This window comes from Uranotaenia lowii, chromosome 3 (genome assembly GCF_029784155.1).
Source record: "Uranotaenia lowii strain MFRU-FL chromosome 3, ASM2978415v1, whole genome shotgun sequence".
NCBI classification, from domain to species: Eukaryota; Metazoa; Arthropoda; class Insecta; order Diptera; family Culicidae; genus Uranotaenia; species Uranotaenia lowii.
In genome coordinates, this window is record NC_073693.1 from 262,700,781 (window position 1) to 262,772,869 (window position 72,089).

Sequence of the window (72,089 nt, forward strand, 5' to 3'; positions counted from 1 at the left end):
AGGAATTGACGTTGTCGAAGTGTCCTGGAGGATATGTAAATGTTGACACGTTCTAATATGTAAGGGGAGTCGATACGATTTGTTAAGACATCAAAAATAAAAACTTGTTGTAGTTCAGTCCGACGTTTTTCTAGTGAAGCCATATTTATCAAGGCACACCTTTGCTCGTAAGGCGGGAGTCGAAGTGGTTCGTTCCAAGGAAGGCGCCGTAGAGCGTACCTTACGAAGCTTCGCTGGACACGTTCAAGGCGGTAGCAGAGTGTGCTCTGTGAGGGAGCCCACACCTGGGCGGCGTATTCCATTATGCTACGAACAGAGGAGCAGTAAACCGCTTTGAGCGCATAAACGTCGTCGAAGTCCTTGGTGTTGCGACGCAAAAATCCCAGAGCAGCAAATCCCTTCGCGGACGTAAGCGCGATATGCTCAGCGAATGTTAATCTACTATCGATTTTCACACCAAGGTCGAGAATAGATTTCACATTCTCCAAAATAGATCCAGAGAGTTGATAGTCAAAATTCACAACGTTGCGTGCACGAGTAAAGTTGACTATCTTACACTTTTTAACGTTTGCCGTCATTCCAATTCACTTGAAAATGAAAAAAATTGTCGCAAACGGTCGCAAATAGAATTTCATTCAAAATGAATATGATTTGGTCATTGTAAAATTTAAGTTGTTATTGTTGTGATTGATTATTTTTGTGACGTGAATTCACGCTAGAATTGGCCACTTTGGACTTTAGTACATACAACTTTGATTTCCTGTTCTCTCTGTGGAAATAGAATATCGGTGCCTTCAAACGAGTTGTAGAAAAAAATAATAACCCATAATTTGATGTAAGTAGCTTCTTGAATAAACAACAACGAACGAAGTTATGCTTATTTGAAGTTGTGACGTGAATTCACTCAGTTCAAACAGAACAGGGTAGTTGACTGGATTTACGTCACGAAATACAAAGTTATACCTGTGGTTATACTGAACAATTGTTTGGAGCCTTCAAATTTTATGTACACTTTCAAAAACGATATTTTGTTGTTCCGACTTTCACAATCATAAATTTTCAGTATCTGCATTTGCAGTATTTTGATTGGCACTTGAATAGCAACATATTGAGGGATCATATGATAAAATTACTACTGTCTTCGTTTAAAGATTCACAAAAAAAATTTATATGTTTTTTTAATTTGTTTGTATTTGTATTTGAAAATAATGAACTTATTAAAAAAATCTACTAAACTATGCTCGGTTTGTAAAAATCTGACCATCTGGAGGGTCAAAACAGCTTTTAGAGCATGTTTTTCATAGAAAATTAAACAAAAATCAAATTTTGTGACGTGAATTCACTCATTCGCGCAGTTGTAACTCAGCTAGATTCCAACCGATTTCTATTCATTTTAGTGTTTAAGAATCGTCTTATCATTTTCAAAGAAAATCTCATTTTTTATTAAAAAAAATGCCATATTTTTCTCGTAAAATTAAAAAGTTCCCTTTTTTTGTGACGTGAATTCACTCATTTGCGACTGTTTTTGATCGCTTTTAAAACCAACTACATTGGATATAAACAAATTCTTTTTTCTACAAAATGAAGCCGTAGTTTTTGGCTTCAAAACGCACAAAAAAGATTTCCAGAACAAATTCATCCATTAATTTAAATAAATGATTTATAAAAATTGTCAAAATAACCACTTTTTCCAACAAAAAAATTGATTTTCAAAATTATCTAAAACTTGTGTAAAACAACTTTTTTCTCCTTTTTCCGTTGGTTTTGTGTGATTTGAATTATCAAAATTGTAGACAATTTTATGAAGAGATAACCACCGTAATTTTTGTTGTTACTTTGATTTATCGGCCTAGCGGTGAAAAGTGATGTCCTTTTTAGTAGGGACATCTAAAGATTATGAAATTTTTATACAGATGGATAGAAGGTTAGAAGAAATGAAAGATGGTGAAAATGAGCGGGTAGAATTTGTCTAGAAGCATTACCATCACATACCAAATTTTTTTTTTTTTTTTTTTTTTTTTTTTTTTTTTTTTTTTTTTTTTTTTTTTTTTTTTTTTTTTTTTTTTTTTTTTTTTTTTTGTTCCTCACGAGCCTACTACCATGAAGTGGTAGATACAGATAGAGTTGCATCTACCACCACACATTAGTAGGCTTAGCGTGGTCCGCCCCACAAGCGAGAACTTGTAGTGCGGACGAACAAAAAGATGGTATGTGATCGCTCAGATAAGCTCCCTTTAACTCAGAAACGCATCTATCGATGTTTAAGTCTTCTCAGTTTGTTATCTTCGCATTCGTTACATGCGGGGTTTGCATGCGAAATAGTACGGTCGATAGTCTGATAGTGACCAACCACCGATGCTATGATGTCGTGTTTTTATTTCTTTTTGGCCAAAGTTATTTAATTTTATGAAGAGATAACCACCGTAATTTTTGTTGTTACTTTGATTTATCGGCCTAGCGGTGAAAAGTGATGTCCTTTTTAGTAGGGACATCTAAAGATTATGAAATTTTTATACAGATGGATAGAAGGTTAGAAGAAATGAAAGATGGTGAAAATGAGCGGGTAGAATTTGTCTAGAAGCATTACCATCACATACCAAATTTTTGTTCCTCACGAGCCTACTACCATGAAGTGGTAGATACAGATAGAGTTGCATCTACCACCACACATTAGTAGGCTTAGCGTGGTCCGCCCCACAAGCGAGAACTTGTAGTGCGGACGAACAAAAAGATGGTATGTGATCGCTCAGATAAGCTCCCTTTAACTCAGAAACGCATCTATCGATGTTTAAGTCTTCTCAGTTTGTTATCTTCGCATTCGTTACATGCGGGGTTTGCATGCGAAACAGTACGGTCGATAGTCTGATAGTGACCAACCACCGATGCTATGATGTCGTGTTTTTATTTCTTTTTGGCCAAAGTTATTTAATTTTATGAAGAGATAACCACCGTAATTTTTGTTGTTACTTTGATTTATCGGCCTAGCAGTGAAAAGTGATGTCCTTTTTAGTAGGGACATCTAAAGATTATGAAATTTTTATACAGATGGATAGAAGGCTAGAAGAAATGAAAGATGGTGAAAATGAGCGGGTAGAATTTGTCTAGAACAGTGGTTTTCAAACTTTTTTCACTCACCGCCCCCTTTTGCAAAATTTTCGAAGTCAACGCCCCTCTGGGCAAATTTTCAGAAAATCTTTTAAAAAAATGATAATCTGGATCGTTAAAAACCATTAGCTTTTGGCTTTGTGTTCTTGTAAGACTTAGCTCAAAATTCATTCAAAGTTATATGAGGCTCTCAGAGCCAAATGGGTAAGGGGTATTATAAGTGTAAAAATGTTCGATTTTGATTAGATAATGTCAAACGATTCTTCATGTTTCAAACTATATTCCGTAATTTTTCAGATTCTTAGAATTTTATTTACATACTATTTTGTTCGAAAGAAAAAGGCAAATTTTTGAAAAATGACCACACATATCAACTAAAATGCTTGTTTTCTCGAAATAATCTTTTATGCATTTATACCTTTTTGACTCTAAGGGCCTCATTCAAATTGCATAACCTCCAGTTATAACTTAATTCTATGTAAAGTTTCCTGGACATATACTTCAACTGATTGATTAGTTTGATTTGTTATAAAATCATATATCTTGAATTTTGGTAAACAAAATTCTATATTCACCATTAATAAGCATAATTGAATAAAAACTTATTATCAAGCCGGTGAAATAACGTTCAAAATAGTTTTTTTTTCTTAATATCTTAATTCGAGTCCTGTTCAAAATTATGCAGCATAAAAAATCCTTCATATTTTCTATCCAAAAAATCTATTACTTAACCTTCCCATGCCGTTCGGGTCAATATGACCCGAAGCGCACATTTCAAATCTCTTTAACATCATTCCAAAATACTGAAGAACTTGTAATTTTGACAGACCAAGTATGTTCTATGAAAATAATGATCAAATTAACGTCAAAAAATTAAAATTTGAGTTTTGAAAATCGGTTCATTGGGAAATGAAATACAGCTAAGCAAAGCAAAAATTGGATATCGTTTTTTTAAAGTTAGATTTTTTCTACCGGAAGATCTGAGATAGCGGTCAAAACTTTCATTGGACCCCAACATATCTATACACTGTCGGATAGATGGATTCTTGACGATTTCAAACATCAATGAAACACTTAAATACAAAAAAGCTGCCAAAAGTGATGAGCATTTTAAAAATAAAATTGATTTTTCGGACTTTTTACTTTCTGAACCAGTTTCTGATATCTTGGTAATACATATCGACTTTATTTTTAAATTTTGAGTAATAAGAATAAATTACCTACACAATGAATATAATATCATCAAAATCGGTTAACATTTACAGCCAGGAGAACGAAATTAAACTACAACTCAAATTTCCCCGAAACGGATATTTTGCGAACGGCATGGGAAGGTTAATCACAGATGATGCGTTTTACACAGATTTTTTTATAGTTTTTTTTTGCAGATTTTTTAAGGCAATACATTTTAAAGATTATCAAGAATTGCCACCTAAAATTAATCTTTTCAAGATTAAACTAATAGTGTTTTCGTTTATTAGCAGTGGTAACCTAGTTGTAAACGAGTTTTGCCCGAAATGCTGTTATTATGTTCGTTTATTAATTCAGAAGTCCACTAGTTTTGCCCGAGGTTTGAACCTCAAGCAGGCGGTTGCAACCCGTAGAAATTGTCAGTGTTGGGGGTAAGTATAAGGTTGACTATAGCAACCATATATTTGCATCGTCCCGGGTGACGATTCTGTTTATTTATTCAGAGAAAGTTTTGCCCCGCGCCAGTGGAGAAAAACGAAAACGGCATAAGATAATCTTACAAAACAAGATCAACATATAAAGCGTATAGAAAATCTGGGACAATTTAAAAAAAAAATTACTTGCTGCTTTGTGAAATCATAGATATTTCAATCTTGAACCTGATGTTTAGTTCTGTAACGTAATATTATTGTTTTACGAACTTACTCGTTATTGTTTCTAATCTATGTTGTGTCGTGATTTGTGAAAATGTGAAGCAAGTACGACCCCACCGCCCCCCTGAGCCCTTTCAACGCCCCCCAAATTTCAAAATTGAGCTCACCGCCCCCCTGGAAGCTCTCAACGCCCCCAAGGGGGCGGTAGGGACCACTTTGAAAACCACTGGTCTAGAAGCATTACCATCACATACCAAATTTTTGTTCCTCACGAGCCTACTACCATGAAGTGGTAGATACAGATAGAGTTGCATCTACCACCACACATTAGTAGGCTTAGCGTGGTCCGCCCCACAAGCGAGAACTTGTAGTGCGGACGAACAAAAAGATGGTATGTGATCGCTCAGATAAGCTCCCTTTAACTCAGAAACGCATCTATCGATGTTTAAGTCTTCTCAGTTTGTTATCTTCGCATTCGTTACATGCGGGGCGATCACATACCATCTTTTTGTTCGTCCGCACTACAAGTTCTCGCTTGTGGGGCGGACCACGCTAAGCCTACTAATGTGTGGTGGTAGATGCAACTCTATCTGTATCTACCACTTCATGGTAGTAGGCTCGTGAGGAACAAAAATTTGGTATGTGATGGTAATGCTTCTAGACAAATTCTACCCGCTCATTTTCACCATCTTTCATTTCTTCTAACCTTCTATCCATCTGTATAAAAATTTCATAATCTTTAGATGTCCCTACTAAAAAGGACATCACTTTTCACCGCTAGGCCGATAAATCAAAGTAACATTGTAGACAATTTTGAGATTTTTTGATATGCGAACGGATAAAAATCACTTTTGAGCTGTACAAGCGTGTGAATGTGTCATGGGATATTAGTTGCAACAAAAAATTGATTAATAGTTAAACGAGGTATGTCAATCTCAAAAAGCCGATCAATGTGTTATAATGAAATGACTCACCGCTCACGCTTGATATTGACGTATGTAACTCTGTTCCCCAAAATGCACCATTTACCAGAATTTTATTTCCCAGAATGAAACATTTCCCAGAATTTTTTTCCTCAGAATGGAGCATTTCCCAGAGTGGCACAAATCTCGGATGTTTTCCTCATGTATTTATTTTTATATTTTTCTTTTATTAAATCTAATGAATACATATTTTCCTTCATACTGTCGCGTGGCGGACAGGACGAAGGGATCACCCCTAGCTTTCACGAAAACCTAGAAAGCCCTGGCTGACCTAGACCCGTGAAATATAACCGCCGCTTCCGACGGCAGGTCAGCGGCCACCTCGGATTTGGGAGGTTCGGCGGCTTAATTTATAAAAACTTTTTTTTTTGTAACAATTCTTTCATTTTTTTTATTTCTAGTTTGGATTCAACTTTCTGGGAAATGGTCTTTCTGGCAAAAAACATTCTGGTAAATGGTTCATTCTGGTGATAAAATTTCTGAAAAATGGTTCATTCTAGCGAAAAAATGGTTCGTCTGGGGAAAAAAAATCTAGGGAATGGTTCTTTCTGGCGATTGAAATACAGTACTGCCGAGTTCGTGTATTGAAAAATCTTTAACATTTAAAGCATGCAAAATAACACCAATTTGTTTTGAATGCTGTGTATGGTCGTGTTAAGTATAAATTAACCTGGATTGTGAAAATTTTACTATATTTTTTTTTTATTTCGATTTTAATTTTAAAACACGTTCTAGAATTTGAGTGTTTTCAAAGTCAAATAATTCTAGAACGCGTAACAGGCTATAACGTAAGAATAACTGCCGAAACATTTTATATTAAACTAAGAGGTGATCAGAACGTAGTTAGACTCATGTTATTTCAAAACAGCTTACTACCCTATCATAACAAAACTGACACAAATAATCCCTAGCAACCAAAAGTCTCTTAAAACAGGTACAAAAACGCTAACTCAGCCCCATCATTGATATGAAATCCGTTCTATTCAGCTCAAAATTTAAGTTCTTATGAATACTTTCAAGTTCCAAAACAAGTCTTAATGATATTCTATCCAGCTTCCAGCGGCCTTTTTATTCAGCTTCCAAAAATCGTAAAATGAGCAAAAAATCTCTCTCTATCTCAACTGCACTCTTGGCATCGGATCATATCACCTTCTCTTGATAACTTTCTGTACATGGTGCTGCCATGTTGTCAGGTACCAAACTAAACAGCTCAATTGCTACTTTCTTACATTTCCTACATATATCGCATCAGAATGGTCACTCAATTACCAAATTACTTATTGGAAAAAAAACTTGCCCGGCTTGGGAATCGAGCCCTGACCTTCGTGGTGACAATCGAACACGCTACCACTAGACCACGCCTAGATGTTGTTGAAACTGAAACTTAAACTCGATGTGTAGATTTGATTTTGAAAGCACCCCAATGCACTTTTTGTGACTTAGTAAATCCCATTTTGAGCACTTTTGTGCCATTTATGAGACTTAGTTAATCCCGTTTTGAGAACTTTTGACTTAAGCCCCATAAAAGGTACATATGAATCACTTTTGCAGCTTTCAAGTTCATTGATGAGTACATAAAGTTCACTTAAGAGAATTGGACAGTTGATTCTTTTTGTCAGCCAATATGTAACTTTCAAAGCCTTAATCCAATTAAATATGTGACTTTTGGTCGCTTGAGATGACAAGTAAATGCAAACGCAAAACAAAACAAACTGAGCCAGAGCAAATAGTATAGTCGAAGGCCAGAAAATTGAAAGATTTATTATAAAATTTGTTAATTAAATGTAGGATTTAATTTCAGAATATAATTTTAATGTCTAGTGAAGAGGAGCGAAAGCCATAGGAGCTCGAAACGTCTAGACAACGGGTAAAAACTTTTTTATTTACTAAACAACGTCAATTAGATAACATAAAATCGGGCGCGGCGATAAAACAAAAATCAATTTTGATTTTATTTCTAGTCAAAGTGTCTGTAAGTATTAGTGTGTTTTCAGTCTCGGCTGCTTTTGGTGTTTTCGGCTGCTAGGCGCATATTCAATATACAGCGGCAAGAGTTTCAGAAATAAATACTTAAATGAATTTGAGTAACAAAAAATCATAAGCTTTATAGAAAACTCCTTTTTTCACCGGGAACACTCATTTTTAACACAAAATTTACGTGGAATACATACTAAATAAGTGATTCGCTTGGGTGGGCCATAAGGAGTGTATTCGAAAATTATACAACACTTTGTTTTGTGAATATCTTCTAAATGCTTTGATGTAAATTGATGAAAATTTCAGCAAATTTACCTAGTGTTGCAGTGTACACACATGCGAATTTTTGCGATGTTCTGTCAAGTGGTTTTTGATATAGTGTCCAATGAAGATATTTTAAGACTTTAATTTTTGGGCAACACGTGTGCCATCTATAATGTTTACTTTGAACCACTTTTTTTAAATCATGACTATTTTGATTACTTTTTCTGTTTCCTGGAGCTTGACCTTCAAAATAACTCAAAATTTTGAATTTGGCCGAAGTTATAACAATTTTTCCGATTGTCCTCCTACGTCCGTCCAACATATTTGACTTTCTATCACTCCAGCACAGTTTTTGCTAATGCCACAATTCCAGTTCCGTCTTAAACAGAGTATAAAATTTGTGGGACCAATTGAAGATCTTTGCAGAGAAAACGGTCGCATTTGGAGGCAGCCTTCTTTATATTTTTAGCCATTCATCGTATCATTCGTTATGAACGACTCAGTTATTTGAAGTTTCCAAAGATTATTAACCTCTTCAAGTACAAGATATCCACATTTTGAATTTTTTTTTCTCCTTGTTCATCTCGGGAAAATACAGACAAGACTGGTCAATGAAAAGTTTCTGGTTGGAAACCTGCTAGGTCATCGCTAAATTGTTCGTTTTGCAGTCCATTACGATATTTTATATCTAAATATCTCTCCACAAGCAGTCCAAATAAATTGCGCAGGATTTGACCACCGTATTTTGTTTATTTTACCGGGGCCAGTTTTACTACCTTGTAAAAACGAAGTCAGGATTATTTTATGAGTCAGAAAAGTTTGACTTATTTATCACTATCTCGAATCATTTGTTCGGATTGAGCTTGAAAAAACCTTTCACATACCTCTCACTTCATGGAATCAAATAATCTTCAATTTTAGTCAAATTTAAGCTCCCTATTGAGTCTTCTAGGTCTTCATAAACAATTTACATTTATTCAAATTCAAGCTCACTATTGAGTCTTCTAGGACTTTATAAACAATTTACCATGTGAATTTCAGCCGAATAGTTTATTTCCATCTATTTTTGGGTCTTCCAATGGGGCTTTTTTTTTCAATTGTCGATTGTTAATGAACTTCAGTACTGTCAAACGGGGCAACATGCAAAAGCAAGGTTAGATGCAATATTTGTATACCACAACACTCATTCAATATTTATTTCAATATACTGTAATAAAGTTCTCTTTGAACGATAACAAGTTTATGATGACATAGTTTTTAACAACGTGAAAGAGTTTTTTATAGTTTTTTATTATCATAAAAAATTTAAAAAATCGAGCAATAAATGTACAATTTTATACATTTTTCGATGCCGTTAAAAACTTTATCTAGTATGACGAATTTGTTTAATGATATCACCTACAAACTTTATATTGCTTTCATTAACCTATACCAACACGGTTGGTCTAGAAACATTTTTCAGACAATCACCAAGTTTTTTTAAACAGATATTTTTATAATTCAGTTTGCTGTCTGGGGCAAAATGTAAATCAGAACTCAATCTCATAAATCGTGTTTCCATATACTGGGATGTGATTGTTTTGCATTATGCGTTTGTTAACATTTAAATTTCACCCATCCTAAGAATTATTTTCATGATTTAAGCTTATAGAATATTTTATAGTATTTTTATACCCCTAAATATATGCAGCAGATTAACACTTTTAATTGATGCATTATGCGTTATGACATCAAAAATGTATCGAAAACAATAAATTTTCAAACGTTTTCATTTGATTTTTCAATAATTACAGAGTTTGTTGCAACATACCCCTTTTTCTTAGAAGGGTGAAAATCGCATGTTTTTGTAAATTTAAAAATAACTGGTAAAACCAATAATTTTTCTGACTAGGTACGTCAGTTTGGTGTCGCATAAACCTTGAAACTTTTGATGTACAAGAGGTATGATAAGCTGTAAGCATTAAGATTTTAGAAGCCATTGAAGTTGAAAAGTGTTGCATGTTGCCCCAGTTGACGGTATTGAACGCTTTCTCAAAAACCACCTTACAGATTGTTTGACAGAAATTTTGTACACATTTCATTACTAGGTAGCTTCACTGAAAATTTCCATCCATGCATTCAAAAGCTATTCACAAAACAAAGTGTTGCAGTTTTTCGGAGCACACTAAATGAAGTTTTAACTTAATTTCAAATTTTAACCTTGGATCTCCGAATCGAGAGCTGATTGAATGCATATCTGGATTAAGCATTCCCAAATTTTTTTTTACCTTTGAAAAATGTTAATTATGTTGCCTTGCGCAAACATAAATAGATCATTCATTCCGTGATTTTTTAAAAACTGTTTAAAAAAAAGTTGGGCGTAATGTCTTTCAAGGACAATTTTTTGCTTAATTCATACATTCTTTGTTCCAAATTGTTACCAATCGAAACGAAGGGTTGAAAATTTATTTCATTCGTTTCTGATTAAATAAAGTTAGGATGAAATTGAAATTCATTAGCAAATCAGTGAAATGTCAAAGAAAGCATTTCCATTCTACAGTAGGAATCTGTATAACGCAACAACAAGGGTCCTCAGAGAAGAAAGAAATCCACATAAATTTAAAAAGATGCTGAAAAAATACATCAGACATAAAATCGATTCTTACTTTCATTAAATCCTGATGTTAGAACATCCGATAGTTTACAACTGTGAGCCATAGACGTCAAGAGCTTTCTTAACAGAGATTCATTCATCTCGCTGGAAGCAAAATCAATTTTTTCCTCCCATCATCCGAAACTGGCATTACCGCCGCAAACATTCCCACGAACTTTTTCCAATAGCCTCCTCGTGCGTTAATTTGCATGGGAGCTCCATTCATTCCGAATAAAGTGTGTTCCCTAAATCATTTTCAAGTAACACAATCACATTCGAAATTTTATGTAAAACAAAAGTTTCTGTTAAATATTTTTCACATTTTTTTATAATTGCTTATAAAAACTGGTTCAGTTGTTAGTGTCAAAACTTGTACGCTTTTATTCCTTTGATTGGGTGAAAAATGGAAATTATTAACTGCAGATTTCGGAAATGTTTTCTTTCATTACCAATAAAAATCGTAGTATTAAAATCTCCATCGACATTAATCTCAACGTTTATTTACTTGGCAGAGCTCACTCACTTCATTTGTCTTCATATTTACAGTGTACCTTAAAACTATTGATATCTCTTTCGGAAATTATTGGGGTTGAGGTTCTTTTCTAGTTTCCAAAAAAAAGATTACTCAAACTGACTTAGAGAAATCAACTAAAACTACCACCGTTTTGTAAAACACAGTCTCTCACAGTAGGATGATTGAGGTGCAATCCCCCTAATTAGGCGGTGCTAATGGGAGCATCCTGACCCGGCTGGATTCCTCCAGTTGGGCCGGTTCCAACCTTGGGGCGATATCCATTTTCGTCGGCAACGTAGTTGACCCAGTGCGTCTGGCCATCGGGAGCAACGTACGAGTACGATCCCTGGACGACCAGGACCTTGACGTCCTTACCCTCGGCATCCTTGGCATCCTTGTAGGTTCCCACCTCGGAACGGATCTGCCCATCGCTCAGCTCGTAACTGTCAGGGGGATGTAAGAGGAAGCCAGTTAAAAACTTTTGATGGCAATAGTAGCTTATGACAAAAACCTATTGATAAAAAAAAACATTTATATTTAGTGTTTTTCAATCTTAAAATACAGAAGACTGAGATAAACGAAGAATCATCGTCAATGATCACACAAATTTTGCTGCCAATGATTGAATTTGTGGCAATTTGTTGAAGAGAATTAGAAGGTTCAAGTTAAAATGAAAGAAACCGGTGTTGCAATTTGTGAAGCAGTTGTGGAATTTTGATCATTACCATTCCAAGTTTCAAAAGTGTAACTCATTTAAAAACAGGACAATTATTTTTGTATGTTTTTTAACATCAATTTTCATCTTATCTATTACCTGAAATTTAAATTTTCTTAGTTTGATTGATTTTTTCACGAAAAAATTTTTGACGAATATAGAACCCAGCCTGCTGATGTTTTTTATTCCAATTTATAAATTCCTTAAAGGCATTTTCCGCTGAACAACTTCGTCTCTTATAAAAAAAAGTTATCAGGTGTTGTCATTTGGCATTGAAAACAATAAATAAAATTGACATCACTGCTGGGTGCCTAGCAAGGTATTGCATGACTACTTTTCATGCAATACTTCGCGAGGCACCATCAGTCATGTCAATTGAATTAAGTGTTTTTCAATGCCAAAAGACATACCCCAGTTTAACAGCTATTAACATTTTTGCCTAATAAGATACAAAGTTACAAACAAAAAGTGCTCAGCGAGAAAATTCCTTTACAAAATTCATAAAATAGCACAAACACCACGAGTAGGCTCGGTTCCACAGAAGAAACAAAAATTATGTTGTTTCCAAATATTAAATTTTCCCTTACAAAGCTAAACGTTCAAATTAACTCATGTAAACGTTATTTCAAATTCTGCAAATATTCATGGATGAGTTTTGAACCAAGGCGGAGTTTATATGATCCCAGGGTTTGAGAAATTTTAAAATGACCCCAAATCGACTCAGTCTACTGAGACACGTCTGTTGCTCACAAGAATAAATCAATTAATGACTGATTTTGTTTTGTTTATTTTGCCTAGTGTTGTTCAAATATGAAACGTTGCCATAGAAATATATTTAATTTCGTTTTTCTTCAGTGTTGTCGAATGCAACTTTTATTTTATTTTATTTATATGAAAATTTCAATTATATATGTATTCTCATCCTTAAGCTAGTTTCTATAATCAAATATTGAGAAATGAAGTTCGGACTTTTTAAATTTTACCTATCAGATTTCAAAGTTCTACATTTTTTCTGATTTATGCAATAAATTATTGATACTGATGCTTCCCAACAAACAATATTCATTCTAAAATTTGAAATTTGAAATTCATTCTATTTCAATCTATGTTCCACACGAAAATAAAAAAAATACGTGAAAAATTCTGAGTAAAGTGACCTAAAAAACTAATTGTATTAAATAAATTATTTATATAAGGCACCTGCAAAATTTGTGCAACACGTGGGAGTTTTGTATGACCGAAACTTCGAAAATAAAAAAAACGAACGTTCACAAGCATTTCATGTGCATTGGATAGAAATCAACTTGAATTTAATTCTAAAAGTTAGAGTTTTAAGAAAACCCAAAATAGTGCAGTGCAGTTTATAATACCCAATTAAAATTTGGATGGAGATTTGCAGGCCCGTTATTAACAATACCAAAAATGCACAACAAACCCGATAATTCATTGAAAAAAAATTATGTAATTCCATGTTTTGTTGTAAATATTGAAAAAATATAGGACTTCAAAAACATTGAAATTTTGCTTTAAAGTTGCTACTTGTAATTATTTTTGAAACTTATCATAGATTAACATAAAAATCAATTCGATTTATATAAGATTATTAAAAATAATAAAAAAAATGTTTATAAACCATCAAATGCATATCATATAATTCAAAATTTCAAGTTTTGAATATTTTTTTGCTGAATATCATAACAATTATTGCTGACATTACTGAAGAAAGTAAAAAAAAGGTTTTATTTTAACAAACCTCTTAGTTAAAGCATGCAAAATGATTTGTGTTTTGCTTATTGAAATTCCCTTATAAATCAAATAGAAGTAAACAAATAAAGCTTGTTTATCGTTTTTCACAAGAAGTCCAAATAACTTGCGGTTTTAGAAAAAAATGAGAATTAAATGAAAACCTTTATTGAATTTTTTTTGTATTATTTTCAAGTTTTCTCGAAAAAAGTTTCAAATTTTCTTAAATGATTGACTTTTATTTTAAAAAATAAATGCTGAGAGAAAAAAATGCATATTTCAATTCAATGAATTTAATGAAAATACACTCTAAACTTTTTTGAACCTTGGAATTGGAAAAATGTAAATTCATAAAAACCCTTAAGGATGTGAAGTTGAGAATTGTGAAGAACAAGAAACACAAAATAAAATTGAAGTTTGAATATGTTTCTTGAAAATTATTTATAATTAGCAGAAAATATGTAATGATGTTTTTTAACAATCAAAGTGATTAAAGTTAAGTATTTAACGCTTGTCGCATGGAAACCAATTTGTTGATATGCATTTGCATAATAAGTATTCGATGAATGAATTTTGAAGTTAAAATATGGCCTAAAATTCTGAATTTGGTTGGTTATACTTGGTTAAACTCATTCTGAATTCAATCCAATTTTTGGATCAAGATTTGAGTTTCAATACAGATGGTCTATTGAATTACAAACTGAAATTAACAATTCGAATCAATTTGGAAACGTCTTAAAAAAATGAGTGATTTAGAACAAAATTCCGCCGGAGACGAGCTAATTTTCTGGCATTTACGGTTAATTCCTTTCTTGGACTGAAAATTTAACTAGGAAATAATCTCCATCACCCATCAGGCACCCCATATTTCCCCCTTTCGCACGGTTTTGGAGATTTGTATCATGATTACATATGAAAATATTTGAAAGTTAATTTCATCTTTCAGGATTATTTTCAAGAAATTGCTCAAAATAAGAAATTAAGTAAAAATTAAAAAAAAAAATATTTACTCGGTATAATCATAAATTGAAAACGTTGAGAACAAAGTCTATGAAAATCGGGCTTTAAAAATGAATTGCGTTTTGTTACAAATACACATTATTTGCAAAATTAAAAAAAAAACTCAAATTCTTTTTTAAAAAGTTTAAGTTTCTGCGTCCAAAAACAATTTTTGAGAATTAATTGAAAAATAACCATCAATTTTTTGTAATCCATAGATACGATTAGAGCGGCTTTATGTAACTCGATGAAAATTTTCAATACAAAACTTTTTATTTCTTTCCTCTTGTATTTCTTTGAATCATGCCTAGATTTTTTTAAGATTTCAGTTTTACAAATTAAAAAAAAATCTGTCATTATTGCCCGTGCGAATAGTATGATATCCTTATGGTGAAAAGTCATCGTTCTTTCGAACCACTATTTGGAAAATATCTTCCTTAAATTCGACCTTCATCTAATTAGATATCAAATAAGCTATTTCAAATTACTTGGCACTTGCTTTGGACTCTTGACTCCTAAAATTTTTGATGGACGAGAACACATTCTTGAAGAAGATCTGATGCATTTGGTTAAAATATTCTTAACTATGAGGGGCATTCAAATGGAAGAAAGAGAAGGAATTTAAAATAATTACTATAGTTTTTTTAAACGCAACATAATTTTCGGCCGAATATTCGTTTCATCGAATAGTTGGAAAGGTCTTGGTTACAGATTTAAGTGTAACTTAAATCTATTTTGTTCGGTTTAAATAAACTTTGCACAATCCTGTTTTCTTCATTTAAAGTTTTCAAGCATTTTATAGAACTGCTGTTTTCGTTCAGAAAAGGCATGATAATAATAATTTAGAAAGTTTCTTTTCGATGCATTCTCCAGTGGGGTCATGAAAAATATCATACCCAGATTGACAACATCAAGATCAAACTTCAATGTTCACAGACTCGGGTTAAAATTTCAAACTTTTATTTTTGAATTTAAAATCAATTGTTTTAAGTTGATTCCAATTAATGCTCTGAAGTCTATAAATTGTGACATTGAATTACGCATTGAGCTGAACTGAACTGAAAATAATGCATTGTGAAATAGAAAAATGGGTTTCATAAAACTAATTAGTTTACATTTTGAGATATAAATTATTAATTATTAAATAATTCTCAAAAACAAAATTTCAATATTTTTTATTAGAAGTTAAGTAATGATTTTATTTTTGGAAATTAGCTTCAAACATTAAAAAAATCGATCATGCTTATTTTTTCAGTGTCAAATGAATATCTATATAAAACTCATAATTCACAACTTTAAAAAAAACACAGTTGAAAAGTAAAAAAAAACGACATAGTAAATTCTTCTTTCATTTGTTCAAATGTTGTTTTTTCAATTTAAAGAAGAAGTAAATCTATATGAAAATATTTTAAAAAATCGGAGTGTGAATAGCTTGGAACAAAATATTTGTAATTCAGAAATTCTGCTCAACACTCGACAGAACTTGGTTGAAATTCATTTTTTTAAGATGTTAGTAAAAACTTAAAACATTTAGTTTCCCAGTTTTCCCCGATTAAAAATAATAAACTCGGTATTCGAATTTAAATCTGTTTAGAAAATTAGGAACTTTTAAGAAAACCATGACTTTGTAATGAAAAAATTGAATTCAGCATTTTATAAATAGATTTTAAGATGACAAACTCAGAACACAATTTTGACATTTTATTGAATTCTAGTGTTCGAAGAAAACTTCTTAACGAAAATTTCTATAAAAGAAGATATATAATGAATTCGAAAAAAAGTCCAATCTGTCTAGGATAGCCAGATAGTATTTGGAATTTTCTGGATGTTTCCCGGATTTATTCAGATTATTTGCTGGATCTAATAAATACTGAAATTTCTCTTTGAAAATTTTTAAGGTTTTACGTTCAAAACATCAATTTTTGATTAACCCTTTGATACAATTTAAACACTGCTTCTGTGATTCGATGAAAACATTAAATTTTTAGTAATTTACTTTCTTTTTCCTCCTGTATGTTATTTTTTTCCTTTTTTTCCTTTTGTATGTCCTGTATATCCCAACAGATTCTAGGAATTATTCAAGATTCTGTTGAGATATGTTCTTTTTTCAAATTAAAAAAAAAATAGTCTAGACCCAGCCGTGTGGGTTCGTTTGGTCGAAAATACTCTTAACGTTAAAAATCATCGTTTTTTTGGCAACTTTTTTGCAGACATCTAGCTAAAATTGGACATCCATCTAATTTAATTTAAAATAATCAATTTCAAATAGCTTGCAACTTGTTTTGACATGTTTTGTCACAGATTTCACTGGAACCCAATCTCTTTGGTAATAAACTTCCAAAAAGGGACAATTCATCTGATGTCCTCCTAGCTATTGCTGACATTTTGAAAATCAAAAAGACCTCTTATTAAAGAAGATCTGATGTTTTTTTAAATCAGGTTTAAAATAATCGATTCAAAAACATAAGGATTATTAAGATGGAAGAAGTAGAAGAAAAATGCATTTATAAATCTTTTATACATCAATTCTTCAATTACATTCTTTAGTTAAATAAAGAAATGTAGAAAATTAATGGTTGATTTTGAATGATATGGTTGTGAAAATGATTTCAAAAGAAAATCAAACAAGGGGTTTTAACTTGAGATGTACCGAATAGTGGTATTCGGCAAATGGCCGAATACCGAATAATGACCTTTTCAACTATTCGGCCAAACGAATATTCGGCCGAATATTCGGTCGAATATTCTGTCGAGTATTCTGTTGAGTTTTCAATAGGAATATTTCTATTTCTACTGCTATTTCTAATAGAAATCTTCTATTTCTACCATTTTAATATCTCTTATGCTTTAAGTCGATTATTTCCAACCAGCTGAATCAGATCTTTTTTAAGTAGTGTCTCTTTCAAAATTCAAATGGATTCCAGTGAAATCTGGGTCAAAACAGGTGTTAAGCTATTTGAAATTGCGTTTTTTTTATATCGAATTAGATAAATGTCTAGATGTCATCAAAATAGTTGCCAAAAAGAACGATGGTCTTTAACCTTAACCATACAATAATTTCTACGATATGTATTCACACGGCCGGGTCTGAACGATGTTTTTTAAACTTGTAAAAGAAAGGGAAAATCTGAACAGAAACTAAGTATTATTCTCAAACATACTAGAAGAAAAAGAAACAAAATTATTTGAAATTTAAAGTTTTCATCAAATTACAAAAGCAGTGTTCAAATCGTATCTAACGAATAAATTTACTCCAAAAAATCGTTTATTAACAGAAAATTTAAAAATGTTCAACGAGATTTTTTTAATTTGACTTAGCAATAAACACGGGTAAAACCAGAAAGTTTAAAAAAATATGTAACTATGCCAGTCAGATTTGACTTTTCTCGAATACTTTATTTGGTCTATCGGAGAGCCTGGATATATCAAGAAAATTTGAAGAAAAGGATAATCAAAGTATGAAGCTATCTACGGTGAAAAATACACGGATACATCTAAACTGTTTAACTGAAACCATAAGTTTCTGAGGATTTTGAAGGTTTTTCAACATTACTCTTGGATATTTAATAAGTTATCCAACATCAGTTGAAAGATTTCAGAAGTCTGATTTTGTAAAAATTTTAAAACATAAATATTCGGCCTAGCTCAACTATTCGGTGAACCGAATATTCGGCTTAACGAGTTTTGGCGGTATTCGGCGCCGAATATTCGGCCGACTAAATATTCGGCTGACTAAATATTCGGTACATCTCTAATTTTAACATTTTTAATCAAGTCAAGCTCATTCAGGAAAAACTTGGAAAATTTCTCCTAGAATTAAAAAATATGTTCTTATTTTTTACATATTTCAAATCAAGACTATATCCGTTAAAGACATTGTTTCATAACTCTTGATATTTTACATTAAACTTGCTTTTGAGGACCGAAGAAATGACTTTTTGTCCATTCTGGGTGACTTCTGGGTGAAAAATTTGATCTAGGAAATAACAAGTCTTTGAAAACTTTGAATATGATATTCCACGTTTTAGTTATGTTTCCTATTTTTTTTTTTTTCAAAGCTCATCCAGCAACTGCAATTAGGTGCAAAAAAGCTCGTATTGATCTCAAAACGTATACCAATGAAAATCTTCACATAATTGTGTTCGTTTTGCACAGTGATTGAGCTTCTAGCTTCAGATATGCTTAAAACTTCTGCACAGTTCCCTTTACGGTAATGTTCCCTGATAATACCCGTTTTATATCACACACTTTCGTTAATTCAATGTCCGTTTTGAAAATGAATTGTTCTTCTTTTTTAAATTGATCCACATAGTCCAAACAATTTTTTTTTTCATCACAAATTCCTCCCATTATTCACTTACGTGAACCGATACCCATCGAAGCCATTATTTTCACTGAACGATCGCACAACCGTCACTTCCTGAGCCGCCGATCGCGTACCAACAGCATCCGGGCCCTGGGGAGCCCCCAAAGTTTGGTGAACGGCCAACAGGACACACCCCACACTGATCAGAGCCAGGAATTTATTCATTTTTGAACACCACACACGGTAAGGACTCTACACCTTTGATCGAAAAAGGAAAAAAAACACCGTTCAGGATGAGCTGAAATTTGCGAATGATGTCCCCTGCCGGTAAGGAGTACGTTTATATATGGATAGCATGCGCCTCGCAGCAATGTAAACAAAACGCGCGCGCCTCAAACATTTTCAACGCCTCGAGAAAGAACATGCAGCCGCCAAGCCGCCAAAAAGCCCCAACGACGGCGATCCATAGATTCTCGAAATTCCGTTTTTCTCCAGCCGACGAAGCAGCTGGACAAAAATACCGACAAGAATCAACGCCGGTTGATCTCACGAAGTTGCCATTATTATTATTCCCAAGTACCTACCAACCCATAGCGAGTAACGTCAGTTAAGATGAAAAACAGAGAAGAAAAAAACAAATAAGCTCGATGCGTAAAAGCGACGAACCCGCGACTCAAAGGGGCTCTAATCGGAGCCAAACTCTGAGAGCCTGATCGTCTTCTCGCGGTACGACAAGGCACACAAAAATAAGATTATTTCTGCTCACTCCCACTAAATATCATCCTTGTTATGGCTGGAGCTCTTGTGGTATGAGCGAAATTCTGCCATGCGTCATTCATGTTGCCATGTAACATGTTTCGAGTTGCGCTTCGACTTCTCCAAATCACCAAAAACATGGCCCAAGCCGAGCGCCTCCGAGAGCAACTCCACGAATGATGAACGACTCTTCAGTCTCAACTCAACCTTTGTCCGGTCAACAATTTAAATTTCCAATCACCTACATTTAGAATGAAAACTTGAAAGAGCGGGCGCGAAAAGAAGAGTTTCACATGAAGCTGTTGTGCGGAACCACACGAAATTGTTCTGAAGCATGTTTTGATTGTTTAATTTTTCGCTGTTGCTGAGGCTCTTCATCACTACCACCTATTTTATCGTCATGCTTCCGGTGTCGGTTGGGAGTTGGTTGATCTTTGTCTACTAAATGCGAAGATGAGCTGTTGAGCTTGCTCGTTTCCGGAATCATGACGGGAACGGTCATCGGTGTAATTAAATACTAAGTCATCTTCATGTTGTGGAAGTTGATTCGTGTTTAGTAGGAGGGTCAAACTTGCTAACTTAATCAAAAATCTGTTAATCCATTCGATACACCAAACTGGTGAATCATTTTGATTTGAGTTACTTGAACTTTGCTAAGTTTTGTGAAGCTGAATTATCAATTGATTCAAAACTAGTTCATTAGTTAGCATCGGTACGAAATAAGTCTTCTAGAAAAGAAGCAGTCTAACTAAATAGAAGAGTTTTGAGCAAAGTTTGATCGTTTCAGTAGAACAAATTATTGGACTAGGATCAGTTCAAGTTAAAATAAATTGAGACTTAACCCTTCCATTCATTGTTTTAGTTTTTTTCAAAAAAAAACATTTTGGAAATTATGTGTGCATTAAGGGAAAATTTCAAAACAATACGAGTCACAAGTGGTTTTTATCTGTTCATGTATAAAAAATCTCAAACATGTCAATATTTTGATAATTCTAATCACACAAAACCTACAGAAAATGAAAAAAATATCATATTTTATAAAATTTTTAAAATTAGATTTTTCATTGAAAAAAGTGTAAATGTTGACAACTTTTAACAAATAATTACTTGAAATATATGGATTTATTTAATTTGATTTTTTTTTAAATAAATAGGTTTTTAAGCCAACAAATACTGCTTCATTCTGTAGAGAAAAAGAATTTGTTTATTTCTTATGAGGTTGATTTAAAAAGCGAACAAAAACAGTCGCAAATGAGCAATTTTAAATCACAAGAAAAGGAAACTTTTAAATTTTAAAAGAAAACCTAGACATTTTATAACAAAAAAAGACCTTCTTTGCAAATGATGAGAAGAGTCAAATGAGTGAATTCACGTCACGAAACTTCATTTTTTGTAAAATTTTGTAATAGAAACCTGCTCTGAAAGCTGTTTTGACCCTCCAGATGGTCGAATTTCCAAAAATCGAACATATATATTTCAGTTGATTTTTTAATTAATTCGTTATTTTCAAATAAAAAAAAAATAAAAAAATTAAATAAAAAAATTGAAAATCTTAAAATAAAGACTGTGAGAAACAGTAGTAATTTTAACGTATGATTCCTCAATATGTTGCTATTTAAGTGCCAGTCAAAATAAGGAAAAAGTTAGGAAAAGATACTGAAGATTTATTATTGCAAAAGTTTAGTCGGAATGACAAAATATTACTTTGAAAAGTGTACATACAATTTAAAGGCTCTAAAAAATGGTTCAAAATAACTTGAAATTTCGTGAAGTGAATTAAGTTCACTGACCTATTCTGTTCAAACTGAGTGAGTTCACGTCACAAATTTAAAAAGGCATAACTTTATTCTTTTCTTCTTTTGTTCAACCGAGAAGCTACGCACAACCAATTGTGGGTTATTTCCTTGTCTAAAACTTTTTTGAAGTCACCGATATTTCCACAGAAATAACAGGAAATCAAAATGATTTGTACTGAACTAAAAAAAAGGCAATTCTAGCGTGAATTCACGTCACAAAAATAATTGATCGCAACACAAACCACTTGAATTTTTCAATGACCAAATTGTTTTTAATTCGAAGGAAATTCATTTTTCAACCGTTTGCTACTATTTTTAACATTTTTAAGTAAATTGGTTGACTTCTAGGATGATAACAGTTTAGAAAAGTCCGGAAAAGCGATAACAAGTCACGGTTGAATGTGTCTTTGGTTATTTTTACACAGGATATATGTATTCCCAAAAAAAAACGTATTTAGAAAATAAATTGTTTTAAAAAATGGATGAGAGAATTGAAAATTAAAAACAACAACTCATCGAAAAATATACGGAATATTGCGGAATACGAAAGATTTGAAAAGTACTTTTTTGAAAAAAAAATATACAGGCCCTGAGTATATCATATCTAAGATTTAAATTTTTAGAATGGTGATGGCAAGGTTTTTGGTTTCTTTTTCATTTTGGTAAACATCTTAAATGCAATATTTAGTTAAACGGAAAAAATTCTTAATTTTAAACTGTGACCCAAAGATGGGTCTTGACTCAAACATTCAGTCAGCGAAACTTTTTTTTGTAAAGAAATGAATCCAACTTAGATGAAATTTCAGGGACTAGAAAGGGAAAATTGATGTTGAAAAACATGCGAAAAAAATTCGCCTTGTCTCCCGGTGAGACTTGAACCCACATCTTGCGCCTCTCCGGGGCCCATGTATTAACATTCTACTACAGGAGACCAACCTGGCGTATGAATTGGCGAATTTTTTTTTCGCATGTTTTTCAACATCAATTTTCCCTTTCTAGTCCCTGAAATTTCATCTAAGTTGGATTCATTTCTTTACAAAAAAAGGAAAAAATTCTTTTAAGCCTAAGATGAAAAAAAGTTTTCTTCTCATAGATAATTGAGGCATTTGATGAAAAATACTGCGTCCCTGCGAGTGACCTTTCGGTAGTTATCCGGAACATATAAAATGGCGAACAAAATCATGAATGTTGGCTTGTGATTGAGCTCTATCTTCGGTTTATTTATCCCTTCCTCCCATTTTCCGGCATAAATAGATCTTTTGCTGTAGTATTGCCAACACTTCTCGGTATAAGGCTACAGGGGCTATTAGGTGGACTCGTCACCCAGAGTATCAATTCTATATGCAGCCTCCTATAATCGTTTTGTTGAGCAGGCCGACGTCAGATGCGTCAAAAACACAGTGTTTTCGAATTTACGGCGTTTCTCGATGAACTACGCTAGTTCTGGCAGGCACTTTATGCTATAAATTCCTTCGTTCATGACCAGTACGGAGCGAAAAAATATTATTTGTGACATTTGTTTGTTGCTGATTGTCATCCACAGTAAAACACTCTCTAGGGAAGCTTTTTGTGAAGTGAACTTTAAGGCTATGATCATTTAGAATCCGGACAGTTCCAAACGTGTGTATTTTAAAAACTATTCATTTGATCGAAAAACTTTCGATGGAGTAAATGAAGGTGTTAATATGACATTTAATGTAAAAATATAAAAGAAAATATTTATCAATGATTTAAAAAAAACTAACTTTTTCATAAAATCTCTTTTTATCTTTGCACACTTTTTGCAGTCATGTATTGATTTTTTTTACCACAGAAGCAAAACCTTTGCAAAATCACACAAATTCACCTGGAAGAACCAATTGGAATCTGGTTCGAACCTTTTCATGAGTAGGCATCTCGAAGAATTTGACTTCTTAAATTCGGTTATATCATACATTTCTTTGTTCATCAGAACACATCTGTCACATTGCGTAAAAACTGGTTGCACAGATTGCGATCCATGGAGCTGCTCATTCTTAGTTATTAACTCGGTGTCTAACTAGTCAGGCAACACTTTTTGCCAGCCGGAAACGGATTTACTGCATGGTTAAGCGGTCTACTTTTAGTTATTCTCAATATCCATAGTCTTTTTACCCATATTTTAGATCAAGGGTCCCACTCCGATGCTTGGTTTGAACTTCGTGAGCATCCTAAAGTGACTCCTTATACTTCCTAACCATTTGAGCAAAAAAAAATAAATAGAAAAAATCAACAGTTCACGAGTTTAAAGTCGACAATGAAGAATTTCCGAGGTGATTGTGAAAACTTAGTTTTACCATGTCTTCTTGCATCGTAAATATCTCGAACAAACGTTAACTTAAAAATCTATCAAATATAGGCAAGATAGTCCTTTTCATAACCAACACAATGCTACTAAAGTTTTGCATATCCGAGCTCTAGTAACGTAGCTATCACCGAAATAAAGTGCCCGGATACTAAATGATCATAGCCTTACTTCATAAGCACGTCTTTTATATGAGAAATAAAATACGAAGTGTCTTGCCAGTCAATTTTAACCTAGGAGGAATATACGATCGCCCATCCCCACCACCATGTTGCAATTCATCGAGAAAGATGGCTTTTCCGACCGCATGTGTTCTAGGGTGACCCAACAAAGGGAAATGTCCTAGAATCAAAACCTTGGGATTGAAATCGTTCCTTGGCCTACCAGAAGGTCCCATGCTAAATTTCAGCTCATTAGGTTAACTCTAAGGGGTCGCTGAACGTGGCTCAACGACCTTCGATTCTTTTTTCTAGCTAAACTGCAAAATTCCCTTTCTTGGCTTTAACATGTATGCACACGCACCGATTGCTTTACAAATTTGGTTTTCATAAATGTTATTAAGGTTAGAAAAGAGATATGAGAAAATGCTTTTATTATCTGACGGGATATTCAGATCTTTCCCAAAATTGTATGTATTTTTTCAGATTACAAATGTTTTTTATTTTTCCTAGATTTGGTTAGATTTTTTTGTTAATTAAATAAAACTATATTTTTTAAAAGCAACATAATCCTGTTATTTATCAACGGAAATCATAAAATAGCACATCAAAAGCAGAGTATTATTTTATTTTCCAAAAAAAACTAACCTAATATAACTCAAAAAATAAAATTTTAGAAATGTAAAAAAATACCTGTATTTTAAGTTGTAAAATTGAACCCAATTTTGGAGAAAATCTAAAGACCTCCGGCTCAGATTTTCAGATTTTTTTGCAAGTAAGCTTATATTATTACCACCTTCCATAGCAGATTTACAGAATTTGTTTATCTGCCTAAGTTTTTTTTACACAACCAGTCAACCGTTTTTTTAATACATACGATATGCAATAAATTAGAATTTATCATATTCGAAATTGTATTTAATATTGAAACTTTATATTGTTGTCAGCAGTCTTCACGAAAACATGCACCAAGTTCAACTTGTGTGCAAAATTCAAGGCACAAGTTGATCTTGAGCTAGCAAACAATCCTTCACATATGTTTATTTAAAACAGCAACCTGAGCATAAAAGTTGTACCAGCGAGTTTATATCGATGTTCGTACTCAGGTTGACGCAAGCTCTTTTCCACGCTAGGCAACGGTTGAGTTATGTTGGATGGCCCAACAAACTGGGAATATCTCAAAGTCTGGCGACCAAAACTAACATAAAATAGATTTGTAGCTGAACTGAGAACAAATTGAAACCTTGGGTTCCTTAAGTATTTTATTAATTATTCATGTATTTTATTGATTTTTTTTTAATTAAAAAATAACTTTTAGAGGTAAAGTTAGAGCAATTTAGTTGAAAAAATGGTTGAATGGAAGGGTTAAAAAATCAAAAAAATGGTTGGTCTTGAACCGTAATTTGAAGAACGGTTTTTGGAGTTCTTAGTTTTGTGAGGAACGTATTCGAAAGAAAAACAAAGGTATGAAATTCTTTTGCTTTATTCTTAAACTTTAATACACAAAAACGTTCATTGGGTGCCTAGCTTCTTTATCAGAATTCCGTTATCCTGATTTTTTTTCAAAGGTCGAAATCTTTTCAACTCTATAACAAAATCAAACATTCCAGAGTTTTGGAAATTTAAATGAATTTCATGGGTATTGCCATCCGATCACCGAAACTACACAACAATCGTTTTTTTTCAATCATAAATTTTTGCAACAACTTGTTCGATCTTAGTGGCTCTAGGGAATCATTACTAGCCAATCTTCAGGACTCAGTGCAGTGGTTTATCCAATGGGACTAGTGGACTCCAGGACTTCCAGGACTCATATTGCATATCAGTCATGACTTTTTTCCGGCAGTGAACCGCTCAGTTCCTGTAATGCTACAAAATAAATTTGAAATGAAGTTACTTTTGCCTATCATTATCAAAAATCCGTTATTTACATACTGGATTCTCAGATGAGGGATATCAGATGTATTTTCCGTAATTGATACGTTTGCATTGACTGCTTTACACAGGACAAGACTCGATCTGTTGCCCCCAGCACCAGCGTCAGCCACGACAACCGAAAACAACAGGAATATTTTCATGATTAGGTACAGTTTCACAACCAAAACCTTAAAACTCACTAGGATAATGAAAATTGTATTGGCGATTTGCAGCAAAACTTTTTGGCATACAGTGCCAACTGATTTTCACTTATAGTACTAACAAAAGGATGATGATAGCTGTTTTCTAACATGGAAGAGTATACAAATTGTTTTGAAAATTAAGCTTTTTACAGAACCTGTCTAATAACAAGCAATAAAAATGGCTAAATCAAGTTAGAAAATCTTGAATTTAGTGGCTTTTATGCTTTTTGTATGAGGAAATTTGATTTTTGAACGTTTTTCTGAACAAATTCATTTTTGATTTTTTGCCATCAAGAATAGGCCATTTCGTTAGAATAAAGTTTGATGAATGTGCAAGGCTTCGTTGGTGATTCTATCCGGAAGATTCGAGAATGGTTCAGTCTCGGAAGCAAAATATGTTGCCCTACCGGTTACCGTAGAAAAAAAGATAAAAATAGAGGTACTCAGCTATTAATCAAATTTTGGATCTCAATAATTCGGAACATTAAGCACAATTTTCGAATATTTTGTTTTGATTTGATGATTTTAGAGCCCATCAATGAATGGTTTCCTAAACAAAGTTGTTTTTAAGGTTTCAAAGAAAAGAGATTTTGACTGGGACGGTTGCTGCTCAAGCATTTTTAAATCATGAGAAATGATAAATGATGAGAAAATTTCAAGTTTATTGAAATAACGTACGCCAAATAGGTTTCAACAAATCCTGAGAAAGCTGGTAGATCGACGATATTTGATTTTGAGTCAGAAGAATAATTTTCTCCAAACAAGCATTCTTTATACAATCTGTTCCGAAATTTTAGCGATGGCAGTTTTTTTTTCTTGGACGAATTGATTTCTTCTTCTTTCGAGTATCTTAAATATTATATTTTAGAAATTGATAAATTTTCAGAGAGCCGATCAATGTTGAAAGTGATGGAAAAACTTACTTGCAATAAAATTGCCATCTTCCAAATGCTTAGAAATAGTTCGTTATAAACGGTTTCTAGACCTTTAAAAAACTTTTTCCATCCATAACAATTCTTGATTCTGAAGGTGGTACTGGAAACTTGATTGCACGGGAACTTCGGGTTATTTAAATTGGCACAGCACAGTTTATTTCCAGAAAACTAAAAATTATTAAAGAAAGAGGAATAAACTGGCCTTAAAAATATTGAACGATTACGTAAATCACTTTTTCTTACCTTGTTCACTAATCCATTCTCAGCTAATATTTCTTAAAATAACTAAATTTTCCAAATTTCTCTAGTGTTTTGAAAAAATACTATGCGTTATGACATTTGAATCCATAACATCATCATTTCAATCGCAGTGCCCTCTGCGAGTCATTTTGAACTGCAAATCGCCAATAACCAAGGTGTGTATATATTCAGGAGGTGTTACCGAATATCGAATTCCCGATTCAGCCATTTTGGCTATGTAGGCTATGCAACTATACGGAACTCATGAAGTTTGTTTACCAACAAACCACCGAAAAGCTGAGCAAAAAATAAACAAACTCATTGAGAGCCCCGCTCACTCGACGCCTACTTACTGTGAAAGTCGGAGAACCTAGTGTATCAAAAGACCTTGATCCAGGCTTACTCTTGGAAAATGACCTTTTTCTTAAAAGTAAATAATTTATAACATAATGATCATACAAATAACCCTGGAACTATACCAATACGTAGAAAAAAAAGGTCAAAGTTCACTTTATCAGGAGAGGTGTTCGTTAGCTAGCCTTTGAAAAACAGATATTTTAAGATTTTGAATTGGGGGGCATCCATAAATAACGTAACGTTCCTAGGAGGGGAGTAAGTAAGTTCCAGCGTTACGAATTGTGACATAGGGGAGGGGGAGGTATACTCATCGTTGGTCATTTCTCAAAAATTTGCATTTTCCTTTCGAACGAAATACAGACCCCGTTCGTTTTTGGAAACATTCGATTTTGGCAACAATCGATTTTGGCAACATCCGATTTTGGCACATGTGCCAAAATCGAACGGTTTTTAAAAACAACATTACATTTTAGTTTTCGTTATAACAGGACCAATTAAATTTAGACAAACACCATGATCACATTTTTATGTTCTGAAATGGTGATAAGATGCAACAAAAAAAACCGGATTTATCTTAAATTTTATAAAGTACTCAAAAATGACAAAAAGATGAACAATATAAAAAGTTAACAAACAAATTCAAACAAAATAGTGATAATTACAAAAAAAAAACAACTGAAAAATGATGAAGACTGAAAAAAACAGCTAATATGACAAATGAAAACAAACATTATAAACAAAACAAGAAAAGTGCAAAATGGATAAAAAAAAAATTATGAAAAAAATAAAAAATGAATACAAATAATCGGAAATTGACTAAAAATAACGTTTTTAATGATAAGAATAGTTATTTTGTAAAAATAACTGAAAAAAAAACTGAGAAAAAAAAGTTCGATTTTGGCAACATAAAAATGTACGAGCGTGTTGCCAAAATCGAACGGGGTCTGTAGTATGAAAATGAAATTCTAAAAATCTGGAAAATTTCGGAATAAAGCCAAAAATCTAAAGAATAATTAAATCAAAATCGACCATATAAATTTGAATGAATTTTTTGCTAAGCATTACAAAAACACAAAGCCAAAAGCTAATGGCTTTCAACGATCTAGATTTCCATATTTTCTTTAAGATTTTCTAAAAATTTGCCCAGGGGGGGCGTCGAGCTCAAAAATTTTGAAAAAACAGAGCGATGAGTGAAAAAAGTTTGAAAACCACTGTCTTACATCAAATTTCTTTTCTGGTATAAAACTTAGGTGTGTGGTTTGTTCTCATGAAATCGAATTTTTGTATTCGCCAGATGTTAACAAATCGAGTTCATCAATCGTCTGGAAGAAATAGTACTTTCGAAGACCGACATTTTGAAGGAATTCACTTGTCCAATGGATAATCAGAGTTCGAGACATAAAGAAAACAAAATAATATTTTTGCTGGAAGCCTACGGAACTGTCAAACTTTAAACACAATTTTCTCGGAAAACCGATGTTGGCGCATTCGCCCTTTACCTAAATTGATACCGATATTTTTTGGCTTCAGTATATCTATTTTGTTTTTCCATTCAAATTTCCTACAAAAAAGTTAAACATCGTTGCGCTTATTCAGAACTGAATTAAATTTTATTCATAAATTTAGAATTTCGAAAAAAAAGCTTGTAGCAAAACACACTTGAGGTCCATTTATTATTTTTTAAAGAATCCAAATAAAGTGAAAAGGGTGTTACACACGTTGACATTGAGATGACGACCAATCTCACCTGGCACATGTCGAGCCCGAGGTTTTATTACTTTTGTCGAACGTGAGATATTACTGAGAACTTTGCAAACACTTGGTGCAAGCTATAAAATCGTGTCATAAATTTTATCTGATTGGTATCGTTATAATCTGATAGGTGCATGCACAAATTGTTCGTTCGAATGCTGTTTATATGAATTGTCAACAAGTTTACCGTAAATGCCATATTATGACCTACCCCATCCGCAATTATATAACATCCGTCGGCAATGACCTTCACCAAGTGACCAAACCAAGCCAAGCCAAGTTAAACCAAGCCAGTCCAGGTCAGGTCATACCCTGTCCGCCGCTTTTTTTAGCATACAATCGGCCGGACCGAAAGTTCAACAACCATAAGATTCTCGCGCATTTCTTTGCGCACCTCCATTGCCATTGCATTGCACCGCGAAGTGTCATTTTTGATTTTGATGTTCCAAAAGCGGACTTGAGAAGCTCGAAAATCGTAAGGTAGCCTGAAACTATCAGCTTAACTGCAGCCTTAGGCTGATTGCCGCCGTTAAGATAAGGAGGATGTTTTTTTGCCTCTTTAGGTACTCGTTCGGTGGGTCAACACAACACTATGGGATCGGGCTAGGCTAGGCTGGGGTCGAAAGAATGCTAGCAGTTAGCGAGTCGTTAAGATAGGAACTGTAGCGGTCACTTCGATGTGTCCATTCATGGAAACCCGGGGGGTTCGGTTCTTATCGGTAAAACCGCTTAACCCGACAGGTCATTCCGTCCAAAACCGTTTATACCTGTTAATGGTTCGGTTTTGATGCTCTAGGTACCGTTAAATTGCGACATATTCACTTTGGAACTAGTGTAATGTTTAAAAAAATGGATTCTCGCTCAATTTTCAGATGATGCACTAAATTCATAGAGTTAAGCTATCTTTCTCATATACCTATATAAAGTTTGATCTCTTTTTATGTAGCTTAGAGTTATTTTTTGTTAATTATTCATAAGATTCATCATCAAAATTGAATCGTTGAAAAAGTCTATCAACTCCTACCACTTTTTTTATCATTTTTTTTTTGTTTTGTAGCATCGTAGTTTTCTTTTGTCGTATTTTTCACTATTTATAAGTGAACTAAAGTAAATCTAGTATAATATTTGATTAGTTTACCATATTGAAAAAAATAAATAAATAAAATTTTCTTCCACTGAGGTCCTTATCGTAATCTTGTTTAATTATAGTATACATTTCATCGCACTAAATAATAAACTTTTGTATTCTCAGCATGATTAAAATTTTACTCGCGTTAAATTTCTTTGTTTTACTACTAGACGTGCTGAGAAAAGTATCGTCCATAACTAGGGGCTAAATTGAGCCTCTTGGTGCGGGAGAGTATGGAGGGCCGCTACAAAAAAACAAATTTTGAGCTCTTTTTTAAACATTTTATTGATTAGAAAAGTGATACTACAAAATGGAACGAATAGATGCAGTTTTCGGATTGGCTTTGTAATGTTTCTGTCCAACTCATCTTCGTCAGTTCACGATTTCATTTAGAAAAGACAAAAAGAAAAACATTTGAATCAAAATTCTATTTTTGGTTTTTTTTTTGGATGAAAATAAAAGCAGCGAAGTCACCTAAGCGTTTAATAAAAACGAAATCTAACAAAAACATTCGTTAGACGATGCCTTCTGAGTAAGATCAACAAAAATGGTCGAAACCTCGGGCATTTCAAAAAGAATGTTGTTTGCTTGAAATCCAAGAACGAAAAAATGTCCACAAATAGAATATCAACTAACAAACAAACAACAAATGGAACATCACTAACGAAACGATCGATAACATGAACCTAATTTGAATCAATTTTCAACAATATGTATAAAATCATTCATGAAATTTTACTTTCTCCATCAATCAATGCAATTTTTCTAAGCAGATGTTGTGTTCTGTCTAAAACTAATTTCTCATCTTTTCCGTTATCCATACTCAGTGAAGGCATAAATACGGTACTTTAATCCAGGGGTAAAGACAACTCGAAAAGAATTCTTCGCTTTTTTCTATGATTATAGTAAAAAATAAAACTGATTATCTTCTGGAATTAATCTAAAAGTAAAAAATAAAAACCTGGTCGAAGATAAGATTTTGAATCTGATTGATGATGAAATTACGATATATTCGTCTCAAATATCAGTTTAGCATTCTTCAGTTAGCAGAACTGAAAATAAGCGAAACTTTCTAATCCACGAAAAATTCAGCGAGAAAAGGAGTTCGCTAGCCAAAAGTTAGCGTTCTAATTACCGATATTCTAATAGATGTTTTGGTTCATCAGTTGACAATGTTTTTTTTTTTTTTGTAAAGCGGCCCACCACACTCCCCCACACCAAAAGGCTCCGTTGAGTCCCCTGGTAATGGACGCTTTCTGTTCTCAGCATGCCTGACAGCAAAAAGGAATTATCAACAACAATTTAACGCGAGCAAAATTTACTCATGCTGAGAACTTAAAAAAAATATTTACATTATGCGGGGAAATGGTACGATACAATACACTAAACTTAGAAATGAATCTCAGTGGAAAAAATTTCCTTTTAAGAGATCCATTTGATTTAACAAAACCAATAAAAATTAAACTACAATTATTAAACTAACGCTTTACAAAAAAAAATATTCAAGAAAAGAGTTTTACTACTAAATTAAAATTAACAGATAAAAAATAAAAACACAAAAAAAACTGGCAAGGTGATTTGGTTAATGACTAAAGTAATTCTTTGAGGTGACGAATGAGTTGGGATTCGAAGGAGCTACGGTTGTTAATGCTTTTAAAGACTTCTGGAAGACTGTTGTAGGATAACGGTCCAATGTAAGAGATTCTGCGTTGACCGAAAGATGTTGAACAGCGACTTTGGAGCAAATGGTTTGACTGACGAGTAATTCGAGAGCGAGTACCTGAGCTAAACAAAAAATTACGGTTATTAGTTCAAATTATCGAACACGTACATAAAAGTTTGCAAGCTGCACAATTTGGATAAAGGCAAAACATTATGAGATGTATTTGAATAAAGTAAGGAAGTTGGACAGAGGAAAGGTAGTTTAAAGATAGTTTTCATACAACGATTCTGTAACGTCTGCAACCGAGCAAGAAGAGACAAAGATGCCCTCCCCCACACTGCAATAAGGTAGTTAAACTGAGAATGAATGAATGCAAAATAAAATTTCATAAGAGCATGACGCGGTACAAAATTCCTAACTCTTCAAAGAATGCCACTCAAGGACGATGTTTTTTTTATTATGTTGTTTATATGAAGACTCCAGGAAAATGTTTCGTCCAGTGTCAACCCCAAGTATTTAAAGTTGTCAACTTTTTCAATTTTCAATTAGAATTTGCGAAAACAAGGTGATTACTGCTGGTGATAACTCTTCTGGATGAGCGAAAGATCATGTACTTAGTTTTCGATAAGTTTAAAGTTCGAAGGTTACTATTGAAATATTTGTGAAGAATCTCTAAGTCTTTTTCCATTCGTTTAATTATAATCTTTGGGCAACTTTCAGGATAAAACAAAGCAGTGTCATCCGCAAACAGTCTGGGATTGCCATTTAAAGGTAGATTGCTTAAATCGTTAATGTATAATAAGAATAACAATGGACCAATATTACTGCCTTGTGGTACACCCTCATCATGGGTTTCCAAGCAGCTTTCTGTTTGGTCGATAGAAATGAATTGTTTCCGACCTGTAAGGTAACTTTTAATGATGGTATTAGCAACACCTCTTATACCATACCGTTCGAGTTTTTTGAGGAGGATTTCGTGATCTAAAGTATCAAAGGCTTTTTTTCAAATCTAGAAACAATCCTCAAACGATTTTTTTTTCTTGATTTCACTCAAATCCGGTTCATTTCAAAACTTCAACGGTAGGCGGAAAACTATGAAAATAATTATAATCAATTTTAAACTTTTTAATGTCATATCGTCAAAACTAGAGGTGATAGACAAAATCTGACAAAAGATTTGAGTCCAAGACTACAAAATCTTAATCTTATCTGAACTTCAAAAATGACTTTATTAGCATTTTCCCTTGGTAACTATTAAAATTTGAGTTTAAAAAATATAATCTCTGACTTTGGTCACTGTCATATTATCAAATTAAACACAATCATCAATCTTGTGTTTTAAATAAATTCTCCTAGGTTCAAAATGAATATGACCCATTCCAAGCGCCCCTCAACTGGAAAACCGATTTTTATTTTTCATTATTCAAAAATAATTTGTACAGCATTAGAAAGGTTGTTTCTTAAGTGTCATTTTCCATCAAAAGGTATTCAGTCAACTATTCTTAGAATTGCGTGTGTCGTTGAAATTTAACAACTTTAGTATGAAAATAATCTGATTTTAACAATTATTCTTTAGTTGAAACATAACTTTGACAAAAATCAGCTATATATATATAAAAAAAAAGTAATTGCAAAATGATTGTCAAAAGGCCATTTTTAAGCATGATATTAGATTAATAATAATCACATCAACTTCACGCTTTAGGATTGGATCTATTTTGAAGCGTTGGGACGTAACAAAAATTCTACTGTTTTTCAGTTCATGATTTCTTTAAACGCCACACATTGTCGAAAACTGGGGATCTCTTCAAACTTTTTGAGAAGAATTAGATGCATTTTTCAGAATGAAAATCGATTCAGAAGGTTGTGAGTTGCACCCGGGTAAAAATGCGTTGTGACGTCACGAAACTTGATTTACTTTTTTTTTGAAACTTTCATAACATCTTACTTCATCACTATTATAGTATTTTTTCAAAACAAGTTTTACATAACAATGCGCTTCAATAAATGAATTCAATTATCAAGTTTTGTACGAAATTAAGAATCATAATTTTTCGTATAAACGCGGTTATTTTAAAACCTTTGGCTTGTGATGTAGCTCAGTTGGCAAGTCAGTTGCTTCCTGAGCCGATGTCCGTGAGTTCGAGCCCAAGAGTAAACATCGATCACAGTTGTACCGAATAAGTTTTTCAATGACTGTTCGCCAACTGCATCGTTGATATAAGTCTCGAATGACATAAAGATTAAAAAAAAGACTATAAACGAATAAAATTTCTTTAATAAAAGAATTTAAAATAGCGCTTGTTGAACACTTGATTCGAGAATAAATAAACAATCATAAACATGAAATCCTCATCGATTTTTAAAAGTATATTCGCGAAACATACAGCAGGTAGTCATCTCTGGTTGGAATAAAAATCTTGCAGGTAGTTATCTGTGGTTTGAATAGAAATCTTACAAAAAGATCAAGTTCTTTATATTAGAATGAAAAACTGCGCTAATAGCTTCTTATACTTACTGGCATTATGTTTAAACAAAATAACTAAGTATCCATGGAATAAACGCAATGAGATTCAAAAATCTTTAAACATGGTTAATTTTATAGATAAATTTTTTCTTTCAATCTAATTTATAAGGCTTTAATGGAAAATAAATTCCTCATTAAATTATATTCAAAAACTGTCCTTTATTGAAATTTCTACCTCAAAGAATGTTACTATAAAATCCAAATCGAACCCCGTATTCACATTAAATCCCACGAAGAAACTTTTAACTGAATCACAAAATTTAAATGTTAAGGTACTAGCACAGGGTTCCATGCAAAATTAGGGCAAGATTATACTACGGAAAGGGGTCGTGCAACAAACATGAAGTTTGTATAGAATTACGTGAATTCAGTTTAGAATGAACAAAAAAAAAACAATTTTTTACCTTTAATTTTGGGCTTTATCAACGGATTTTTCTTTTAATTTGAGTGTTTTAGAGCTTAAGTTACGACAATATTCCATCTTAAGAGCGCATTCCAATTAGAGTTATCATAAAACAGTTATTAGGCTTCAAAAACAGGTAGGGTCAAGTGGGGTAATTATGAACACGGGGTAATTCCGAACAAGTGCCATACACGCTGCTGCGGGAGATGAATGAACACAAAAAGTTCCAAAAGTGGTAGTTTAACATCCTACTGATAGCTGTAAGGTGTTTCCGATCTGTTTTCAAATCATAATGATATCATTTCAGGTTTTTTTAAAAACCATTACCTCGTGAAACGGAAATCGTTTCGGACAGTGTTTAATGTTTTGAATATCTGATCATAGGAACTCCAGCTGGAATGTTGTTATCACCTGTTTTACATCCAGTTTATGATGCTCTGTCTGGATTTTGAAGAAATTTTGAAAAAATTTGTTCGCACTTATTCACAGATGAGTGTTCATATTTACCCCATAGTTTTCGTCCTATGGGGTAATTATGAACACATCTTTTTATGCATTTCCTGACATTTCTAGTGCTTTTTAATGGTCAAATGATTTATTCATCAACTTGGGGGGCCATTTACTAAATACCCAAGCATTTCCAGACCCCTTTCCCCCTCCCTCCCCTTGTAAGAAATTTCTTAAAAAACTACTCCCCCCCCCCCTTCTATAACATCTTAACACATTAACGATCGTGGAGAAATCTTAGCCGGGAAACATCAACACTCGGGATTTATATCCCAGAATCCACTGAACCAAATTCAATAAATTCCATAATTAAATTAGGTCTGCAATGTGTTAAGTTTTGAATTGAGAAATTGATTTATTTCCAAAATTGAGCTCAATCCGTAACCAAATTTAAACAAGTCTTAATTTTGTTTAAATAAGTAGTGATAAAAACTTGCTTTTCGTTGATAGAAAAAAAGGCAGTCAAAAGTTTTACCGGTAATACCAAAACCGAAAACCTGTATCCCAGGAATAGTTCTTTAATACCGAATACAGGTTTGAAGTGCTTCCAAAGCCAGGTTTTATTGTAATTGATGAACAATAAGGTTATAAACCAGACTTGAAGAAATGTTTAATTTGACTAAAAATTAAATTCACCATTTGTTTACAAAAGGTTTGCTGATCGAGATTTTATTCATAACTGTGTGAAATTTAACATTATTATGTACCTTAAATCTCAGTGGTCAACAGTAAAATATATGAAAATTTTTGATAAATTTAATTAGTGAATAAGTCCACAAAGCTAAGATAAATTTTCCTGTATGTTTGGATAATGTGCTGCTATTCAGAACATTAGAATTACAGCAAATAAGAATTGTTTATGTGTTAAATCTGGATATCAGAGATCCAAAATATTTTTTCTTGCAGTCTAATTTTTTACTTAGATACATTTTTCAATGTTAATTTAAGCCTACCCCTTATCTGATACCTGATAAATACTTTTTTCAATGTTAATTTGTTCGAATTTTTTTTTAATTTGGTGCAAAATAAACATTATTTGGTTGAAGATTTTCTCTTTCAGTTTGTTGAGGAAAACTTCGGTAGTACTTCAATTTTTTTTTTAAAGAATATAGAGCTACTTATGGGAAATTTCATACAGGTGATAAAAAAATTTATAAGTGTCAATATTTTTCAAAACTGTCGATCATATAGAACTGACAAGATTTGCAAAAAATGACTGTTCACTGATCCAAGAAGTGTTTTTGTGAAACAACCCCCGAACTTCCTGTAAATGTATACGTTGCAATTTCATGATACCTCACACGTTCGTGAAAAGCCAAGCCCACGACATTCTGGTGAAGACTTGATGTTTGCTGCGCAGGACATATTAAACTGATATAAAAACTATCGAGTAGCCTAACTCGTTTAAAATTTCACACGTATGGAGAGGTCCTATCAATTAAAATATTCTGTAAAGACATAAAGAAACGGAAAAAAAGAAACCAACCAAAACGTAAAAGATGCACCAAAGAAATTAAACTCTTGAAAAAAGATAGAAAAATATCAATTAAAAAGAATACCAAATAGCTATTTATCTATTGTTTTACATCTTAATTTTGATTACATTTGTTTATTTTGCAAGTTTTGTACATGAATTGGATTGAGTTTTTATAAAACAACCCATTTTCTTGTTACTGCTAATAATTTTCATTATTTGGTGTTGAATTGAGATTTTCTGTCACGATATAAATCATATTGGACAAGTCTCGGGGTAAATATGAACATAGTCCGAGGTAATTATGAACAGAGTTTGGGGTAATTATGAACTTATTTTTTTAAGTAAAAAATCACCATACACTGCTTACTATGGACAAATGTAACGTATAACTACTGTTACTTTTCATAAATTTTATACCAAGTTCGTAATCCGTGTTCATAATTACCCCCTAGAGAGTGGGGTAAATATGAACAGACGGGGTAATTATGAACAGACGTCCCAAGGACAAAGGTTGCGACCAAAAAACCAAGGGTTGTTCTACAGAATGATCAAGAGCACGGAATCATTCATTGATGGTAGCTTTTCAGAGTTTGTGATAAGAAATTAACATTTGGTGGCTGTAAGTGTGCCAAATGAAGAAATTTTGTTCATAATTACCCCACCTAGCCCTATATAAGCGATTAACGATCATTTATGTATTCTTCGTATTTGACCCCTCAGAAGCTAATTTTTGAAACTCAATATCTTTTTCATCATGACCGTTATTTTAAAAGGACCTTTGGATAAACTATTTGTCATTACGAAAGCTTTCTGAATGACTATAATGAAAACAAATCAGGCGATAGGGACTTCAGAAATTGGTGCAAAACTGGGTTTACATGTTTCTTCCAGACATATTTTTTCATAATTCCATACAAATTTTAGGCCATTGCGCCATCTTTTTCCGTGGTCTGATCCCCCAAATTTAGCACTGGACTTTGTGCTAGACCTAGGATCTATTTTAGCTTGCAACTAATAAATTTTCATAAGTCTGCTGATTTATGTTCTAAAGTGTCCATTAACTTACTTTTAATAGATTAAAAGCTTTTGAAATTATCATTTCTTTTTCCTTTTCTTTTAAAATTAAATATTCAAAAGATTCAGAAAGATATTTCAACGCTTTTACGAATAAATATTTTCTAGTATTATTTTTTTCCCAAAATTAGCAAACCTTTTCTGCTTATATATGTAGGCTTTTTAGATTCACTGCCTTTAATTTTTTGTGAGTAAAGGGATCGATTATCACCAAATCACATTTTTGTTGAGTTTTTAAGCATTTTAAGTAAATTAAGCATTCATTTTAAGATTATACTTTGATTTATTTCATGTAGCTGACCATAAAATTTCGTGACATCACAACGCTTTGCAAAACCCTGCTAAAAAAAATAGCGCGTTGTGACGTCACAAAACTGAATTGCTCTAGAATAAATTTAATTCAACATTTAAAAAAAATTAAAAAAAACAGCTATTTGTTGGTTGTAAAAAATCGATTCTCTTCTAAATTTTTTATAAAATTTGATAGAATAAATGAGCAGATAAATGCGGTTTTGTAAAAAAAAAAAAAAACTGATAAATGGGAAAAGAGGAGCGTTGTGACGTCACGATTTCCTTCGCTTATATTTTGATAACTATTTCTACAAGAAAAATACTTTCATTTTCATTTTGTAGCGAATTAAATTCTATATTTTTTTTCAATGTGCGATATAAACTGTAGAATCTACAAATAATTTACCAGCAAATTGTTTTGCAAACGTTGTGACTTCACGCTGGAATGGGTCATATTTATTTTATTTCCTAATCAAGAATTCTTTTTTTTCGAATTCAAAACATTACCGTGGATTATTTCATTCGACCCTTCAATTAAAAATTAAGAAAAGAAATGTTAATAAATATGATGAATAACAGAAAATAATTATAATTTAGTAAATTATTTTTGAACAGGGTTAATTTTTTACCAGATTTTAAATTTATTTTAGAGTTAGTACCTATTTATGTTTTTTTTTCAATCTGGTGTTATATTTTATGCATTCTATTTCTGTGCACTGATTCTTATACCCGAAGATTTAAGTTCTGGTTTGGATTAGTATTCAAAATTTTCATTCTTATTTGTTTCTTGGTGTATCGGAAATATTGATTTGAAATTTGAAAACTAGACTGTTTTAAATTTATTTTGGAACAAATCTTTCGAAATACATTCGAAACTTAGATTCTGGTTAATTTTGAATCGAATAAGTTAAATTCGTAATTTTATCGAGTTTGTGTGTTAAAATATGGTTTTAAGAATTAATTTTCTTATTTATCGTGCATTTTTTGTATTGTTGCTGTTTCTAGCTAAATTTGAATTTAGAACTATGGGCCACGGCTTGGGGGGATGTTCCAGCCAAATGTACATTTGTATTTACCGACAAATTTGCACGAAAATTTATGATTTGGCAGCACATTTGCAGCTGTGCAAAAAAAAACGAAAGTTTTTGTTTCAAATAAGACAATGACGTCAGAACTATACTAGAAACAGTGTCTCCAAAAACGATTTTTTCCGTTGATTCGATCCCACCGATCGACCATACCGTTATGTTTGGGCTAGTTTGGCAAGCTGTCATTATAGCAAAATCGTTCAAGAATGGTATGTAAAGAAAGGGTTCCAGATTGTTCCGAAAAGGGAAAAGTTGTCAAAGACATCAATCAGATGAAGACCAAGTAAAACGATGGACGAAGAAGGTGTTGTAGAGGATAGATGAAATTAAGACGTAAAATTGATTAGATTCTTATAAAGGACAAAAGTTCAAATAGTTGAATATACTCATATTCTTACCTTGTAAGTCAAATAACGTGAAATTGTGCTTTGTGTCTGATCGTGCATATTTATGAGAGTTGTTGAATTAGCGTGTAGAGAAAAAACGTCAGTTATTCAGCGGCTATTGTTGTAAACGGTTGTGCTTGAAATGCATCCCGTTTAAATTGATTTGAAAGTGGTTAGTGTTTAGTTTAAGTGAAATAAAATGAAGGAAAGAACAGACCCAACCGACGGATTCGACAGGTGTGTGCCGCGAAAAAATCGAGAATTCCTTCGAATCGTTACGAATTTTATTTTTTCCTATTTTTCTTAAAAGTATGAAGAAGACGCTACATTTGTATAAAAAAAGATCTTGAATTCAATAATAAATAACTGAAATACATGCATTTGTTTTTGTTTCAATTCTATCTGAAACCTGCTTTGTTATATTCGTTTGAAAATCTTTGTGTTATTTGCTACAATACCAACGATGCAGTTAGCTTAGAGCAAGTTCACTGGTGCAGCACTGTTTCTATTTCAGCCGTATGTGATAGAAATATTGCAATTTTTGCATCACAACATTCGAAACTACAACGCGTGTTGTTAAAAAACTTGAAGGCCACAGATCTTGAAAATGTTTTTGCACGGCAAAATTTTCAAAATGTGCTGAAAGTGACAAAATTTCTACCACTTTTTCCCAACACCTCTCTTCAGTTGATGAAGATAGAGCAGGTGTTTTAAATTATATCACTAAAAAGCTAGATGAGTCATCGGTGAACATTCTGACTCGCCCTTTTAGTTATGAAGAGTTGAAATTTGCCATAAAACATGCATCTTCAAAAACATCCCCAGGACCAGATGGAATAAATTATGAGTTTTATAACATTTTCTTTGAAGAAGTTAAAGAAGAAATGTTGAAACTTTTTAACGATTATTTTATTGATGGTCAATATCCACCAGCTTTATTTACAGAAGGAATTATCACACTGGTACCTAAAAAAGGAGATCAATATGATATTCACAATAAAAGACCAATTAGCATGTTAAACACAGATTACAAAATTTTGACTAAAATGCTGTGGATTCGTCTTCGGCCTTTATTAACAGAATTAATAGATCATGGACAATCAGCTTGTATAGAGTCAAGATCTTGTGTTGAAAATTTATTGGACCTAAGAGATGTTTTTCTCAAAGCCAATGATAATAAAAAATTTAAATGTGCAATACTTACAATAGACTTAGAAAAAGCTTTTGATCGTGTTGATCATGATTTTTTGTGGAAAATTTTGAATCAGTTTGGATTTCCGGATTTATTTATAAATTTTTTGAAAAGACTTTATCTAAACGCAACATCAAAGGTTTTAGTGAATGGCTTATTAACTTCTTCATTTCAAATTTGTAGTTCAGTAAGACAAGGATGTCCATTGAGCATGGCTTTATTCACACTCTACGTAGAACCACTCATAAGAATGATTTATCAAAATGTTGATGGCATTTTCTTGAACAATAAATTTATAAAAGTTATTGCTTACGCAGATGACATCAATATTTTGATAAGAAATGATCATGAGTTTGATACAGTTTTGCAGTTAATTTGTTATTTTAGTATCTATTCAAAACTGAAAATGAATATTTCCAAATCCAATTTTTTAAGATTAAATAACTGTAACTTTGGACCACAGCAAATTAAAGAACAGGAAAGTGTTAAAATTTTAGGATTGCAATTTTTTCCAAATTTTAAAACTACAATAGATAAAAATTACAACAGCCTGATAAACAATATTAAAATGACATTAGCCCATCATAGTAAAAGACATTTAAATTTGTTTCAAAAATCGTGGATTCTAAATAGCTATGTTTTATCAAAACTTTGGTACATTGCACAAGTTTTACCAATGGACAACAAACATATAAGTATTTTGAGACAGCTTACTAGTAAATTTATACGGAAAGGTTATTTTTATTTTGTATCACACACAGAATTGTATCTGCCGGTCTATAAAGGAGGAATTGCACTTGCTGATGTTGAAACAAAATCAAAGGCATTATTTATAAAGAATGTTTTATACACTAGAAATGGACAGTTAAATCCGAATGATTTTATCTTGCGCATTGTCAATAAAAATATCTTCTCCAGAAATATGCGAGAATGGTTAGCATTGGCAAATGAATTACGAGTCTTTCCAAATTTCAATACCAGTAAATTAATTTATGATTTTTTATTAAGCCGATTAGACATTGATATTAAAATGGAAAAGGAATTGCCGAGCCTTCAATGGGAAATTATTTTTGAAAATTGCAATCAAAACTACCTTAGCTCGGGTCAGAAGTCTTCCTTTTTTATCCTGCTGAGAGATTTGATTCCAACAAATGAAAAAATGTTCAGGCACAATGTTAGGGGGCTAAATTCTTCGAAATGCGATCTTTGTAACTTAAAGGACAGTTCTCTGCATCGAATTAAAGAATGTGAAAAATCTAAAATTATTTGGTCCTGGTTAAACAACGAACTAAAAACGAAATTCAAATTAGATATAACCGATGCAGAAGATTTATTCCAATGTACAATTAATAAGAACAATTATAAGTTTAAGGCAGGATTGTGGTTGACTCTAGAATGCATAACATACATAATAGAAATGAGAAAAGATATAAACATAAATGGAATTAAAGAAAGAGTACGATCCCTAAGATGGAACAATAAATTTATTTTCCAGAAACATTTTCAGAACTATGTAAATATGATTTGACTAAGGCGTATTAGTTGATAAGAGTGCAATAAGATTTAAGGAACAAGTGCTAGTTTTAAGTTTGTTATGTAAATATAAAAAAAATTTCATCAATAAAAAAATAAAAAAAAAAAAAAAAAAAAAAAAACACCAGTGAACTTGCTCTTACAATTAAAGAAAAAAACTATCTGGATTAACTTTATACAGTGAGCGAAACAAGAATGGTACCACTGTGTGTTTTGATTATTAAAATATGAATGATTGAAAATAAAAAAATACGAGTAACTGATGCGTAAACACGAACACATTTTGTATTGCAAGTTCAATTACTTTTGCCGTTATCAGTCTATAATCTATGTTATATTTTCAATAGAGATATGTAGAATTTTCCATAATGCACCCAAAATAATCTGCACGTAGCGGCTACGTGAAAAACTACATAATTTTTATCCAAATGATTTTCACGTAAATGCTACGAAAAAAATGCGTAAACGCGTCCCTATAAGAATTCGTGCTTCATGGAACTCACCCACAATTTACGTGAATTTTTAGTACGTTCAACGCCGTGTGTTTGTAAAAGCTACTGGAAATATTTTTAGTATAGGAATGAAATTAATGTTGTTTTTACTTTGTATTTTCATTTTGTTTAATATGATATTTAAAAAATAAAACCAAATTTAATTGAGAATTAACTTTATTTTCACACCAATTTTATCACTTTTCCTTCAATTTCTGCAGCTCGCTTGGTTTTTGGAATCCTGCAAAAATTTAAAAGTATGATTTAATTTAATTTTTTTTTTATTGAAATAAAAAATAAATCACCTTTGTTGCGTTCATATGTTCTGTTGAACATCTTTTCCGTACAGTCTAACTAAAAAACGAGCGATCGTCACCAGGTTCAACGAAAGATGAGTTGTGTCCATTGCTAAAAGGGGATGAAAAACGAAAATAAATTCATGATTATCATAAGCATCATTATCACTTACCAAAAAGACAAAGCTGAATCCACAGTTCCATTAGACACAAAAATTTTACAACAGCTAATGAAATCAGTTGGCTGACAATTCCCTTTTCTAATAAGAATTTACAACCACACGCTTAAGCCAAACGCAAAAAACGGATTTAAATCATACACTTAGACTTAACGTGAAATTCATGCAACAATTATGTGGAAGAAAAGTCGTTACTACCAGGGCTTCCGTTGCACACTGTGTTTACTAAAAACACACTTAGAATTGATATTATGCAACAAAATCATAGTTTACGTGAAAAATCCCGTAGAAAAAATTTCTTTGATCTTTTGGGTGTGATGATCAGGCGGGAGTGTCCTTAAGATATCTGACTTAATAAGAATCATGATAAATGAGGTTTTTCTTTTTGTCTGACTTTTATGAACAGGTAGTTTCTTCTCTACCTGAGTCATTCTTATTCGGGGTCTCAGACCTATGATTCAACTTTTGTCCAACTCAACTGCAATAAAACCGATTTGAAAATAGTTGCTCTACCTTTCCAGTCTCTAGACGTGGGTAATTCCAATGGCAATGGCAAACAGCTGCCACAGTAGTCAGTCCGTTCAGATCCAAAATCTTCGAACCTTGAAGTCAGCCGAGCCCAACATGTGTCAACCGGATCGCGACAACATTCCCACAGGAATCTCCAACCGATCAGCCACCGATGAACGGCGGTATCTTTTGGTACCATCTAATATTTATGGGCCAGGGTTCATAGAAACGAGTTAAGATCAATCCAGAACGATTTCGTTCGCAAAGAAAGGTCGTGTCCCAGCCCAGAAGATTTGTAGAAACCGCACGTGTTGAACTTCAGCGCATTTGAGGACTATCAGGCGTCAGAGATTGCGAGTGAGTGTGTCATAAAGCGCAAATTTATGAACCAAAGCGCTGAAGATCGTTGCGGTTTAGTTAGAGTGAAAGACGAGCGCCTTTTTTTTGCTCTTACCCTCCAACTAATGCTTTTGCCGCTACTTGGACGGACACTGATGAGTCAAATGCTGTTTAGGCTCTCGTTTCCCAGAGGCCTGACTCGGCATGGGTTTTTAGGTTAGGTTTAGGCATAGTTCATCAGTTAGTGCGACCGGCTAGTTGTTTGCCGGTGATACATTCGAGGCGTGCAGATATGAAATGTCAAAAATGGAGATGTTTGGAAATTCGACCCACTTTCACACATGCTCGCTGGCTGATGCACACCAGAAGGTTGATGGGATGGGAGTAAATTATGTGTGGCCGAAACTTCTAAATGGTATTACTACAATGGCTAATAGCAGGGGAAGTAACACAGCGGCTGCTCAACTGCCCACACATTATTGTGTAACCACATTCATTAGCGGTTGGTTTGAGCTCAAAGATCAGGCCTCCCGGTAGAAATGATTGGTAGTATTCGATGGTAATCGAATCAGTGTTTTACGAGCTTGTTCAAGATTAACTACCGTGGTAGTGGTTTGTCACGGATTCATTACTTGCCATTGTGAAATTCAAGTGGGATTCTATTTCTCTGTTTAAGGAAGTTTCGATGGATTGAAGATTTCATGGAAGGCTCTTTCATGTTTCATGAACGGTTTTTTGTAGTACCGTAAAAAGGGGCAAGATTGACCTTTTTTTACTATATTTTTGAATTATTTTTTTCTGTTAAGGGAAATGTGGCATGTTTCATATTTTTAAAACCAGTACTGGACTCCTGTTAACGTAAAACTTGGCTGCAGGAATTTTTTAGACTTTTATAAATTTGATTTGAAAATCGATTTCGTCTTTGTTTAGAATTTGATGCTTTGGGGTAACATAGATCAGTCTATTTTTTGACGATTATAATGAGTTTTCTTGATCATTAAGGGTACAAAACATGAATGCTTTTGAATGCTTCAAAAGTTGGAACGTTACATGGAGTGGTAGATGCACTGGAAGCATTTTCGTGAAACTAAAAAAATTGTGATATTTTTTTAAGCTACAGGAAACTTGATCCTTTACTACAGGAGATTTGATTCTCAATTCAGGGCGCTTCTCATTTCATAGTTTGTGAGTATCAGAGTGTGTGTATCATTGCATACTTTAAGGCGCAATTATCTAGTTTTTAGCTAAATACAGTATTTTGAGTCCTTTTTATCAAGTAATTACTGGATAAACATTAGTTATAGAACAGATATTAGTAATTTCTTGATGATCAATGATAACGATCCATTCAGAAGAAAAATATATCTTTTTGGACTCTAGGGATCAATTATACTTATAACATACATTCTGGACCAATTCTTCTAAAAAAAATGAAAGTTAACTATTCCTTTGAAAATACGACATTATGAAGTTCATATTATACTCTTACGATTGACATATTGGAATAAATATTATTATTATAATTTTTCATGTGAGGAACATTTTAAAGTGATAATAAAAAGATCTCCAAATAACATTTTGGTAAATTTTTCAAACAAAGTTCAATAACTAGAAAAATAAAATAAAAAAATAAATCGCACTTTTCCCCTTTTCCCCCCTCTTGGAAAACGTTCCTATTTTTTAAATGTCAAAAATTTACCTCAAAAAACATCAAAAACTATACCAAAACTTTAAATTTACTATGGAAGACAGTTGAACTCTCAGATAAACAAACCTGCAGCTTCTAAACGCTTTGATTTCATCAGGAAAGTGTCGTAATTTTACGAATCTCAATTCAGAGATTCTCTAAAACACGTCTGTCGCTCATAAGAATAGATCAATGACTGACTTTGTTTTGTTTGTTTGTCAAGTGTTGCCAAAATAGCAAATGTTTTCATAGAAATTTATTCTATTTTATTCATCTTCAGTGTTGCCGAATACAACTATTATTTTATTTTATTCTTAATTAAATTTGATTTATTTCCTGTATATCCTTCATCTCATCCCTACAGAAAGGTATTTGTTTGCGAGCCTTCGAAAAAATAGATATTTCAAGGTTTTTAAATTACATTTTTACTTACATTTGAAATTTTCAAAAACAAACCAAGTTTTTCCCAGTTCGAGGCTCAACTTAAAGGCTTTTAAACGCAGAACAAAGTTTTGAGATATTTAAACTTAAGACTTAGTTATTGCTGATTATGTGGAAAAATAAATGATCGAAGTTAACCCGGTGTTCAATGTTACCCAGTTTTACGGTAAAAGAACTAATCAGAGATTATTGACACAATTTGAAAATCACATTTGATTGTTGAAACCCAGAAGGACACCGATCGTTAAACTTAGGGAAACATATCGACTCAAAACTTTTCCCACATGTAAGCTTCGGACCAACCACATTTCAATGTATACGTTGTCACATCTATCCCGGTCCAACTTCTTCTAAATAATTAAATGTTGCGGGGTAAAGTATGGTGTACGTTAATTAGTTTTACTCGCGAAAATGCTCTTTCGCTCTTTTCAACACTTGTTAACTTTTAACTAACTTTTCTATCCATATTTATAAATTTTCAGTTCTGATATTCTTTCTCCAAGAATATACATTCTCACCGATATGCCGAAAATAAATTTACTGGTTTTATTCATGCAAAAACGGATCATTTCAACGTAGTTTTCCAACACATTTTTCTCAGAGTTTACGCTGAAGAAAGCTTTTCTGGATTTGGAAAACTCACCAGCACAAGAATCTACCACCGTCGAAGTTTCTGCTCATCTTGACTTCCCAATCATTACAAATCATGCCAATAATAGTGCTAACCATCTGGTATATCTAGCTTTATTCGAAAATACTGCATTATTACAATAAGTGGTCCAAGAAATTCACATTTTACTGACCTTGATGCAATTCTTATTATTTGATTTAGTAATCTTAGAATGTCCAAGGCGTTCACGCGGTATTAAGGACATATTTAGTGACCAAAATCTTCCAATACACCTTTATTAATCCCGGATAGTCGAAAATGGGTCTCAATTCCGTTTAACAGCTTGATAGTGCTTCCATCTATGACTTAAAACTGAAAAAAAAATCATATTATAGGTATGAGAAGCCTTTTTTTTAAATTCAAGCTCAGCCTAGAATCTATGTTTCATCATTCCACCTCAAGTTAATGAGGCAACTAAGCAGTTTTATAAAGTGTTATAGCTCAAATGTCAAATTCATTGGTGCTAGAGGAAAATCTCTTAAACAACCCGTTCATTATTAGAATATTAGAAAACGTCTAAAAATGCAGTTATATATTCAAATATTTCTTAGAAGCACTTTTATTCTCTTCAACACAGTAAATTTTAAGTAAAAATCCTGATTTTGTAGAAAAAAAAAAAGTATTTCGCACCCTTTGTCATATTTTAGATCCTCGCCAATTGCTTAATCCAAAAAAGTAAAGTTATGCTTGATTTTGATTCATCCATTGAACGCATCGCCGCAGCCCGTGGCATAGAGGATAGCCTTCAAGTCTTCTAAGCCAGCGGATATGAGATCGAATCCCGATCACGGCATACATAGTACACTTTCAGTGGGTTCGTGGTTTTAGCATTTGTGAGATGCTAGCCATCATATCATCGAAGATGTACGCTTAGAGTTGAGAAAAAGGAATCTCTTCGAGGAAACATCAAGTTTCATCGAGATCTTGTATGTGTTTGTGTTCGATTTAAGTAATTTAAATCCAATTGTAGATGAAAATTTATAAAATTTTCAACTATTCATATTTCAATAAGCAAAACATGCTTGCAAGAATTATCCAATGACAGAAGCAGCAAATATGGTAACTAGCAACGGTTTGCATGCGTGAGAGAAAATAAAAACTTGTGCTTTCTCGCATTCTTTCAGTATGTACATATGAATAAGGTGTCGAATATCGCCCAATTCGTATACTCTTATCGCTTTAGCCAGAAGTTGAAAACATGTCTGTATATTGCCTCCACTTTTGTAGGTAAATGCTGTTTTTCGAGTTTTATACGATCATTCTATAATGTGTATGAAACGTATAACAAAGTTGTTGAGAAATATACCTACAAAAATGTTTGACCATGAATTCAATTGACACCACTGCTTGTGACCCACGAAGTATGGCATGAAAAGTGGTCTTGCAATACTTCGCTAGGCACCCAGCAGTGCGTGGTGTCAATTGAATTTCTTGTTTATCAATACCAAAAGACATACACCTGTTAATGAGCTAATAACTTTTTTGTCTAAATATTTGCAATATTTGTTGTTCCGACTTTTTTCTAGGCCTGGGCCTTAGTGTAACCAAATCACACGTAAGGTTTTGGTAAGGTGATAGATCTTTTTCAATATTTTGCGCAAAATATTGTAAACATTATAATTTTATGTCATTTTATACTACTATCAGTATACCTGGTCTAAAGGCACGCATGGGAATTACAGAGCTATTTTCCTGATTTAAAAATAAAATTGACTAAATAAATATATCATCTGTTAAAATCATCGAAAAATAAATTTGAAGTTTTAATTTTTATATATTTTGTTAAAAGAGGTGTTAACTCTCCAAAATGTCGATAATTACATTTCATATTATACCTATCGGCACGCGAGTTTATTTATATTTGCATGGATAATTCACATCAGCCTGTGAACTTCCAAACAAACTGAGTTGATCAATAAACCCTTATCCCGACGATTGATGAAATGGAAATATCAAATATCTTTAAAAGTTATCTTCAAATGTTTCTATCAGCATAGGAACATGCACGGAATCTTGTTTGATCCTCTATCTGCTAGGAAGGTGCCCCTGCAGCTAGCTGTTGCTGCAGAAATAAACATGATTGAGTGTTTATGAGCTTTGCTTTACGAGTGTTTGGACATTCACACGTCGAATTAGCATATATTTGCTGACGTTTGATTGATTTGTCATTAAAACGTTTGTCGTTTCGGAAACTACCGATGCGCTCGGTAGTCTGCAGCACTAATAGGCAGGAATATGCAGATTTTGAACAGCAGTAAAAAGCACCGACGTGTGCCGACGAACTTTAACAACAAACCATCTCGAAGGATGTGACTTCTGGAGGTCTCACTGGGTGATGAAACCGTGAGGAGGTCAAATGGAAAACGTTTGAAAGACACACAAATTTAATGAAATCAAAAGCTTCCCGAGAATGCCGAAAAGTACCACAAAATTGTGTTAATCAGCGTTCAATAGCATCTGAGAATTCTTGGCCCGTAACAACCTTATGTAAATTATGTTTTATGATGTATCAAATTATTAATAGATATTTTTTTGGATATTTTATAATAAGTCCTTGTAAGATGGATTGATTAAATCTCACTAGATAACATTTATCTTTTTAAACTCGACGAAAAAAAAAATGTTACTTAAAAGTTATAAAAAGTTCTATTAAGAAATAACAGCTCAAAACGACTGAAAATCTGGAAAGCAAAAGAAAAATGTATGTCCCGTATTTTGATCTCGCTCCTGAATTTGGATTACGGTCCTAGATTTTGCTTATTAAAAATTCTGGATCCTGATCAAGATCTAAAATCTTTATCCTGTTTCTTGATCCTGAATTCTGATCCCGCTTTTCGATCCTCATCCTGATCCCGGTGAGGATCCTGATTCCGGACCTTAAGCCTCAGCCCTGATTGTGAATCCTGTTGACTATCCCTATCCTGCACCCTGTTTCCAAATGCCTATGCTGGTATTGGATTCCGATCCTCGTTTCAAATCCTGTACCCTGGATTCTGTATCCCAAATCCGGATACCAATACTGGATCATGATCCTAGATTCTGATCATGGCTACATGGTCCCATATCATGGATCTTGATGTTGGATTCTAAATCCGAAATCCTGATTCGGCACCCTGATCTGGATCTTAAATCTTCATCGAGAGCTTAAGTTATTCCATACATAATGCATAATAGACAGACATATAAGCACCATTTTTTCAGTATCTGGAAGTTGATTAGGATGAAATTTGTTAAATTTGCTTTGTCTTTTCTGTGATCACTACTGATAATAAAAAATAGATTTTTTTTTTCAAAATCTGGTTCTGAATATATAATAATACCTATATAATAATCCAGATATAGATCATAAGCCAGCCTTGCACTTTTCTTCGAACATGACTCATAAGCTTCTGCACAGTTGGATTACCTACCATTGTCACCACTTTTGGCCAATTCATTTTAAATCTTCCGATGTCAACAGCTAGTTTTATGTATTTTTGTATGTCTTGATTGGCCGTGCCCCGGGGCAATTTGCTGCTTGATCATCGCAATAAACGCTTCTTGATATAGTTCTGGGTGCAAGGCCGTGCGACCGGGTGGGGGGAGGGGGTGGGAGTGGGGGTTTTAGGGGTTTAACCGAGGGTTACCATACCCACTTTCTACGCATTCGTTGCACAACATTTCAGTTTTGCTTCTTTTGTTGAATGTTTCAAAGGATGGATACCAATGGAGAGAATCACGAGTTGATTCTCGATTTGAATCGGGATTCGTGCGCCTTTGAGTATGCAATAAACTCCCGGACAGCAGACAATGGGGCTTATTTTGCGAGGCGAGTGACTTGAAGTGACTTTGTTTCTTAGAGTCACCTTATTCTAGCCAGAGATATGAAGTTTTCATTTGGAACGCGAGGAAAGCACATGGGTGAAGTGTGCGGAAATGGCCAGAATAAGGCCCAATATGCATAACAATAACACGAATCGGCAAAAATGTTTTAAAGAATAAAAAAACTCGCCTATATTAAAAAAAACTATATATTTATATATTAAAAAAAACGAACACAAACACATACAGGACCTCAATGAAACATGATGTTTCCTCGAAGAGATTCCTTTTTCTTTACTCTAAGCGTGCATCTTTCGAGGATATGATGGCTAGCATCTTACAAATGTACAACCAACCCACCGAAAGTGTACTATGTATGCCGTGACCAGGATACGATCTCATACCCCCTGGCTTAGAAGACTTGAAGGGTATCCTCTCCGCCACGGGCGGCGGCAGTTTTTTTTATCATTTATCATTATCATTATTTTTTTGGTGTGCTTTCTCAGCATATAATCGAAAACTTGGAATAATCCAACTTAAAATTCTTAGCATTTGTCATGTAAGTTATGTATCTTGCAACAAATTGGCGGTATTTTAATAACCTAAAACATTATGGTTTTTGAATAAATGGCATTTGTCTTTAGAATTGGTTTTCATTCAGAAGTGCAACTAAACAAAAACAACGAAGTTTTATACGAACCATTTTGACTTCCAAATTAATTCATCGAATAGTTGGACAAATTGGACACCATGTAACAGGTTTTCACCTCTCACGATGGTCCACAGAATTAGCAAAACAAATATCCTCTACTTCAATACTAAAAATTTTGATTAAAAAAATCGTTTTTTGTCATTACAAATGTTATGCTGGTATGAAGTATTCTTCTGAAACCAATTTTAGCTTCAACTAGCTGACCCGGCAAACTTCGTTAAGCCTTTGAATTTCGCAAAAATAATGAACATGTAAATAAGCAGAAAATAGGTAAGTAATGGGTAATCATGAAACTGGATTGTTACCTTCAAACGGAGTGAACAGTTTTTTGAATATTTTCGTAATACTTCTGTCATATTATGGTAGTGCTTACCTCCAGGGGCAAAAATTTTCGAAGAAGATTGACTTCCAACAAAACTGGAAAACGAATATCTTCATTTACAGAGGATCCTTGACACCGATAGTTTCAATTTCTATTAACCAGAAGATAAGTGCCAAAAAATGTTTTGTTGAAATGTGTCGTCATTTTAAGCAGTTTTGATCAACTGTCTTTCCTTTTTCGCCAAAACCATGTTTGAAATTTTCTTTATCGTATAGGTACCAAATTCGTAGAAATGGCGCAACACTTTTCATGGTATGAAATTTCGCGATTTTTTTTATGCTTCAAATATATAAATATCAACAAATTTCCATATATCATTCTGTTTTTCGTTATCTATCATGCATTTGATATGTTCTCTGTATTAGATAATCTCCTCCTTATTTTTAAAGTCATCTTTTTTAAATCGACTTTAACTTTATCATATTTATCGAGTAATGGATGCTTAAGCACTGAACAAAGAAAATTAGATCATTCAATATATGTGTATGTACATGGAATTTTTATTCACAGCATTTTCAAATCAAACGGTTTTTTTACTTTGAGATCTTGAATTCAAAAACAGAAATGAAATTCAAAAAAGTCTTTGCAAATCTGATTAAGTTTTCATTATCTCTGTTTTGGATCTTGAATCATATTTTCGTCGAGACTAGAATTTTTATTTTCCAAGCTTCTTGTATTTGAAGATGTTATTGAACCAATTATCTGTTCCTGATTTCTGATACTGAGTGGTGGATCAAATCATGAACTTTATTTTTACAAAATCAACCCTATTTATATCCTTAATTTTCTTCAGTTTTTTAGCTCCTTAGTATGAAAGGAAGAAGTGGATAGTATTTAACATTTCCTTGGTTTTCTGATGAAATTCACATAGAATTACAAAGTTAATATCATTCTATTCTCGAACTAACTCATCACATTCTTGACGTTTACAAAAACCAAGTAAATCAATTTATGGTCGTCTTATTCTAATAATTAAAAATAAGACGTTCTCTTGGTGTTATACCATAAATATTTCATTGTTATCTGTTCAGTTGTTTTGGATATGTCAAAACTTCCACAGTCATACGTAAAATAATATTTTTCTTGAATAATATGACAGTCTTTCATTTAACCGGAAAATAAACAAAACAAAATAACGGAGTAAATTAAAGTGATCCCGAGCGTATCCTGGTCAGGCAAATTTATTTGATCTAAAAACCTAACAATATCCGGGAATTTGATTTCAAAATTGTCAATCTGAAATTCGGGCAATACCAAGCAAATTTGGGCTAAATTCAGAAACTATTCAAAAAAAAATTTTAAAGAAAAGCACTTCAATAATTTTTTTTTATTCGAAACACATCAGAAATTTTGAATCGTATTTTAAGCATCCAGAAACCGTGCATGATTATTATGTTAAAAGTTACTCAAAAAATTCCGTTTTACTACGCAAAATTTCAAAAATAATAGCTTAATAAAAGATTTTTTTTATTTGGCGAATGAAATGACTAAATCCGGAAAATTCGGGTTTTTTTTTTATCAATATCCGAACAACCGGGCTGGACGACTCAACCGGGCCCTTTAAATTTTGTTTTATCAATTACTCGGTCAAGTCCGGGTTAAACCGGGCAATCCGGCTAGCTTTGGATAAATCAGCTTTAAAAATGTTAAAGTTGCCTTGATGCTGAAGCAAAAATGACAATTTTCGAAAACAGATATACTCCATGCCGGCTTATTGCCTTCTGTTTTTTCACCCCATACGGAAGGTGAACAATTACATCCAAGTATCCATTTACTGGTGCCACGTGAAAAGTACACTTGCAACGAAAATGGACGCAAAAACTGCCTATAGAGAGATGGATGAACATCAGTAAGCCTTGATAGCTTTTGGCGCCTTCCTACTCCGGGTGATTCGAATGAAAAAAATGGAAATTGGGTGCCATGACTTTTATTTGATACGAATAAAAACTAAAAATAAATTTTCAAATTCCACAAAACACTTTCGAAATTATCTCTCCATTGTTTTTTTCTTCGCGTAAAGACGAACACAACAAAAAAAATCTCATGCAAATCGGATGATCCAGTGAAGAGTTTTGCGTGTTCGTACATTTCTGTATGGGCTGTCTCTCTCCCTGTTTTATATATATATATATATATATATATATATATATATATATATACATAGATTAGAATATTTTCTTTGTTCTTTTCAATGCTCAACTAAAAATTTTAAAAGATTTTAATAAATTTCCCAAGGTCACAAAATTTACATTTTTCCGAGGTGCGATGAATTTAAAACGTAATTTTGACTAATTTGGGTATCCTGAATTGAAATATGCAATATGCTTTTGGAATTGAAATAATTTTTAAAAATTACAAATTAAGAAAGTTCTGCATTTTTTCTAACAAAACTTTAAAACATTTTATAATAAAAGTTTTTAATAAAATATTTACTTCCCTCAAGACTTCAAATAAAATTAAGTTCCACGGAAAAAGTTATCTATTTGTTTAATTTTCTTCATAAAACGAATTTTTTAAAAAAAACTTCAAACCAAATTGAATTTTAGATATTTTTAAAGCATAAATCTAATAGTTTTGCAGGTTTCAACAACTTTGTTAAGTGAAATAGTTTTTTTTATACCTTTCTGCAGTAATGTCAAAACTACTTGTACGTACCTTATCATATTTTTCTAATTTTTTAACAACTGTTGAATTGAATCATGTATCATCTTCATAGTTTTATTTCATAATTAAATGAAGAAAATGACATAATCAGTATAAGTTTTTTATAGCTAATAAGTTATCAAGGTTTGATTTCACTTAAAACTGACACATTTTCCAACTCCTTAGCACCAAAACTAAATTGGAAAGTCCAAATTTGACAAATGATTCGAGTTCAGGACGCTAAAATCTACCATAAACATTTTTAAAACATGAGCACCAAAATGCTTCTCCCTTGAGTTATCAAGAAAATTCTAAAAATAAGTTTTTATAATGGTAAGACATGTTTATTGAAAAAAAAACCTTCTTAAATGATAAAAATCTTGTCTTTGTATTTGTCTTTGTATGTAAACTACTTCAATTTTAAGTAATATTTTTGAGTTAAGTTTGTCATGTTTTTTAATTCGGAATTTCTGGTGTACTTAGAACATAACTTTAACTTTTTATCCTAATCAAAAATTCACATTTCAAATCGCAATTGATAGTTTTTTTCAAATTCCAAACAATACAGCAAAATTTCGCTATCAACTTTCAATTGTAAATGAGAAAAAAAATGTAAATTCAGATGAAAAATAAATAACTATTTTTTTTTCTTTATCTTTTTTTAAGAATATTTATTTCATGTTATAAAACTAGACTACTTAGAATTTTTTTTGGAGCAAATTTCTAGTTCAGAATTAGAAACATGATTTCAAAAAATTTGTCAACGAATTTCAGAAAAAATCATTGATTGTGATTTGTTTTGAAAGTTTTGATATTAGTAATTTTTTTTTTAAGTTTGTGTGATAACTATGAGTAAGAAAATGATGTTAAGAATACACTGTCATATTTATTGTGTAATTTTTGTATTGCTATTATTTTTAGCTAAATTCAAATTGAGTTCAGAAATGGTTTTGTTTTACTTCTAGGCGTCAAAACACTGTGCATCAAGTGGATGTAGGGTAACGGACCTATTTTGGACCGCTTTGGCAAGTGGCTATGCTATTTTCTTAACACTAGAAAGACCGCACCAGTCAAAATGACTGGTTGGACACTTTGTTTGTTGAATATCTTTTGCATACTTCGCTTTAAAAATTCGCAAAAAATACGACTTTTCATGAATTTTGAATCTCTACAAAACTGTCTGTTTTTTATTTTACTAGCTCTTTTAGTAAGCGAGAAAAATTTCGCCATGGACACTCGGACCGTGACCAGTCAAAATGACTGGTAAAATTCACAACCCTATAACTCAAACAAGATAAATTTTTTTCGCTTGCTTTTGGTTTCATTTGCAAGCTACATTCAAGACAATGAGTCCTAGTTGATTTATGGTGGGCAGAAGTGTGTCATTCGTTATGAAATGAATGATTTTCGATGCGAAGTCGTGAAGATTTGAAGAAAAAGTTCTCGGATTGGCCGCTGTGTGGCGCTTCAAGCACTCGACTCCCAATTTTTTTGGTCTGTTTTGTTGCTCAACTATTATAGAACTTTCTGTCAAAATTTGGCGAAATTTAATCAAGATTTGGAAAAGTTATGTTAGATTTAATACATGTCCATTCGAGTAATCGAGTAGTTTTAGGTGATAAATATGTTTTATACTAAACTAGAATGAGTAAAATTATTATGAATTGAGTGCTTATTTATTCAAATTTGAAGACATCAGCTATGAAACTGAATAATTTAAATGATATTTCAGCATGGATGCACGATATATTCTTGTATGTTGGTAATCCACCATGGGTGCACGGATTCACCGCAGTTTCTGCCCAAGTATGTATTCACATGCATTCTTAGATTATTGGGCTCGACAAATTTCCAATGCAAGTTCACTTACAGGTATTCCGGCACCCGTGTATATACCTGGCCAGCTGGCAACTGATTGAACATTTTTATTATAAGAGGAAACATCTTACCTGTCGGCAACTTATGGGGTTTGAACCCAAGAATTTTCTTGCCGATACAAGGAATCGAACCCAGCACGCCTAGCATATCTAGACCAGACTCGCGCCAGCCTATCTGATAGACCACATCGGATGTGGATATTTCAACATGGGTGCACGGAATGGCTGCAAATTCGCCGTTGTATATTATATAGAGTGAAATAGTTTTCAACTTGCTTCAAAACACAACATATTTATGAGTTAGATATCATAGGTATTTGAAACTTTTAAGGAAAAACAAATCAACGTGTAGATTTGACAATGTTGATTCATTATTTTAATTTTCACTGTTTTCCGTCGCACGACATAACTTGATGCATATAATCCCTAAAACTCACTCGGTCCATGGTAACCGTTTTCCAATTTCTTGGATGTTGATCAGATCTTCTCAGATAAATGTACGATTGCAAAAACCTGTTTTGTAATAATAAATAAATAAATTTATAATTTCAAGATAAAATTGAAATATTTCTTTTCCAGGATTGAAAAAACGGAACTTTAAATTAAAATCGTTTTTTAAATCATTATGTCTGAACATGAAAGACATGGTTTCGACTTAGGTTTAGTTAAGATTTGTAAAAATGCTTTTAAGAAATTTGAAAAAAGTCAAATATTTGATTAAAACGCGGTGAATCCGTGCACTCATAGTGAAAAACCATGTATATAACACACATTTTTATTTGAATCTATAAGAGTCTTTATTCTTTACCTTTAGCATGCAAAAAAAATGATTTTGGATGAATAGCGGTGAAACCGTGCACCCATGGTAAATTGCTCTACTTATAGTAAAAATATGCTTCAAAACCTACAATATCAGGTATAATTTATAGGCAACGTGTTGAAAAATTTCAGAGCGATGGATGCTAGAAAATATCTACTAAAATTAAAGTGAAACCGTGCACCCATGGTCAATACCCATAGCCATCTAACATGATTTTACAATTAGATTGATAATGTGTTTTGATTTTTTGATAATTATTTGAAATATTAATTTTATAACATACACGCATTCGTCAACTATGCCAAAATGAGGTGATTCCGTGCACCCATGGTGAAAAAATATTTCCATTTTATAACAAAAATGAATAAATAACAAAACAATTTCAAAAGAAAAAAGTTAAAAATATTATGATATAAAAAAAATTTCCCTTTACCAGTCATTTTGACTGGTCACGTTCCGAATAGGTATATTCAATTTGCCGGTCCTTCTAGTGTTAAATAAAAAAGTACATGTTACAATTTTTGACTGCTTTATCCAGGTTTCTATTTTGGACCACCCTCTGGACCTATTTCGACCCCCCCTAAACAAACTTTTTTATTTTGCTATGTTTACGACAGCGATTGATGCGCAATTATACGAATAATGCAGTCAGTCCTATCTCTTATTCTTGTAGTCAAATTTCGTTTCCCAACAATTTGAGTCTGCTCATGATTTTAATTTAAACGTTGTAAGTCCAATTGATGCTCAAATTTCCCTAGAATTTGATGATATTCTTTCTAAGCAAAATGTGTTTGAAAGTTCTTGTGAGACAAATATTGATGAACTTAAATTGATTTTCAAAAAATTTAAAAATATGAAAGCTCCAGGGGAAGATGGGATTTTCTATATTCTTCTTAAAAAGTTGCCTGAAAGCACTTTAAATTTTTTAGTTAAAATTTTCAACAAATGTTTTCACTTGGCTTATTTTCCCAATAAATGGAAAAATGCCAAAGTAACTCCAATTTTGAAACCTGGAAAAAGTGCTTCAGAGCCTTCAAGTTATCGACCAATTAGTTTGCTTCCATCTTTAAGTAAACTATTTGAGAGAGTTATTTTGAATAGAATGATGATTCACATTAATCAGAATTCCATTTTCCCTGATGAACAATTTGGTTTTCGTCATGGACATTCTACTACACATCAACTTTTGAGTGTAACTAATATGATTAACGCTAGCAAATCTGAAGGTTATTCAACTGGTGTTGCTCTTCTTGATATTGAAAAAGCTTTTGACAGTGTTTGGCACAAAGGTTTAGTAGCTAAATTAGCTCGATTTGATTTTCCTGTATATCTCACCAAAATTATTCAAAATTATTTGACTAGCCGAACCTTACAAGTAAGCTATCAAAATTCATGCTCTGAAAGGACACCCATTAGAGCTGGTGTCCCTCAAGGCAGTATACTTGGGCCAATTTTATACAATATTTTTACTTCTGATCTTCCTGATGTACCAGAAGGAAAAGGTAGAAGATTATTTGCTGATGATACTTTGCTTTCAGCAAAAGGTCGAAATTTACGGGTGGTACGCAGTAGATTGCAACAAAATTTAAATTCCTTTTTGAATTACTTGAAAATGTGGAAAATTTCTCCTAACGCTTCCAAAACTCAACTTATTTTATTTCCCCATAAGCCAAGAGCAAATTTTTTAAAACCTAATGGAAATCATTCCATAACTTTTAATGGGGTTTCATTAGAATGGTCTGATCACGTGAAGTACTTGGGACTTACACTTGATCGGAATCTTACTTTTAAAAATCACATTGAAGATATTCAATCTAAATGTAATAAATACACTAAATCTCTTTATTCTCTCATCAACAGGAAATCCCGGTTGTGTCTGCGAAATAAGATGCTCATCTACAAACAAGTTTTCCGACCAGCGATAATGTATGCAGTTCCGATTTGGTCTAGCTGCTGCGCGACGAGGAAGAAAGCCATCCAGAGGATTCAGAACAAAGTTCTGAAAATGATTTTGCGGCTTCCACCTTGGCACAGCACCGAAGATCTTCATCGGATTGCAGGCATTGAATCTATCGAAGAGATGGCCAACAAAATCATCTCCAACTTCAGAGGCAAATCGATGCAGTCTTCCATCGCAGAGATTCGTTCTCTTTATGTTTAGTTTAATTTTAAGATAGTGTTTAGTTTTAAGTATAAAATATTTTTGCTATTACAGGATGTTCTCCTACATTAAAAACTTGATTGCGCTCAGCAAATTTAAATCTTATAAATAAATTTTTATAATCTAGTTACTTATAGGGCTATGAACAGTTCATTATTGAGCTGAACACCTAGTTTAATGCAATAATGTAATATAAGTGTAATCATGATTTGATACAAATAAAGACATATTTAAAAAAAAAAAAAATTGGGTGGAACTGTCTCTTTGAAAAAATTGTCAAATTTCGTTTGCTCGATAAGAATTGAGTAAAAACAGAAAAAAAAAACTCCTCCGTTATACAGTGTGATTAAAATATTTTGAAAATTCTGATAGCACACTGCAATCTCGACGAAATGTTTTCTGCAGTGTTAAATACTGGCCAGTTAACTTATCTTCAAAACTTCAATTTTCAGAACGCAAATCTCCTTCAGGCGTTTTTACAATAACAATAATTTTTACACATTTCAAAGAAATTTTCCCAAGTTTTGAAACATATATAGCTATAGTTTAATATATTTTTTGTTAAAATTGTTTTAATTTTTTGGTTCTTCGAGTTTGCAAACTAGTTTTCAAGTGTTTTATCATAGCTGTGAACATGAACAACTTCTATTCATCACAGCTATGCAGAAAACCTTTTGAAAGTTGACTCCAATAATGGCACGCGTACGTCCTCCTGAAATGGGCTTGATTCGGCCCAACTGTGGTAAATCAAAAATTTATTTTCAATTTTCTTTCCCTTATCAGCTTATTTGAATGAAATGTTAGATATGATTAGAATCATAAAATCTAACTTTGACTATATTTGTTCAAAATTTTCATGATCAACATTATTTATGAGAGAAATATTGGAAAAAAAGCTGAAAGGTGATCCAAAATATGTACCCAGTTTAAAATAAGTCCGTTACCCTATATTGTCTAAAATGAGATTTAAATCCAATTTTGGCCGTTAATTTTTGACAGCTCAATAAAAGAGGTGCATAAATCGATGAATTGAGTAAAAACTTTGAAATGGTTAATCATAACCACTTAATTTGGAACTTCAGTTTCACATTGATACCTTTTAAACACGTGTGGATTGAAAGAAACGTCAGTTTTTCCATGTTTTAAAAAAATGCTCATTTGGATATATGCATTGAGTTTCAGAGGTGGTCTAGGAATTCTTTCTTGAATTCAGGTTTTGGTTCAATCTATCACAATCTTTGATAACTTACTGAATTTTTAATTTTTTCAAGGAATTTAACAGCAAGCTGTCATTCTTCCCAAATTCCCTTTTCTGAATTTATCTGTTAGTGCAGTTCGATGAAAAAAAACATAAAATCATATAAATTGAACAACTAAGCAGTAGAATATGCTTGATGTTTAAATTTTGTCGAGAATTAGTTCTGTTAGAAATCTAAGGTTTCCACTCTAATCATCTATATATATAAATATGAATTTCTGTCTGTCTGTCTGTCTGTCTGTCTGTCTGTCTGTCTGTCTGTCTGTCTGTCTGTCTGTCTGTCTGTTCCCTATAGACTCGAAAACTACTGAACCGATTTACGTGAAACTTGGCAGGTGGGGGTATTGGAGGCCGGGGAAGGTTCCTATTATGGTTTGAGACCCCTCCCTCTTATAGGAAGGGGGGAGGGGGTCTTTCATATAAAAGTAATAAGTCTTCATAACTCGAGAACTGATCAAGTAAATCAAACCAAACATGGCATGGGAGGGTATTTGGGTACGAGGAATGTTTCTAAGAATATTGGTACCCCTCCCTCCTTCCAGTTAGGATATATGAAGGGGGAGGGGGCCTACCTTACAATTTTTAACATAACTGGAGAACTAATCAAGCTAATGGAACCAAATTAGGCATGGGAGGGTAAAGATACACGAGGAATGGTTCTATGATTATTTCAGACCTCTCCCTCCTTCCAGTGAAGATACAGGAAGGAAGAAGGGGGCTTTCATACCTTTTAAATCGCATATCTTGAAAACTATTAGATCAAATGAAACCAAATTTGGCTTGGAAGTTTGTTTGGGTACGATAAATAGTTCTTTGAATATTTGCTACCCTTCCTTCCTTCCAGTGAGGAGATAAAAAGTGGGGGGGGGGGGAGGCTCTTTTACAATTTTCAGCATAATTGGATACCTAACCAAGCAAATGGAACCAAATTTGGTGTGGGAAGGTATTTGATTACGAGAATTGTTTCTATAATATTTTGAGAACCCTCCGTTCTTCAAGTTTTAAAATCTTAAGGGAGGAGGGTGCTTCCATACAATTTTTACATCACTCGGGAACTTACCCAACAAATCAAAACGAAATTTGATTTGTTAGGGTATTTGAGCACATGGAAAGCTTCTGTGAATATTTGGTACTACTGCCTCCTTCCAGTTGCGTGATAGGGAGGAAAGAGGGGGCTCCATTACAATTTTTCGCATAACTTGAGCAAATGGAAACAACTTTGGCATGGGAAAGCATTTGGATACGTAAAAAGGTTATTAGCTTATTTGAGACTTCTTTCTCCTTCAATTGGGGATACAGTTAGAGAAGACGGGAGCTCATATACGATTATGTTGCATAAACCAAGCACTTATCTAACAAATGGAACCAAATGTGACATGGGAACAATCTAACAATCGAGCAAATGGATCAGAATTATGCATGGGAATGTATTTGAATACACGGAATGTTTGATCTTGATTCCCTCCTTCCAGGTAGGGGATGATAGGCAGCAAGAGGGGCCGATACAAATTTTATGGCACAACTCGACAACTAATAAAGCAAATGAAACAAAATTTTGCATGGGAGGGTAGTCGAGTACAAGAAATGTTTTTTTGGTGGCTTAGCACCCCTCTCTCCATTCAGTGCAACGATATAATGGGAAGACGGTCACTCATACATTTTTTTTAAATATGTTTATAACTAATCGAGAAAATGGAACCAAATTCGCATGGAAGCATATTTGTGTACGGGTAATGTTGTTTCGATGGTATGAGACTCCCTTCTCCTGCCAGTGGGAGAAGGTCACCCATTTTTTGAATAGCTAGAGAGCTTATCGAGAATAACGCCATATATGACATGGAATCGCATTTGTATACAAGAAGTGTTTTTCTGATGTTATGAGACCCCATTCCTTCCATTTGGGTTGAAGGAATGATGGAGGGGGTCACTCTCACAATTTGTATAATAATTTGAGAAAGCATTGGTAAAATGAGTGTCCCGTGATGTGTCTCTACAAATAAAGAGACAGCGAAGATTCCATATATAAAAAAATTGGCATAATCTGTAAACTTATGAGGCAAAGAAATCCAGAGTCATAAAAAGGATTGAAACACGGATTCATAAATAAATGAATTAAGCCTTCAAAAAAAAAATTTTGAAATTGTATTTTGAAAAAAGATTTTTATGATATTGACATTGAATTTAGAATTTTGTGCAAATAAATAAGAGTTAAATAACTAAGGACCAAAAATTTTGGAAGGTGTAGCAAAGCACACTGGGTCAGCTAGTGTCATATAAGATATCATAAAAAATATCGTTGATCATATTTAATGCTTCTATAGACCGCTCACAAAGCAAAAAATTATGACTTTGATATGCTTAAGGGGCCGTTCAGATACCACGTGGACAGAAAAATGAGATTTTTGACCCCCTCCCCCCCCTCCGTGGAAAAGCGTGGACATTTGGCTAACCCCTACCCCCCTCCCTGGATGTCCACGTGGACACATTTGAAAAAGTTTTTATTTTAAATATCTATAATTTGACAGTTAGAAAATTCCACTTTTTGCCTTTATGTTATAGAAATGGCTGATTTTAAAACCGATTAAGAATGTCCTGATATAAGAAAAAATTTCAAAATTTTGAATTTCCTTATTATCATATTTATTACTTGCTTTCAAGTAGCTACTTAAACTGAACTTAAACTGAAAAAGTATGCCATTTTAAGATTTTGATTTAAACATCTCGGTAGTGAATTTTGAATAGGGCGAATGCGCCAAATGTAAACAAATGGAGTTATCAGCATGGTGATAAAGTACGTTCGGAAACCTACATTTTGATGGTACAACGTTAACTAAAGGATAATTGGTTTTCGAGAAATAATGAAAACAAAAAAATTTTTTTTTTTGCTGGGAGCTTATGAAGATGTCAAACTTTGAACGCGTTTTTCTCGAAACAGTGATGTTGGCGCATTCGCCGTATTCAAAATTCGATACCGATCTTAATATTTATTCACCTTTAGAAAATATTTTGAAAGTAAGTTTGTCCACGTGGACATGATCCAAACCCCTACCCCCCTCTCCGTGGACAAGCGTGGACATTTCCATACCCCCCTCCCCCCCCCTAAGTAGTCCACGTGGTATGTTAACGGCCCCTTAGTTTCATTCGTTCTTGGTAAAAAAATCAATTATAATCATGGCAATGAATTTTGCCATCCGAGGAAATTGTCGGAGGTTAGGGTTGTCATCAATCAGAATTTAATTCGATACGACAGTCAACGATCTCGAAAATATAAGTCCAGCTCGATTCGTGATTTCCAGACAAATCAGATTTGCTTGAAAAACTTCGAATTGAAATGTACGGGTCACGATGCGTAAAACGACATGGAAGAACAGAAAAAAAATTATTATATCAAGATTCATCCTCCCTCAAGACAAGATGAAAAGCGTATCATTAAATACGATAAAAGTGTTTCTTCAAAGAGCAAACGCCAACATAAGCTGACAACCAGAGTAACGTCTCAGATTTGAATAAGATGTTTAAAAAGCGACAGAAGGGTCTTGAACTAACAAACATTTATTTTTGCTGACATAAACTGAATAAATCATGTTTTGATTCACCCCGACAGTTTTCAATTTTAAAAGAACAAATTGCCATCCAATGTTACGCCTTGATATTTATTGATTCTAGTATGATCATCTCGAACACATGCACGGTTGACATTCTGCCAATTATTCAGAGAAGCTGCCCGCAGGCGGACATATAAAGTATTTAAACGAAGAAGAAATCAATGCCTGCACAGGAAAGAAAAAAAACCCACCTCATGTAAGGCCGGAAAACAAATCTTCCGAGCCGGCTTAATTTTCTTATGTATATTTTTTTTTTTTTTAAACTTCTGATAAATTGGCGGCTGCATGTCCACGTCAAAGAAGATTGGCCAAAATCGATGAGTTCTCACCGTGAGGCTCATGCGTCGTCCTACGTACATACTTTTTTTTGTAAGAGCGGAAAGAAGCAAGGAGGGGCTCCCGCAAGACGTCAACGGGCCCTGGTTCAAGTCCTACTCCAAGAGCGACAAAATTAATTCCATCCGCTGCGTCTCACGCTACTTGGGGTACCAAGCAAATTTCAGGGTCCCCGTGTGAGGATGGGAAGGCCGAATCTTGATTAGATTTATCATCTGCCAGGTTTATTATCGTCAATCTGGTAGACCGACCGTTGATGGATACGTCAGAAGAGAGGCGGGTCTTCTCAAAAAAGCTTCGATTAATTAATTACTTTTTTTATTTCTTCAGATAAACCCTCTCTAATCGCATTTATTTGTTCGCTACTAGAACAAAGGTAAACACGCGAAAAAGCTTACGAATGATCGTCTCGAATTATTATGTGGAATCAAATGATGAAAGGCAGATATTCACAGGTTCCAGTCATGAGACGATCTTTCAGAATGACGAAGTTATTAATAGCATTTAGTTTAAATTTGAGTATGCTTACAAGTAAGTGTAAGAAACCCAAAATTTAAAAATATTTTTGAATTAATCAAAAGAGAGCTCCGTTATGTGATTTCCAATTTGCGATCTGAAAAGTATTTTATTTAGTATATAAATAAAACAAAGCCCTAAATTTTTTTCTTATCAAGCTGAGATAAATTCAATAAATTTCCAGTTCCAATATTAATAGGGTTCTTATTTCAAGGGCACAAAGCACCATTCCAGAAATAACCTCTTAAATTTAAAGTTTTCATCGAAATCCTCTTGTCTCTTCATCGTCTATGTAATGATCGATGATCAACACTCTTTAACAAGCCCCGATGATTAGAATTAACACATTACGCAAGGACCCATAAATATCGTTTTTCCTCCAACAGAACGTCTTCATACAAACATCTTACATGTGTCAGTCCCATGTTGGGTGAGAAATAATTGCGTAATAACTCAGTACCAGTTTTTACCAAGATAACGAGTCAAACTATCAGATTTATGAATTCTCAAGCGGAGGCGGGGCGTGTCAATTTTTATAATTTTAATAAGAAAGAATGATTGTTATTGAAGCAAAAAAAAGAAATAAATTCTGTTGCGGATCGATGCTTCGATGAAACAGCGCAGGACCTGCGCCTATCTACATATGGACTTTCGAGTATAATAAACAGTATTGTTGATATTGTGATTATTTAATTGAAAAAAATCCTGGAAAAATATAATTTTGTTTGCTGGTTTTGGGAAAAAAAAGGAAAAGAAATATATTTTCTATGGAAGTTGTTAATTTGAAACAAAGAGTTCAAGAGGTTGTTGATTATTGTTGAATCCCTAAACATCAGTTTTCGTCAATGCCAGCGCCAGCGATATTTCATGTCCACCAGACATCTATCAAACATTATCCAAGTGTTTGAACCACCTCAACAGAAAGATGTTGCAAGGACTAACGTTAGAATTCCGCTGAAAGACCGAGCAAGTCTGCTGTTAACAGATCAAACAGATCAGCTCAAACGTTGGACTAAGCATTTTGAACATCTCTTTCGAGTCACAAATAGCATGGTCAAAAGGGGGACTTGATTATCACGGCATTTTTGGAGGATTTGCCGTAATGTGAACATCTGGTCTGTCGTAGACCGTCCCTCCATGAAGCCGGCCTGATTACTTCCCACGGATTTGTTTGCTTGTGGCGTTAGGCGGTGGAGTTGGATTTGAGACAACACTTTGTAGACGGAATTTAGGACAGTAATCGCTCGGTAGTCCTCACTCCAAAACCCTTCTACACTCCTTGTCAAACCAGTCGTTCCATCGAGTTCGTTTTACATGTCAGATGACGTTCTACACAACGCTGTTGATTGCTGTCTTGATGATATCCCAACAGTCCTCGAGAAGGTCTTCGTCAAGCTCGCCCTCTGCCGACAGCGCAGCTTCGAGGGATTTCGCGTAGTCTGCCGCGACCTCAGGTTATTTCAATCGTGCGATATGTAACCGAGGCGGGTGTCGGTTTAGTATATTGTTCACCATGGAGAGTTTTGTGCGCATTATCGCCATCACCATTGGTGATTCACCAGATAATAGTCTGACTCCATGTTGGCACGTCGACAAGATCTGACGTCCGAGAAGTGCCGGCTATCTAACAAAACATGATCGATCTGTGATTGCGTTTGTTACGATGTTCTCCAGTTGTGGGATGCGACGCTGGAAAAAGGTACTACGTACGGCCATTCGTTTGGAGGTGGCGAAATCTATTATTTTGAGGCCGTTTTCATTGGTCAGCTGGTGCGCACTGAACCTTTCTATTGTCGGCTTGAATTCCTCCTTCTGGCCGACTTGAGCGTTAAAATCCCCGATGACGATCTTGATATCATGTTTTAGGCACCTTCTCTTATAGCTCGTAAACGTTTATTGGCCGGTCTAATGATGACTCTCTTAAATTTTTCTGTTTTGGCACAGGAGCGACACACATTATCCTCCGTTTGGCTGGCAAACGGTGGATAATGTGCAACACGATACCCCATAGCGGTTATATCACCTCTTATTCACAACTCTTATCTCAACCTCCCCGCGGTGCCGGCTGGGATGCAAGTAACCTAAGCGGAGATCGGGTACCCAACCCCGGTGGATGCTTTGGTCGCATGCAGACCGAGAAAGTGGCCGCACGCGTCAGTTCCCCAGGTCAGGGGCAGCGTGCAACAACAACCGAGCGTCTGTCTCGCAGCGAGTGGCTGAATCTTATGAAACGCAGCTCCCGCCAGCTAAGTCCAACATGGTAGCCCCATAGCAAGACCTTAGGCAAACAACCTACTGCTCTCGATTCATAAAATTGTTACGGAATCCGAAAAAAAGAACGGCCTGGAACTTTGGCGACGACTTTTACCATGAAAACACGGACACGAATAGGAACTTGGAACGTTTTAACCCTTGCCCAACCAGGAAAGCTGGCTCAACTTGCTAGCGAAGCTGGCCGCCTCAAGCTTGAAATTCTGGGACTGAGCGAAGTCCGTTGGCCTAACACTGGAGAACACAAAACACAGTCCGGGCAAGTCCTGCTTTTCTCTGGCATACGAGGAGAACATGCTACTCGGGAACGAGGAGTTGGTTTCCTGTTAAGCCCGCAGGCCTACGCGGCCCTCATTAGATGGGAACCGATAAACGAAAGAATAATGGTAGCCAGCAGTGTTCGGCACAAAAGCGCTAAACCGCTATTCGCTAATTAGTCCGCTAACATTTTGTTAGCGTTTTAATTTTACGGCTAAATTTTGATCACGCTAGCGCATTAGAAAGTTCCGGTAATTTTAAGTTCCGCTAATTGAAGAGCGCTATCTCGCATATATATGTTGAAAACTCACGAAGTATACGTTTTGTCGTACTATGAATTGTCAAATGCTGTTAACAATTCATTTAGCCTTTGTTTCAAGTTCGAATGGAAACTGTTTTTTGGTTTCTAGTGTTAAGTTTGAAAATGTTGTTCACGTACACGTTTATTAAATCACTGACTTGAGTTCTGACACGAATTTGTGGCATTAATGAGTGTCACTGATAAAAATCTTATACATACAAAAATATGACCAAGATGAAATTTGAGACAAAACTGGCAACCACAATCTTGTTCCATTAACTGTAAAACGCTTTAGAACTGCCTCAATTTGTGTTCAAATCTCATAAGTTTTGGACCAATACTTAAACAAGTTCTAAAAAAGTCGATTTGAAAATGGTATAATGTGCGGTGCTGTTGCTTTGGTCGAGTTAGGGTCTAAATTGGCTGTTTGGATTTAGTTGCCATAATGTTTAAAAATGGCTAGTAAAATGTGTACCATAAATCCTGATTTAACATGAAATTAAAAAAATATACATAACTTGGTAAACAGTTAGCGATTAGCGAATAGCGCTTTAAGCTTGAAGCGATAACTTTTTCAGCTCATTTAGCGGTTTTGATTAGCGATCGCTAACTTTGCATGCGTTAGCGATTTAATTAGCGGCGCTAATCTTTCAGTTAGCGATGCCGAACACTGGTAGCCAGATTTAGAACACGGGTTAGAAACCTTACAATGGTCCAGTGTTATGCGCCAACTGACGTCGCCGATTTGCAGGAGAAAGAGCAGTTTTACAGTCAACTGAACAGCGTGGTGGAGAGAATTCCGAAGGGTGACATTCAAATCCATTTGGGCGACTTCAACGCAAAAATTGGCTCCGACAATCAGGACCTTGAGCACATCATAGGGCGCCATGGCCTAGGACAGTTAAGCGAAAACGGAGAGCTGTTTGTAGAATTTTGTGGCAACAACAACATGGTGATCGGTGATCGCTCATCCCCCATCGACCAGCACATAAGGTCACTTGGGTATCCCGAGATGGCCGAACAGAAAATCAAATTGACCACATCTGCATCGGTCGAAAATGCAGAAGAAGCCTTCTTGATGTCTGCAACAAACGAAGCGCAGACATTGCATCTGACCATCACCTCGTCCTTGGCGAGATACGACTGAGAGTTGCGCGTGTCCTACGGCGCGAGGAGAAAGTCGGGTGTCGATACCACATCTGCCGGTTGGAGAATCCAGGGGTGAAAAGGGTATACGTTGAACAGCTAGAATCCCGTGCCTCGGAACAGTCGAAGAACAATTGTGTGGAATCAAGAACGCCTTTACCACGACGAGCCATGGGCCCTTATTCTGCGCCTCGAGTGACGTGACGATAGTAGAGTCACCCAAGTCACTCTATTCCAGCAGTCGGTTTAGGTGAGGAACGTCACTTCGGATGAACTTTGTGAGTTCTTACCCTATTCTCGTAGTCACCGTGGGTGAGAATCGTCGCATTCGGGTGACGATTTTAGGTGACAATTGTCGGTACCTTTTCAGGTGGTGACGAGATAGAAATTTAATCGAGAATTTATGTAAATCACAATGTTAGGCTCTAAATGGTTAATTATACTAATGAATGATAGTTTTGGAAATAAAATTAAGCAAATTTATTAGCAAATATGATTTTTAAATATATTGAAACTTTTTCATTGCTATCTCAAATATGTAATTTGGATTGGAATACTGAATGGAAAGTATGATCTTCTAATGAAATCTAAAATTCAATTTAATTGAAGTTTGTTTTTCGAACCGTTAAAACGATGAAATGACGAAAACTTTGGAATTCAAATATTATAGTACTTTTAATTTTATTTTCACTTTTTAATAATATGCTATGCAAAGAAACCGGATTTAGGTTTATGTGACCGAAATTTGTCGTTTGAATCTGATGCTGCTGCTGCTATTTCGTTGGTTTCGATAAATGCTCGGCATTCCATGATCTCTTATCTGGCAGGCGAAACAACTTCCGGCACGCCACGGGGGTAACTTCAGTTGAGGAAAATATATAAACCGGCAGCATTCGCCATTACTGAAAACGAAAAAAAAACTTAACTTCTCTTGGATGATCGAACAGTTTCAGGTACAAAACACAAATTATTTTACATACCTGATAAACCTTTGGAAATGTTTAACAAACACCGCCTTTTTGTGCGCTGGGTTTTTGGAGCAGCAGCCGTCGGCATCTGATTTTTTTTCCCCGGCAATATGACCCAGATCCGAACTTAGCTTTGATGAACGAAATTTCCACTTACGTCGCACAAATCGTCCGTTTTTCTTCCTGAAGCAGCTTGCTGTAACCGTACCATCCGATGATGGCCATTTTCGAACCGAAATTCTAACCCGAAATTCTAACCCGAAATTCTAAAAACTTGCTTTGGAAAATCCGAAGCGAGAGCAAAATCCAAACAACACCAGCAAAATTCTACCATTTTGACAGATGTGTTCATTCGGTCACTCACCTAGAGTGAACCTCTGTCACTTTACCCACAACGACTCCGGGAATAAGGTGACAAATCTCACGGTGACTCGAGGTGAGGTGACAATCGTCACCTCATGCGCGGCGCAGAATAAGGGCCATGGTTACTCTCCGTAAAGTTTGTGGAAGAAGAAGTGAATGGATGTCGGATGAAACTTGGAGGATGGTCGATGATCGGAGAAAGGCGAAAGTTGGAATTGAGCAGGCATGTACTGGGTCAGCCAAAACAGCCATCCCCTTACGTTACGCGAAGCTGGAAAAGGGAGTTAAGCGAGTTTATAGACGAGACAAGAGAGCCTGGACGAACGTCCTAGCCGAAGAAGGAGAAAGAGCCGCTGCCATTGAAGATATCCGATTACTTTATGACATTTCTCGCCGCCTCAGTGGTGCAAATCAGTTATTGACCGATCGAACAGATCAGCTCAAACGATGGTCTGAGCACTTCGAACAATTCTTCCGAGTCACAAATAGCGATGGCCAACAGAACCCGCAGCTCGAAGCGCCAACAGTAAGTCGCATAAATGGCGTCAACTCGGAAGCGCCTTCGGTGGCTGAAATAGAAGCGGCAATCAAAAACATGAAATCCAACAAAGCACCTGGGATTGATTGCTTCCCTGCTGAAATGCTGAAAGCGGACCCTAACTTGTCAGGACAAATGTTACACCGTCTTTTCGCTGACATTTGGGATACTGCAACATTTCTGGCCGACTGGATGCAGGGTATGCTCGTAAAGGTCCCGAAGAAAGGAGACCTGACAAAGTGTGGTAACTGACGAGGCGTAACGTTGATCTATACAACCCTCAAGTGATCCTGAACAGGATCCAGGAGAAAATCGACGCTACACTCCGACGACAACCAGCTGGATTCCGATCCGGACGATCATGTGACCACATCACAACACTACAAATCATACTGGAACAAATCAACGAATTCCAGGACTCTTCTGCTGGTGTTCGTTGATTTCGAAAAAGCATTTGAACGACTTAACCATGAAAACATCTGGGCGGCTTTAAGGTGACGAGGAGTCCCAGAGAAACTAGTCCATCTCACCGAAGCACCATACGAGGCATTTTCGTGCAAGGTCTTGCACGATGGTGTCTTGTCCGAACCAATCCCGGTAACTGCTGGAGTGAAACAGGGATGTATCTTATCACCGCTACTCTTTCTAATCGTAATGGATGAGATGCTGACTGGATCCATCGACTGTGCACCGAACTGGGATTGCCGTGGAATCCTTCAATAATGGAGCAA

The 72,089-nt window shown here is 34.0% G+C and overlaps 1 protein-coding gene and 1 long non-coding RNA gene across 2 annotated transcripts; both read right to left on the bottom strand.

The window, feature by feature from the left end:
* Positions 1-11,271: 11,271 nt before the first annotated feature.
* LOC129758210 (endocuticle structural glycoprotein ABD-5-like) lies at positions 11,272-19,384 on the bottom strand. Its single transcript, XM_055755668.1, has 2 exons — positions 19,138-19,384; positions 11,272-11,762 (listed from the first exon to the last, which is right to left on the bottom strand). The coding sequence occupies exons 1-2, from the start codon at positions 19,305-19,307 to the stop codon at positions 11,522-11,524; spliced, it is 411 nt and encodes a 136-aa protein (XP_055611643.1). The 5' UTR covers positions 19,308-19,384; the 3' UTR covers positions 11,272-11,521.
* Positions 19,385-70,145: 50,761 nt separating this feature from the next.
* Positions 70,146-70,706, bottom strand: LOC129758555 (uncharacterized). Its single transcript, XR_008740011.1, has 2 exons — positions 70,470-70,706; positions 70,146-70,391 (listed from the first exon to the last, which is right to left on the bottom strand). It is a non-coding gene; the product is annotated as an uncharacterized LOC129758555 (long non-coding RNA).
* Positions 70,707-72,089: the final 1,383 nt, after the last annotated feature.

Excerpts from the sequence above, each read along its gene's own strand:
- LOC129758210 (XM_055755668.1), bottom strand. The coding sequence starts at position 19,307 with ATGAATAAATTCCTGGCTCTGATCAGTGTGGGGTGTGTCCTGTTGGCC. Across the intron at positions 11,763-19,137 it reads TTCGATGGGTATCGGTTCAC|TTACGAGCTGAGCGATGGGC; the intron begins GTAAGTGAATAA and ends TCCCCCTGACAG.